Consider the following 72,089-nt stretch of genomic DNA (forward strand, 5'->3'; position numbering starts at 1 on the left):
TCCTACACCATAACTGGTGAAAGGATTTTACAACCCATCACTCTTTCTGGCAAGTTTAGTGGCTTCTAGCACAGCATGCTCTTCCTTTAGAGGGAGATTTACAATTCCTTCCAAACTTATGGATAGTTTTATTTTGGATTTTATTTTCCCTGAAAAGGAACTGCTTTCCAATGGGATCCTTTTTCTCCTCATGCAGGACAAATATTTTCCTCATAATATTGTTAAAAACAGTATGTATTGTCTTGCTTCAGAAATTATTGTGTGAGAATGTCTTTTGGACAAGAAATCCAAATCCGAAGATCAGATCATCATAATCTCTTTGGCTTCCAAATATGGGATTTTTCCTTAAACAAAACATGCAGAAACAAATTTTAATATTTGAGCAGGTCAACAAAATTAAGATAGTTCAATGCTTACTATAACCTTTCTTGGTACCTCTGACATTAAAGCTAAGTCTGCATCTCAGAAATCTCAGAATAGTTTAAGACATGATTTTATATTGACTTTGCAGGGGTCCATCAGTGATAATGGTCTTATCAAAGGAAAATGCTGTGGAAGAATGGAAGAAACTAATAGGTCCACCTGATCCAGAAGAGGCAAAGAAGACCTGTCCTAAATCAATTAGGGCTCAGTTTGCACACGATATTTTGGCTAATGCTGTTCACGGTTCATCTAATATAGAACAGGCAGAGAGAAGTATTCAATTTGCATTTGGAGAGCTGGATGCAGACTAAACAACTAAGAGACAGTCTCTGAAAACTGATGTTCATGTAATGAGATGGATTTGTCTATGCAACCGCTATATTTAAGACTACATAAACATACTTTTTTTTTTTCAGAGTCCATCCAATTTTAGTTGGGCAGGTTTTGCTATCGGCTCTTCCATATTGCAAAACATAGCAAGGTAACAAGTAACACCTGCTAGGAGTTTGACACTAGTAATGGTTTCTTTATAGAGGCTTAGTAGATTTTTTTTTCTTTAATCATTTTAACACATTTATGCATTTCCAATAATTTCAGGTTTCTAAAGTGTTTTGTGTATAGCTATCTTAAAAAGAACAAGGACAAGGGTCAAGAAAGGGGGTTAAAACACTATTAATGGCATGTCCAATGGTGATCTGGATTGAGTTCTGCAGTTCCAAACATGAGCCAAATGGGGCTCCTGGACCCACTGGCCAACTGTGCATATGTGCATCCCTGGTGAGACTGCTCTGGGCTATTAAGGTCTATTGATTCCCCAGGACCCTGAAAAATATTTGCATTGTTTATTCATCTTTTTCCTAAATATCTTCTAAGGATTACTGTCACAGGTAGGATAATAAACAAAAAGTCCTTCCCAGTCCATTTACTTAATCCAAATATATCAGAGGAACTAAAATATAAAGCCATCTCTTACATAACATCTATTCTTGACACGTGCCTCCTTGCCAAGCTAGCGAGTTCATACCCCGTCCAGTCTAACTTCATGAAGAACACAAATATTATTCTGTAGCTGATGTATCCTCACGTTTGTTGTCTAAGTCTGTTGAAGGTTGAGGTTCTAAAGAATGGCATTCACTTCAAGAAATTTACTTGCATTGTTGATTTTAAGTGTGAAGTCAAGAAAGAATGAACTCCTTCTCATACTTTCTTTATTGTTCCTATTGTATTTAATACAACGAGCTGCTATAAAGACCTTCCTGACAAATATTTCTGTTGTGATGGAGCATTTGTTATTATAGACATTCCTCCAGTAGAAGTTGGACTGAGCATTCTCCTGGTCGCCCATTTTCACCTACAGCTGCTTTACTGCCACAAACTCAGCTTGAGGTTCACTAGCCTGTAGGAGCTTGTAATTAGTGCAGAATTTATATGTCGCCTCACAGAGATGAGTTCTGAGAAACATACTTCAGGATTGCTCTATGATCTTTGGCTTCTTTTTTACTTCAAAAACTCATTAAAACTGTTCTTCCTATCATTATTTAGCACTCTGGGTCTTTTGGGTCCTGGCATGCTGTACCTTAAGCCAAGAAGCAGCCTCAGAAAAGAGCAGATTGCTTGAGTAGTGCAATTTTGCACACATCAATTCACCTCACTACCTCAGATTTTTGGTGGAGTTAATGGCTTCTCAACTAGTGGGACAAATACAAAGCTGAAAGTTTATGTGGATTTATTTTTTGACAGGAGCAGAAATGTTGAAAACAGCAAAGTGCTTTTATATCTTATTAAGAGTCCCTAACATGTCCGCTGGAAGTTCACAAAGAGCTTGATAAGTATCATACAGGGGTGGTGAATACTGTGAATCACTTATTGCTCTGGTGTGAGAAATTTGTTTGCTGTGAGGGTACCATAGCTCTGTCTCTGCCTGTTTAAGTATGGAGAAATTTTGTATACCAAGTTATTGCCCTTGCTGAACCATTATCCTCTATATTGCATCATATCACTCTTAAACAATATAACATTTTTGTCAGTTTGGTTTAACTATTGGATGTTGAAGGATTTTGTCTGTTTGGGGTTCTATATTCATGTGTGTCAATTACAATCCCTGCTTTGTGCTTGATTAAAGGATCCAGTAGATTTCATTGAAATATTATGCATAGATCTGTGACAGTTTTTTCTTCATGTTGCCCAAGTATCCAAACCCGAACTGAAGCGTGGGAAAATTTCATTTATTAATGCTCATCTTCTTCTCCCAAACATGTTCTTGATCTTAAAGTCTTCTAGCAGATTTGGAAAGGAGAAATTTAACAGATACATCTTAAAATAGCAAACATAACCGTTTCATTCAGATGATTAAGAGATTCAGATTTGCAAAGCTTTTATATCTTCAAGAACAGAAGATTTTACATTTGGTACAATTATCAAAATATGCATTCAAAAGAATGGCAATCAAAATACTGTCAGCATTTTTAGAGATTGCTTTGTCTCTTCAAAAATTTAACTCACCCTGTAGGTATTGCATACATTATTTAAACTGCCATCCACTCTACTTTGAAAATTATATTACTGTGATATAGATATGGATGCAGTTTTTAAGAATTTGAACATTTCTGGTGTGATCAGCAATTATTTGATTTAGAGAGTCAGGAGGACTCTATTCCAACATAAACTCCATGAAGTGTCACAGATTAAAATCTTCATGCAATTAAATTTACACAAAATTACTGCATATAAAACTTACAGAAAATCTGACTGTGTCCGTTTACCTCATATCTAAATGCCAGTTCAAAAGAGAATGTGGCCTTTAAAACTGTTTATTTAGAAAACATCTTGTCATTCATCATAGAATTAGGTGGTGCAAAGATTTGATTATAATTCTTCCAAGACTAACAAAAGATAACATAATTATTCTTCTGATTTTTGTCCCAGCAGGAGAGAAATGGAACCACAGGTTATGTTTATTTGTACCACAAACCACATATTTCCTTGTTTAGGAACTCTAATGAAATCATAACCTCACACTAAAGACTGTATTAAAGATCTGTTTCAGTTTAAAATGATAAACAAGGGGGTTATAAATCTCGAAATACTGTTTTAGAAGAAAGTATGTCTGATTGTACTGAGATTTTGTACTGAATTACTACATAAAAAATATGACAAGTGCATAAAAAGCTTTTTTTCCCTGCCAAGAAGATGAAGTCAATCAGCTTGGGGCTCTGTACCACTTTTTTCCCTTTACTCTGACTGCTTAATGAGCTATACTGGTAAGTCAGACATTGCAAGTATCTGTTCAGTTTATCCACAGCTCTTTGTGAGCAAATGATCAGCTCTCTGGTTACTCTGCACAGAGAATACATACTGAAGTTCAAATTATAAAGTTTTTATCACACTGTAACCACAAGTAATCAAAATACTTAGGGTGTTCTGTTTGGAACATTTCTTGGTTACTCTGATACAACCATTAACCTTCTATCTGGATGTAGACTGCCTGATATATTTAAGGTACTTTTGGACCTTGATCTTAATATCTCCATCTAGAGAAAAGGAGTGTTGTCCTCCCCTGCTTTATGCTCATTTCCATAGTGGCTTATCCTTGGTTTATGCCCATTTCCATAGTGTTTTTTCCTGCTGCAGCCTTTTGGCAGCAGCAGGAACAAATCTAATATTAATAGATTACCTGGAAGCCCTCAAATTGACTGCATATCCAACAAGCAAGTTTGAAATGCTGTTTACATTCCAATAAGTCTGTTGTTTAATTTCAGAGATGTTACATGAAATATAGTGTTAGCAGTCAAAATGCACTGCAATTTTTCCAGAAAGCCTTGGCGAGCTCTAATCAGAAGTAATGCTCTCCTCTAGAAATTAATTACTTGGAAGTTATTGGGGAGTGGAGGTATTTATAAATGAAAACATAATTTTGAATGTTTGTTGACCCATACTGATGGATTATATTTATTTACAAAATTAATTGCTGCTGATGTAGCTTACCATAAAAATCTGATTCAGGAAATGTTTTCAGATGTGCATTTACATTCAACTGCTAAGTGCAACCAAAAAGCCTGTGTCAGTTGTGCATAATTGGAGTAAATATTTTTTCAGGTTTCATTCATTTGGAATCTAGGTTACAATTCTGGATAAAAGAATTTAAGAGCTGTTTGAGTATTTTGGACAGGAAAATCTTCTTTTTATTTGCTTAGGAAGTATTTCTCAGTCATATGCACTGACTGGACCAAAGTTGCAACACTGAATTGAAGTGACCGGGTCAGTCAGGTCTTGTTCGAGGGAGGTTTATGGGCTTTTTAAAAATGTGTTTCATAAAAGAGTCCTGATTTGCGTTTACAGTGAGCTTCTAAAATGGTGCCAGTCATTCACAATTAGAGTAAATATTTTTTCAGGTTTCATTCTTTTGGAACTGAGGTTAGAACATTCAGTGAAAATACTGAATGGCACTTCTAACTAAACTGGGCACATGTGCGTGGGAGGTAGTAAGAAACTCACTAGATACATATGTTTGATGTTCTAGGCAATTTTTATTTTATATTAAAAAAATGCCAAGCCCCTCAGTAAGAAGGCTTAGCTGCAACATTGAGAAAAAACCCATTTAACACTTCAAGAATTTAGCCTCTTAATTTTTTTCATCTTTAAGTAGTTACAGTAATTGTATTCATCCATCAGCAAACTATTTTCCTCCCTTTGCTGAATGGAGGTTTCATGACTCCAGTGCTGGATTGCACCAACACAGCAATGGCTACGCATGGCCATGGATGTGCACGAGAAGTGAGTCTGATCTTTAGCCAGGGAGCAGAGGTGGGGACTGCACCCCTGGGGAGGAATTTGCCTGTTCAAACAGCCCTCACTGCTCCAACACCTATTTCATGGGAAGGGAAGGGAAGGGAAGGAAGGAAGGGAAGGGAAGGGAAGGGAAGGGAAGGGAAGGAAGGGAAGGGAAGGAAGGGAAGGGGGAAGGGAAGGGAAGGGAAGAGGAGGAAGAGGACGAAGGAAGGAAGGAAGGGAAGGGACGTGAGGGCAGGGAATAGGGAAGGGAGAAGGGCGGGAAGTGGAAGGGAAGGGTCTGGATTCAGCTGGAAGTTGATAACTTCACAAGGAGTTAATAATTGTAGGGGATTTTCAAAATTGATTGACTTCCATTAGTGCTAAACTGGGTTGACCCATAGCTTCTTAAAATATATGGAAAAATGGGTTTGGAAAAAACACTACCTTATTAACTTTTCCCTTGTATGTCTGTTCTTTGTATTAGGATATCTCCTGCTTTTTGTTGTATTGCCTTTCCTTCGTCCATATTTTTACCATATCAGATTGAAAGTTAGACAGCATAAAGTATACATAAAAATGTTAAGGAGTTTGGAAACACCTGGCTCAGCACATCCATGTCTATTCCAGTCAATCTAATCTAATGACAGCAACTTGGAGAAGAAATGGTGATGATTCTCTGGAGAAAATAATTTGTACATTTTTTCCTCTGACAAAACGAAGAAAAAAGTTTGATTCTAACAGTTGTAAAATAATATGTGATGTTGCTGTGGAGTCTATGTGGCTGTTCTAAAAATTTCATTTAACACCACATTTGACTATGTTCACAATAAAATTTCTTTAAGTGATATATCATGACTTCAGTATTTATTATTTCAGCATCACATTGCTGTGATTACTGCTCATTCTTTAATGGCTAACCATATATACATTTATTGGGGTACTTTACACACTGGGATCAATAGGTAATCAAAACTTAAGAACTCCGACTACACAGTACATAAAACTATTACAGAAGTTTTATGATCTTTTAGATCATGCTTACTTAAGTCAGCATTTTCAAACTCACTTAAATTAGTCACCTGCAAGTGAAATTCTGTCTCCTTTGATTTCTATTTCAGCTTTTCCATTTCACAGAACTTGATTAAGGTTCCACCTATAGGCTGTATTTAAGCACCCAAGTTTGTAGTCTGTTTTTTTAGAAATGTCAAACACATAATTTCTTCTAAAGTCAATATAGCCTATACATGCTATATAGCCTATATGCAATATATATAGGCTATATATGCTATTTAGCCTATATATATGCAATATAGCCTATATAGCTATATATGCCAGCATTCCTGGCACCTGGAATGAATTTTGGATCTAACTCTGCAGGTGTTCCTTATCAACAAAGTACCACACCTGCCCAGAATTACCAGTAGTGCTACACTGAAAGCTCAACAATGACCATCTCCACTGGTTCGCCCCCCCAAATTATTCTATATACTATTATTCCATTTTCTTGTAACACTCGTGTCTGTTTGTCTTAAACATTGTTACTTGGCATCTATGCCCCAAATTCGCATTACCAAATTACCAAGTATGGAATTGCTGCTACCAGAATCACTCCAGCATGTTTTGCTGTGAATTTCACACATGCAAATTTCATTGGAACTTTTGTAATGGCAAAGATCAACATACTGATATGAACAATTGTTATTCCTTAAGATAACCTACACAGAACTCCTTTTTTTTTTTCTGATGTAGAACTGCTCTATTATAAAAATCCACATTTTACCAGAATTGACAAGTTCTTAGTTTTCCTGCAGGAAATCTGGAAGGTCTTTCAGACATCTATCATGAGCTCTTCTGATCTCAGTGTTGGTGATCTTCTTGCGTGTTACATGAAATTGAAATCAGAATGTATTATCTATGCTGCCTCATTGAAGTACACCTCAGAAGGAATAGCATAAATGCCACCTTGGAGTTATATTGATTAGCTTCGTATCACCTTTGCTGTTCTAATACCTCATATACAAAATGTTAAGTCAGTAAACTTAATGCATAAATAAAAGAATCTGCTTTTCTGTCACCCTTTTCAGTGTAAATGTTACTTTCTGATAAGAAAAACTGCAGATAGCCAGTTGCTTTGAGAAGCTCATTAATAGGGATGAAGCTGATTTATTTATTTATTTATTTATTTATTTGATGTCAGAGAAAGGTTAGAAATATGGTATCAAATGATAAAAATGATCCAAATGATTACTGAGCCACTTGAAGCCCTATCTTATCCTTAATACTGTACAGTAGCTGTCAGTTATCTTTAGAATAAAGCTTCTATTCCAGTTTTCATAGCAAAGCTGTATTACAGCAAATGTGTTACTTTTAAGAATTCTACAGATCTGTTCAGTTAAATCGGTCCTTTAAAAAAAAAAATACAGATTTTTCAATTAAATGTTTAAATATATTTGAAATTAGAACAACAGAAGCCAGCCTGAAGTACAATTTAAAAAATTAAATGCTTTGAATGCATTTTTTACTACACAAACCCAGAAGATCAAATACTATCACTGCAAGCATATTTTTCAGCACACTCATAAAAATAATCACATAATGCATATCCAGATGCTTAATGGTAAACTATGCTTTTGAACACTCTGAACAAGGGCTGTGATTCCAAACAGCAGATATGTTCAGCTCCAGCAGCTGCAGTCATTGCTGCCTGAGGTATCTGCCAGAGGTTACCATCCTTCTGCTGCTACTCAGCTGCCTGGTCTAGTGAGCTGTCAGCTAATTCACAGACTAACTCACAGTCTAACTCACCAGCTGAGGAGAGAGAGAAACTCCATGTTGCTCTCCAACATCTGGCAGGGAAGCAGACCAGGCAACTGGTACAAGCAATCAAAACCTCTGGCAGCCAAGGCTAGTTCTGTCTAGATGGGAAATCAGAGCCCAAAGATAAAGCTCAGTCAGCTGGAATATGCCTACCTCATATTAGTGCAAACCTATGCTCTATGGCTTGCAGTGACTTGAAAGGATAAGCAAACCTTTTAACAGTAAAGTGCAGCAAAGAGGTCTATGTAGAAAATTACATGATTCTTTAAGTCGATGAGTTCCAGATTAATAAAACATGCTGACCAAGCCAGATTGTGACCCTTGTCATGCAGGGAAAGTCCTTCCTTTTAGGAATTTCACACTCATACTTTTTTGGGGTTGATTTCTTTCTGGCCATTTCTTATTTTAATGGCCTTTTTGGGGCCATCGATCAGTGGGTTGGTGTTCTTGGTTTGTGGTTTCAGGGCTCCACTCTGACCACTGCGTCCTGAATTCTGGTTCTTACTGCGTGCAGTTCGCCGCTTTTGTTCTTGCAGTCTCTGTTCCCACCTCTGTAGAAATGTGGAAGACAAAGAGGATGAGTTAGGGAAGGACATAATCATAAATAATTACATCTTAATCAAAGCCATCCTGAACCACTGAAGCTAGTGCTACAGTGTCGTGCTCTGTATTGCAAGGTCATTGATGTCAGCATGTAACGGCTATTTGCAGGGAGTGTGTTATATGTTAGAGGGAATTTCCACAACACCAGTTGATGGAAATGACAATTGCCCATCTCATGTGCATGCTGCATGTGAGTGCCTTTTCACAAATAGAGGGGAGCTGGCATCATGCTATCACAAAATCAGGACCAGTACATTGGAGCTCCTTTGTAAGGCCCTTCCTTGCTGTCTTGCTGGACATCCTACTTGACTTTTCCTCAGAAAAGTCTACAGGAATCAAACCGTCCATTCACAAGATACATTTAAGCACACAGCCACAAGGGGAACTAGTATTTACTTTCTGCTTCTGCTGGGATGGAAAGGATTGGGCAGGAACAACCTTATGTTATAGACAGACAATAGCGATGATCACAGTGGAACCACAGTGTTGAGAGTTGCAATAGCGTGGTTTGAATAATGCACCAGCAGCTTTATTCAGCAGCATCCCCAAGAAATTTTGAAAAGCAGCAAGCCTACCAAAGGTAACAGCTGTCAGATTTTCATATCCAATAATGCAGTAGTTACGAAATAGATTTTTACATTAATCTAACTGGTAAGGTCTCCAAAACATGAAGGGATCCATAAAACAGCAACAGAGACTGCAGACTTTCACCTCTAGGAACAGAAATACCTACTTTAAGGAAAACAAGGTAGGCAGTAGAACCCAGAAAAGATCTCACCTCTCCCCTCTATTATCTTTCCCTTCTGAAATTGCTAAAGGCAGCAGATTTACCCAGTGATTAGAGCAAGAGAAATGTTCTCCGGCTTGCCTATTCAATACCTCTGCACTGACTTTGTTGCAGCTCAAACTCTTGTCCTGGCTAGAGAAAAGACCAGCAATGTTGTGGTTATGTTAACAACTGTCTTCTGTGGTTAACAGACAGCTCAAAATATCCATTGTAAGTGGTAACTCAAGATAAAATTCGGATGCAAGTCTTCACAGATGAATGATGGGCATTAAAATGAAGCCACTGTGATACCTAGTGGCTTCATTTTAATGCCCATACCGGCTTTGTGTGGTCAGAGTTATTTTATGCATCTTTATAAAACCAAAAATATCAGCAGACATTTAGCTGTGTCCCACTCAAACATGTTTAAATGAGGATTTAGTTTCTGAAACTATTAATATGAGAGGAAATTACTTGTGCTTTGAAGGACATTTTTTTTGGCAGTCATGCATCTATTTGACAATCTGAAAACTAATGCCCAAACATGATTCAAGACACAATTAGAAATGACAAAACAGTGTGAGGAGGTGACTAAAACACGCTGTGCGCCAGTAACAGGCCATTAAGTTGACAGCTAAAAGATTTCAGGAATCCAAGTCCTATGTCAATATTCTTCTAAATCCCACATGCAATTGGCATGTATTTATCTTCTAAAGATTTAAAGCATGCTTTCTTTTCCACACATAGGTTTCAGAGAAAGTGAAGAGGGTATGAGAGAAGCACTGAATGCAATTTCTTGCAAGAAGCTGGTCTGTAATCTAAAAGCTTTTTCTTACGGATTCCTTCTTCTTTTCCTCCTCTCTATCAACTGCCAATCAACTCATAATTAAAACACTCATGTACGTCCTTAAACATAAATGTATGTCCTTAATACTCTGAAAACCTTTCTGAATTCCAAAAATAACTTTCTTCCATGACTAAAACTGGGATGAAGAATCAGACCTTCTCTCAAGGTCTGATTCTTCCATCCTTTCTTTCCATTAAAAAGAGGAGTTTACAAGCAAAGAGTGATATCAAGTGCTATCCTAAAGCCCCAAAAAGCAGGGGCATCTGCTGTGCCTGCCACCCATGTCTCTATACTAAAGACTTTTCCTTCCAGTGTTTCTTGAATCCAGAGAGACAAAGCCAAATCCTTTGGGAGGGTCTTAGTAGGGAATACCTGGTGAGAAGTGGGTAAAGATTACTCCAGCCTGTAATCTTTAATGCAGCAAAAACATTAATCCAGTGCAGAGGATTTTAATTTCCTTTCTTATCTAATGTGGGCTATGTACTCATCTGCATATCACCTTTACTTCCATATCATCGCTCCTTGTGGTATCAGGGATATGAAAGAAATTCCTATAGACATTACTGTAAGAAACCGGAGTTCACACAAAGATCATCCCAGAGGGTAAAATTAAAGAGAAATAAAATTTTAGAGACCCTAAAACACAAGATTAAGTTATTCAAATTTTCACTTATACTTGAGTAACTATGAGGGCTGAAAATGTTCAAGTGAAAATAATGACACCCAGGGGAGTTACAGATATCTGAAAGTGATCAAAGTTAATCAATACTGAAGTGAAACAAGGTGTTTAACTTTTTATCAAGAACCTCAACATTGTTTTCTTTGGTTGTATTTACCTTAAATCTTCTGTTTAGCTGGTCCTTCCATTTTTCAACTAGACATCCATCAAGAAGCATCAATCTGAAAATTAAGAAATACACAAAAATTATAGATATTTCTGATTTTAATTTCTGAGATGCCAATCCAGATGATTTGATACAGATTGGGGTTGAAATGCACCCACAGGTAATGGTACTGACAGGTTTTATGGATGGGATGACAGGATACCATATGTTTCTCTGTGCATTTGTGTGAAGAGTAGATTCAACTGACGCATTTTATTTTTGCCTTTAAAAAAGAAGCTGTTTCACCTGCACCAACTAATACAGCTTACCTGAAAAACAGTAATATAATTGTATGATCACTTTCAATTGTATCCATTTCTACCTATAAATACATGAGTATGGCAGTATGTTTTTCCTACATCTAACTCCTTAATGAGTTCTTTAAGGTGAATTTGGAAGATGCATGGTTAGTGATACTTGCCATACTCACCTACCAGTGAAATCCAGCTAGCTCCTGCTTGAAAACATTGAGTCTAGTTGTATGAAATGAACAAAACTAATATGCGACTATAAAATATATATGCCTTAAACAGCTCCCAAAGCAGCTTACTCTAAAGCAGTCTGATGTCACACCTTCCATGTTCCAGCCCAGTGCCAACTTTTTGGTTGGTTGGTTGGTTGGTTGGTTGGTTGGTTGGTTGGTTGGTTGGTTGGTTGGTTGGTTGGTTGGTTGAGATACCGGCCTTAACATGCCCTAACATAAATTCCACTAAAATTTTTGGGGGGTGTATTTAGACACCAGTGCTGCCTGGAAACATCAAGACATTGTTATAAATGCACACAACATCACACAGCACTGCTCTGGCTGGTGAAGGTTAAATAGTTTAGCAGGACCTGACCTCCAGTTTCTATGAATAGTACCACTGCTCTTAGCAGCTCATACATAGTACAAAATGCTGCCTCTTGTAGTCATTAGCCTCTGTGCATACAGTTTGACCACACATAAAAAGCCTAACATGAGTGCAAACCTTGGAGAATCAGGACCAATATGTTGTACATTTCTTTCCAAAGAGAAATTACACAAATAATGTAACAGGATTGATGCCAAGGCCATACTGCCATGGATGAAACCACAACATGGAGTACATCTGGCACAGCTTTGTTCAGGTCAAATTATCCAGTGAGGCTCTAACCCTAACAACAGGCAATAGGTATTTTGTCTTTGACTGCAGAGGAGGTACAGCTTCCACTCATTCTGCCTCTGTCATTTTAAAAAACTGTGTAACTCAAAACCTTCTGTTTTTCTGCCATTGAGTTCAACAGGAAGCACATATAATAATTTATGTTTCTTTTTCAAATCCACTTTACTACACTATATGAAATTAAAAACCTCAATGACCTTTAAAAACCATCACAAGACATTTAGCGAACCATGTGTTTTTTCCATAATAATGAAGATGCTGATTGTGATCTTTGACTTATGAAATCTCCCTTTCCTAACAGCCTCCAGTGGATCCTCTGCAACCCAGAGCTCCTCCATCGCCATTCTGGTAATAGTCCTTCTACATGAGCCAGAGCTTGTATCCCTAAAATGGCTAACACAAAGAGAGGGCTCTACATTAATATTTGTGAAATACTTCCAGACCAGCAAAGAGCTGGTCAGACACATAATACTGTGTCTGATAGCTCACCAAAAAACAAGATAAAGCAGTAAGATATCGGATGGCAAGTTTTAGAAACACCTATAAAATGCTCCCAAAATATCAATATAAAGCTCATTAAAAATATGGGCATGGCCCACCATATCCCACATGTGGATATTCCATGGTCCTTAAAAGTGCGCATGGCAAATTAACAGCAACATCACAGTATGCAAAACCAGCCTGCACATTTCACAGACAGCCTTGCCTCCAAACTACAACACACAGTGATACACAGAACCTAAAACACCTCAACCTGCTCTGCTGGCATCTACTGGGGTGTTAGCACTTGGGGTGCTAATGTGGATGAGACATCCCCTTCTGCCTCAAGGAACCAGGGAGAAAAGGGAGCTGTGATTCATCACTCCTTCCTCTCCAGGCCAGCATGCTGGATTTCCTTCCATGCCTGGGGCTAGGCTGACTGCCAGATGAAAGGTCTGGTAAAGTTTATTTTGTTTTGTTTTTAATTTTAATCATACAGCAGGACTGGCAAGCTGCTCTAAGAGTATTTACTTTTCATCTGCCATCCGAGAGCTGGAGCTCCAATGGCTGCAGCTTTGGCTGGTCCTGGTACGGCTGTGGGATCAGAAACATCTCATTGATGGCACTGGTCCAAAGTACGGACAGGCCAGTGGAGAAGGCCTGGCTCTGACTCCAGCAGCTCTGCTGACAGAGGATGTGTATCATCTCCAGCCCACTCCCCTGGTAAGGCAGAATGATGTCTTCCATGTGGTCCTGCCAACACAGACCATCATCTATAGACACCAACTGGGCTTGTTGCACACAAAGCAACTCATCCCCATGGAAAGTGCTCCTGGAAAAACACTCCAAAGCTGGAGGTGACTGAACTGCTGCATGATGCTTTATCAATATGCTGTCAGCACTTAATGCCACCAGATTTATGCTCTTTGCATGAGTCAAATTTTGTAAACACATCTTGGCACAGAGCTGAGGCTGATGAAGTGGAGAAAGTCAGCTGTGAAGGTAATAGAAACATGTACATGTATGTATGAACTATCCTAAAGCAAGCCTATGATGAGGAAGAGAGATTTAATGGTCGTTCTTCCCATCTATCACAGCCAGCTCTAACACTTTCCTGCAATACATCACGGCTCACCTTGAGCGCCACTCATAGCACATAATGAGAACATCCTGCTTTGGTTGAAGAGGTGGGCACTGGCAGGAGGAATTTGTAAGAAGAGGCACTTGGGACAGAGGAATTGGTGTTGAAGACTTGAGTATGTCCTTGACTTCAACCACAGTGGTTATCTCATTGCAGTTCCCTCTTTCTACGCTTTTTACTTTAGCATGAATGACTGCAAATAGAAAAACAGAGGAGTGAGAACAATAAACAGTCTTGGAAATTTAAATGCATCTCAAAATTAAATAAAATATATTGAATTGGAAGCTGTTGTTTTGGTTGTGAAACTAGAACTACTTCTGCTTGTGTGGGCATGAACAGTGGCTTAGAATAACAGAGGCCTGATCTCAATTTGGTTTTCAGTAGGACTGTTGACAACTGTAAAATTAAACAGTTGTGCTTAAATCTTTGCCAGATCAACCAGTCTCGCCTGGAATCACACACACAAACAGCTCCTTCAACTCAGACTTGAAGAACCCTTAGCATAAATCTAACCCATTCTCCAGCCACATTTGGCTATTTCCAATTAAGTAATGAATAATTTACCTCACAGTTGTCATGAATTCAGTCTTTTCAAAAATAAAATCACTTCCTGTAGATTGTAACCAGGAAATACAGTATTTTCTTAAATATAAGAAACAAGGGAAGGCTAGAAACAATAGTCAAAAAACTAAGGCTTAGGATTTACATGATTTACTTGAGCTATACCTTTTTTTCATATTTTGCCTTTGGATTCTCTACCAATAGTGAGATCCTTATATAAATGAGACACTGAAAAATGTCAGTTCTTCTGACTCTGAATACACAATCATTTGTATTTTTACCTTTCATTGAGGAAAACTGCATGTCTGCACAGATGCAAGAAGGTGAATTGCCATAGATTGCTGTGAAATGATCCCTGGGCTAACTTTGTACAAACTCTGGCATCACCTACCACTCCAGCATTTCATCCCTCCTCTCTTGTGAGAAATACCAGATCTTATAAATTAAGCACGATTTTTGCATAAAGGATTTTGTCTCTAGGAAATGTCAAAATAAAAAGGGTTCTACTGCCCAAAAATTCTTCAGTGAAAGAAGCATGAGAAGTGTATAGACCACAGGGTGATCAGCCTGCCCCTGCCAGCCACCGGGTCAAAAGCCTCCACATAAACATCTGGAATAAACTTCACACATAGAAAACAGGACACCAGCACTGTCTGGCGTTTATGTGCAGTCTGGCGTTTATGTGCTACCTTTATCAGGACATGGAAAACAGACGCAAAACGTGAGGAATTTCAGTTTTGGAGATTCACAACCCATTTTCAAGTCTGATTGATACAACTGCAGGTACAGTTTGGCTGTATGTCTTATTTTAAAGGTTTTCAGAAAAAAATTGATTGATTTTCAACTCATTAAATCTTGTCCCTCAATTCATTTTCCACATAAATAGGTCTATTTATCTCACAGGGTGCTGAATAAAAATTTACATCTCAAAAATAAAATCCTAATTTCACAAATTCAATGGAATTAAATTTTGGACCCCAACATACAGGTTCTACTCAAGGAACACTCCCACTGAAACCAGTGGAATCATTTCATGTCTTTCATTTCAGAATAGTCACTTGATATCACTACTTTTCATATGTTTCAGGCAACTGTGGAAGCTCATTGTTCCACCTAAACATATCTCTGTGCTACACTGATACAGATCAAAGAATTATATAAAAAGAATAAGTCATGTAAATGTACCAAAATGCTATAATGAACAAAAAATTGTACAATTACCTAAGCTGGAGGTTCAGCTTGATTATTCCCACCAAACATGCTAACAAAGAAGCAAATCCCTAGAAACTTACTTTCATTTGATATCAAACAAGTAGGAACATAACTATATTATAACTCTACCACAGAAGAGCGAGATAAATGACTGGGAAAAAACCTGTTATTAAGAAAATACCCACAAAGTACACAATGAAGCAATACTGCATATAAAATTCATAGTTAATAGGGGCTTTGTATTGACACTAGGTGTAATCTGGCATTTATCTTATCTTAATTAGAGTTCTTCCTGACTCACACTATCAGAAAACTGAGCCAGGGGTAAGCCAAGGAGAAAGAGGGGTGAATACTTATTTTTGTTGCCAACATGTAATAAAACTATCGGCTATCTCCGTGGCTGGATGGTGCGAATTGTCACTGAATTTAGTTAATCTCTGACAATTCTGCACCAGACAGAACTCAGGCTAATAAGTAAAAGCATTTACAAATTTCTAAAAACTTTTTACTTTGCTGCAGTTGGTTCACATTTATGAGTTTTATTTGGGTTGCAAACTGCTGCTTATTCTACCTGCCGGATGAAAACAGGAGCTGGCCAAGTCATCACACTCACATCAGGTAAAACTGCCTTTATGAGACCTTTGCAGCAGCAATCACCCCTTCTGTGGAGCAGAAGGGTGCCTATTTCTGACGTTTTACTGCTTTTGTCAGAGACACACCATCATCTGTGCCATTACTACTACTGCCTGCACATGGTGTGTGCAACGGCTGGATTTTGGAAGAGGACAAACACCATGGCAAACACCTTGTAAAGGCTGTGTTGAAGCAGTCTTCTCATGCCACACTTGCTGGATGGGGTCTGCTGTGGGTTCAGCACCCACACAGAGCTCCCTAACTTGCAGGGACACAAGGAGGCTGTAGGGCATGCACTTACTGTAGCTGTAGTTCTTGGCCAAGTAGGTTGACAGCGTAGGCTTTGTCTTTTTGCACCTGCACCGCTCTTCAAAGAAAGAGAAGGGAGAAAGGTTGAGGGGTGTCAGAGGGACCCTGTCTCCGGGGAGGTGGAGGCGGGGGATCGTCCTAGGCTCACCCTGGCCACGGCTCCTGCAGTCGGGCTCCAGGGTCTGTCCGGCACCATAAAGCCCTGTGTGAAGTCCGTCCACTTCACATCTGCAAACAGAGGTGCGTCAGGGAGTGAAAACTGTCGGTAGAGGCTCCAGGACTGGAGCGTGAGGGTCCCTCAGCCCCCCCCGTCCCACCCTGCGGGCGTCCCGCGGGGGTGGAGGGAGTGCCCCCTCCCACCTCTCGCTGCCCCCAGGGTTCTCACCCTCCGGCACGTCGGTGACGATGGCCTCTGGGGAGATGCAGACGCCGCGGTCGTAGACGGGGAGGTCGTCGCAAGCCAGGCTCTCGGGCCAGCTGTGGTTGTAGCGGCGCATGATGGGCTCGCAGCCGTCGCGGGCGCGCTGGCAGACCGAGCGGCACGGCTTGATGGGGTCGTAGAGGAACTCCAGGGTGCAGATGGGGGCGTACATGGCGCAGAGGAAGAAGGGCAGGACTGGGCTGCAGCCGGTGGCCACCAGCTCTTCGTACTGTTCGATAGCGAGGACGGCGTTTTCCTGGGTGCTGTGGTGGAGGTGGTTGGGCATGCGGGTGATATTCCAGGGCATGGAGCGGCACATGGGGATGCGCACCGCCTCGCACGGCGCGCCCTGCGCCCGCGGGCTCACCCGCAGCCACAGGGACACCGCCACCAAGGCGCGCAGCATCCTCTTCCTTCTCCTCCTCCTCCTTGTCCGCCGCCGCCCGCCGCCGCCCCGCGGGTCCCGGCGGCCGAAGAGCGCGGAGCGGCGCTGCCTCCCGGAGCCCGGCTGCAGTCAAGTCGCGGGAGCCGCCGCACCGACAGCCATGGACATCGCGGGACCGCATTTATACCAGTGGCAAGAGTGACGTGAGGCCGATCGCGCTCCCTTGGCAGTCCCGCTCCTCCGGGGGGTGGGGGGTGTGCGTGTATGTGTGCGTTTTGCTGTGCAGGCACGGTGACATCACCTCCACCCCGTTTAATCCCCCGGCGACATCACTGCGTCTCTCGGCCGCCGCTCCAGCTCCGTTTCAGTTTTCATCTGTGTCATAAATTCCTTCAGGTGGAAGGGGGGCGGAGGGGGAGGGAGGAAACCCAAACCACACGGTTCTGCCGCGCGGCTCTGCGCTCCGGCGCGGAGAGAGGAAAGGCGACGGTAGGAAACGCGGCTTCTTCCCGTGGGGCTGAACTTTATACGCCGCGTTTTCTCAAGGGAGAAGAAACTTTTTGCGAGCTTGAGGGAGCTCTGGTGGCTGTTCCCGACGCCTCCAGGGGGTTGCAGAATTCCCTCCATGAGCTCGGCACGGACGGGGAAAGGCGTGAAGTGCACGGGCGGACAGACGGGGTGATGGCCCGGTTTGCTCGGGACAGGGGAAGCGGCGGCGGCCGGGCCGGCGCAGCGCGGGGGGCCGCTGTGGGGCTGCTGTGGGGGCAGTCAGCTCGCCGCCCCGCTCCCCCCGCCGCTGTCCCGCACCAATCGCATCTGCACACAAGCGGAATAAGGGGTTTCAGACTTTTTCCCAAGCCTGTTTTTTATTTTTCTTTCCTTGGTGCTCCACGGCCATGCGCCCCTGGTGCAGAGGAGTGGCGGGGCCAAAGGGCTCCCTCATCCCTTACAGCCCACCTCTCTTCCTCCTTGCACGGAAAGACGTCCGGGCCCCTTCTTCCCTGTGGGAAATGCAGCTCCCCAGTCTTTGAGGGGCCCGCTGAAATAAGAAGATTAACTCAATGTCAGGTTATCCCAGTGACCTGAGAGAGCCGCAGCCTGGCTCTGAGGTACCTGCCGCGGCCAGGTACCGTGGTGCCACCGGTATTGCCCTCGGCAGATGCAGCAGAGCTGGAGAGACGGAGCACCTGAGGGGCACGGGCCTCCCCTTCCCCTAGTGGGCGAGGAAACCACATCCAGAGCAGGCAGGAAACAACAGCTAATACACCTAAGAGGGCACTGGGAGATGAAGGAATGCTTGGTGACACTGTCTCTCCGCGGGGAGGCACTGAAATGCCCCCATCGAGGGGAACATTAAAGCAGTTTGTCCCCGCAGGTCACTCCTGTTCGCGTATCCCCTCCCTCTCCAAGCTCACGCAGAGTGCCCAGGGCTTGGAGCTCCCAGCTGTCCCTCTGGGCAGCCCTCGCGGAGCAGTGGGCACGGCCAGGGCGCCCAGAGCCTCCCGGCTGCGCGGAGGGAGGCCTAAGAGGCGAGGGTCCCTGTCGCTTGTCACCGCGCTGACTCCTGCCCCGCCGGCGTCCGTCCCCTGTGGCGGCGGGCGCCTCTCGCCGCCGAGGTGATGCGGGTTTGGAGGCGGGCCGCCCCCGCCCCCCGGCACAGCCTGCCCGCCCGCTTGCGCGCCGTGCGGGTCGGCCGTGCGCCGAGGCGGCGCGGAGCGCAGCATGGCGCGGCCGGCAGCCGGGCGGCAGCTGAGCCCGGGGCCGGGGCCGCCGCTGCGGCTGCTCCTGCTGCTGGGCGTCCTCCTGCTGCGCGGTGGAGCGGCGGCGGGGGCCGAGCCGTGCCAGGCGCCGCGGCAGTGGGAAGGGCGCACCGTGTTCTACGAGCACGGCTCGGGGCGCAACACGCGGGCCGCCGTCTCCTACGACGGCCCCAACCAGCGCCTCCGCATCCTGGAGGAGAGGAAGGCGCTCATCCCCTGCAAGAAGTAGGTGGCGGCGAGACCTGCGGCGGGGCCGGGCCGGGCGGGGCGGTGAGGGTCAGTACAGAGGCCGGAGGCGCCTCCTGGGGGGTGTGGGGTGATGCGAAGCCGGGAAGGGGGGTCTCCCTCGGGCCCGCGTTGCCGGCGGCTCCTCCCCTGCGTGAGTCGGGGCAGCGCGGGGCCGGCGGAGACGAAGCACCGGCCTGCTGGGAACAGCTGACGCTAGGAAGCCTGTCACCAACGTGGCTTGGATCCGTGTAGATATAGGTGTATATGTATCGAGATATTTATGATCAACAGTGTCAGCTTTTTACCTTCAGAAATACTCATTCTCCCCTCCCAGCTCTTTTGCTATCCAACTGGAATTTGAAAAGAATCCAAAAATTTGTGGTATAATGGGTATCATGAGGTATAATGAAGAGGTTATACTCAAACATGTGAATATGGGGTAAGGCTCTAACTCAGTAATTTGCTAGCAAGTTTGAGTTACAAGTTCTCTGGGCCTTCTTGGTCCTTGTCAGTGCTTGGCCCTAAGTCAGTGCCAGGGTGTCAGGATGCATCCATTACCTGTGCTACAGTGTATTCATTCCCATTGCACAGCCCTGCAGGACCTTCCTGTTCTTCATTTATACAGGATATATCTGTTAAGCCCATAACTAATCCCCAAAAAATCCCTGTGTCATTGTCTGTTTCTTGGTTTGCTGAAAAACAAATGTAGAGAAAAGCTGACTAAAGAAGAGCCTCTTTTTCCTTCCTCAGCCTGCCAAGCTCAGGTTGGGCAGAAGAACTGATTGGCCTAGAGGGGCCTTCCTGAGTGAGACATTTCTGGTACTGAGTGTCAGTCACTTTCAGATGACATGTCAAAACATACCTGCCAGTGTGAGGGTAGCAGGTCTGCCCATACCTCCACTCTCCCACCTACAAATTGTTCAAATAATAGTGCATCCATCCTGTGAATGTGTGAGACAAGGTAATGACCAGCCTACAAATGCTGTATCATCCAAAGTAATGGTCTCTCCTGTTAAAAGATCAATATTCCTTTTTCCTGCTGTATTTTTTCTCTGACAATTTCATACCGACATCGATCAGTAGTTGTTGTAATATTTGCAAAGCATATGCCCTTCTGTGATCCTTTTCCTCCAAATCCCCTGACACTCTCAGAACTGTTTTGTGTCTTTCATTTTCAGGCTTAACTGTACCTCGTTGTAAGCTTTACTCATTACTGTTTTTGCATAGGTGCCATGTGAAGAATATTAAAAGCGACATAGAGGTGTTTGCTGGTGGTCTGCTGACATACAGCATGGAGTCTGACACTGGCCATGTGGTGTTCATGTTTTCCCTTCTGCAAGTCCTAGGTTAACTTTAATGTTTGACAAGCATAAAACTTGCTACAAAGCCTAATGCAAGTCTTTTCTAGCTTCTGAGTTGTACTACACTCATTTCTTCAAGCTTATGTTTACTTTATTTGAAAACTTTATTTTAAGATTGAATAATTACTCTACGTTTTAGACTCTGGGCTAGATTTTGTCCTTTTCCAAGATCTTTTTACATTTTTGATAAATACCTGCTGTGGATGCAGTTTTGTCTGGGTTGGTAGCACTAGAAAGAGGCAGAGTGCACACAGGTGCGCTTGTTGACTTCTCCTGAATTAGATTTTTGTTGGAGACAAATTTCTGACCTCAGAGATCTTTAATGTTTCTAGGTCCATGTTTTCTGCCATCCAAAATTGGAGAGGGGTTGATTTCGTTATATGGGCAGTAGTGTCTGCTCAGGGCATGACCCAGCTTCCATTTAAGTCAACAGAAGTTTCCCTTTGGTTTCAGTATGTGTTGGATCAGGTCTAGAATTGTGATCACAACTTCATTTTAGTGTGGACACAGTGACTTGCAAACTGAAGGCTTCAGAAGTTAGAGGCAAAGGGATTTATCCTGTCTTTTGAATAATGACCTCTCCTCCTCCCTGTTTTGACATTGACAAGAAAAGCGTAATTGTGCCAAGGCAGTGAGTACAAAATCAACAAGAAAATCAACCAGAAAAATAGTGCTGCCCTGGTCTGTAAGGAAATTTTAGTCTAAATTCTCACATTTTGCTCCTATCAGATGTAACTTATGTCCAGCAATCAAGGTTGGCCAACAACCACATTCTTCTACAAAGCATTTTCTGAAGCTTGCAAATGTGGACCTTAATCAGACACAGCCCTGTTTGAGTTATTGGCTGAGGTTAATCAAGGACACAAAGGTTTGCCTGTGTGGAATGGCTTGCAGGCTCATAACCACAGGAAAACATGAAACTTTCAGGTTTTATTGTAGATCTGTGTTTCAAATTCATGTATTCTGCCATGTGGCATTTTCATACCTATATCAGGCCAGTAAAACATACCTACCTCAACTCCAGAAAAGTAGCCATAAGGTAATGCCTAGTTGCTGCTTCATTAACATCACTTCTTTGTCCATCAGTTGTTTTGAGATCACCCATGATGCAGTAACCACTTTGGTAAAGACTGCCCATTCCCCATTGTCCTGCTGCACTGTGTCACCTGCCACCTGGGCACACACCTCGCTTGCCAGACAACCAACAGAGCCAGTTCATTAGAGAAGTCATAGCTGTGGTTTCAGAAAACTAGCTTGTTGGGTGGGTGTTTCTCTAGGTCACACAATTGGCTCCTGCACTGTGGCTCAGGAGTGTAAAACTACCAGCAGTGATCCTAGGCTGAGATTTTTCAAGTAGAACCTATTCCAGTTGGATTCATTTCTGGGCTTTCTTTTTCACTCCTTTTTTAGACCCAGACGTAGCTACACTGCTTCTTTTGTTTTCTCCCGCATGCCTTGCCCTGCTGCTTCTTGCCCCTTCAGGACCAAGTTTTTGGGGATAGACAAGGTGGGCAGGGACAATCTTAAAGTTTTGTGTGGTGCTCTGCTGATACTGATAACAGAAGAAAAGAAAACAAACATTGAGTATGTTGTGCTATTTCCTGTTTGGACTTGGTCATTCCAGATATAATGTGAAAGGGGGGCACTTGAAACAGCTCCTTAGACCTCTTGAGGCAAAGCTGAGTTCCTAATGTTAAACACAGAACATGTTTTTTAGTCCTTTATGGCCTACTATATGAAGTTGCTCCCTTTTGTGATCTCTAGATGTTAAACCTTCCTCACTCTTCTTCAACCTTCTGTTGACCTCTATCTCAGGACACTTCACAAAATAGGTAATAGTCACCAGCATGGTTTGCGCTTGGGGCAAGACTTTCTTTTTAGGGTAGCTTCAAATGCTTTAGATTTGAGTATGACATCTCTGCAAACTGGTGAGAAATGCTGACACAAATAAGTCCAAACAAAAAATCCTACTGACCGCACTCTGGCCAGAATTTCATGTCGTCCATCACCTTTCATTTTCTTGGAAAAACAGAGCAGGGGGTGTGCTGTTTGGCACTACTGAAGCCACTCAACAGGTGTTAGTGCTCAGTTATGAAGAAAGAAAAGCATGAAGTGAGGAGCAGAGCAGAAATAGTACAGGTGGTGTTTGAGAGCTGGAGTGTTACTTGCCATATGCTGTGTTCACAGAGTTTCACACTTATCTTCTATACTATTTTCCACAAAATGATTTTCAGGGGAGGCCCAATAACATACTGTCTTATGAGAAATATGATTGTTGGGAAGAAAAAAAAATTCCATGTGGTCAAGAAAGTGAGTAGGAGGAAGAAAATGCATTCTTCTATGCATGTGTTTCAACAGTAACCTCTTTGGCCTATTGTACAGTACTCAGCACATTGAGATGCCTTTGTATTTGCAACTGTCAGGGTTAGTGTCTTAAAAACCGTAGCAGCACAGCAGAAAAACAATCAAGAGGTACCCTGTCAGTGTTGATTTAAAAAACAGAAGTACATGTTGTTAAATTCCTTTAGTTCAATCATATTTGCAAAAGATAGGCACAGTTAAGGGGAGGATAAACTCCTCACCTGGCCACACAAACTGTTAGTGTGATAGAGGAGTGACAAAGCTATGTTTAGAGAAATAAGTCTCTTATTCTGGCAGGCTCTTTGCCTGTGTGGGTCAATCCCTGTCCTTGACTGAAGAGAGGCAGCATAAGGTCAGGTGCAAATATAACAACATTCATCTTGAGAAGAGGTGATGACTTTTCAAAATAAACAGAATGTGGGCACACGTGTCTGACTTAACTACTTTTTAGTTGTTTTAGGATGTGTGATTGTAAAGGAAGAGCCAGCGGTGTCTGACCTATTAAAATCATCTAATCCATCCATCTGTGGTCATTGTGGTGACTCAATAGGCTAAGTATTGAGCTGCACTGAGCAACTGCAAATTTGTTTCCCAGACTTGGTTTTGGGAGTGGTTTCTGCAGTTTAATGTTTTGGGGAGTGAAAGACTGTCACGGGTAAAATTTTCAGAATTGGCCAAGTTGCCCAGGAGCCCGAGTTCCATTTTTTAAAGATTATGTAGAGTGTGCAGACTTGTGAGACCCTTAATTTGCAGTGAAACAGAAATGAATTTTCAGCAGTTTCTCTAAATGTAACCTGAGTTCTTAGGACCTAAAATTCTTCATAAACTGCTGTGTATATAATTCACTTCTGAGAACAAGAACTGAAGGAAGGTACTTAGACCTCCTACATTTACTTTCTTCCTGTAGGTGTCAAGTGTTCTTTCAAGTGTCTGCTGCTGCTAATGACTGTGAGTTTGGAAAGGTGGCTTTAGAAAGCTGCTGTGCTGGATGCACACTGTCAGATGCTAGGCAATACCCTGAAGCAAGCCTCAGTTGTTCTAATGAGAGCACTGTACACGTAGGGAACTGTTGTCTGTGATGGCTACATAGAGGAGCATCTGTCTCACTCCACCTGTTCATTATGTTTGTTTCTGCCCCCAGGCAGCAGCAATCATTCCCTTCTCCATGTTCTTGGTCTTGGTGGAAGTCAGCCAGGCTATACAGCTCAGGAAGGCACTGGAGTTAATTGCTTTTGTTGTTACAGGTGGGCTGGTTGGGAAGAGATGAAAACACTGCTCAGGGGAGGCAGTTGAAATTCTTCAGCCGTTGAACTGCATCAGTAACAAGCAACTGGACTCTGTTAGAGGAAGTCGGGAACTGTTAGTATAGCAAAGCTTTTTCTGTCTGTTTTCTGTGCTTCCTTGGACAACAGCATCTTTGTTAGTTGCAAAAAAAACCCAAAACAACCGACCCCAGAAAAAAACACCTGAGTATGAATAAAGCAAGTCCATTGCTTTGAGATGGCTGTTTTGTTTAGTGTAGTGTTCTTGAAACCACTGTTTATGCTAAGTGCTCTGGAGCCATTTCATACAATTCCAAAACACAGCACACATCCAAACTGAACAGAATAAACTGGCTCTTAAATTCAAAATAGCAGGATCCACAAAACCTTTTAAAGCTAGAGAAAAAATGTAGATTAAGTGTCCAGTGACCCCAAATTGATAATTTGCTAGAGCTCTCGTTGGTGTACTTAAAACCACTGTCAGACACTCACTGGGGTCATTACCACCACATGAGTTCTAGATATTGTTTTCTGGATGTTGTTAAAAACCAAAGGTTCTCATTAAAAAGTTTTGTTTTTCTAAAAGATGTTAAATGGTAATCATTAACATCATGTTGTACTTGATACTAGTGGATTGGCTTAAGCGTTTTATCCATCTGAACCCCATAAATTTAGGGAATTATTTCTTTCTTCTCTCTTATCAGCTCTTGCTTGTCTCTTTGAACTTTTTGAAACTTACGGCTCATTTTTTACTGTTGGACATTTTGGCAAAAACTTAAGGCAAGACCAGGCCTGCACTGAAAACTCAATGTGCCTATATGTCTATAACTTGAACCAAACCAATGTTTTCAAAAGATAAATCACTGTAATTCTTTTTTTTTTTTTTTTTTTTTTTTTTTTTAGAAATTTAAAGAGGACATGAATAGAAAGAGATTCAGTGTTCTGTGGTCACAGACAGCTGATGGTGACATGACTGCACAGCTAAACAAACACAATGAAAGACATCTTTATATTCATAATCTTAATTTGGACTCCATTCAGCTTGAGGCCTGACGCAATTCAGATGTCACAACTGACAGCATCACACCTATTCTCACAGGACCAAAGGCCATTCATCTGAAAAAGTATCTTCTCTAAAGGTTAAATCAGAATTTTCTAATATAGGGCTTTTGTGAGGTAAAAAAATGTTTTCTTTTCCAGAAAGAGACGTGATTTGTATTACTTATCAACAGGCTTATCTATTTATTAGCTGCATGGCACAGCTTTTCAACTGGATGACATTTTCCCAAACAAGTGAAGACAGTGAAATGGTACCTTATTATGCCTGTTTTGGTATGCCAAGTCATTGGTTGATTCAAAATTGAAAGGTATGGCTCAGGTATCCTTCTATCCTCTCTATTTTGCTATAAACTTAACTGGTGGCTAACCTTGGCATGGCATCGTAAATAACACTGAGCTATTCAGACTTGAGGCCATCCAGCTGTGAATCTGTAGCTGCAGCAGCATCAATCCAGCTCCTGAACCTCATCTTTATCAGCTTCATCCCTGTCTTCAGATGACTTTCATTTTGGCCTTACCTGTAGATTTGCAAGGAATCACATGCTCAGCAACTAGAGTTCTCTCTCATGAGGTATTTTTACCTGTTGCTCTTCTTTACTCAAAGGGGAAATTATTTTCTCCTCCAGAATGTTTTCAAGGCATGGTACAGTGTCTGATGTCCTGGGGAGGGGATGATGTCTGGGTAAAACAGGGCCACTTTGTGCAATATTTTGGCTCTTCTAGAATAAGGAGCATTATGCCCAGCGTGGCATTGCATAATGTGAAAGTACCAGTGGCCAGTGAAACTTCTCCTCACCACTGCCAAGCAGCCCTGCTTCTTTCAGTTGTTTTTGTTCACTGCCTCACTTTCGTGGCCCCAGGGGAGATGCATGTATGTTGACTTGAGATCTGAGATTCCACAGGGAAATTTTGTGTTGTCCCAAGGCTCCGGAGGATGCTTCTTTGCCTGTATCATGGTCACTCTCCCACACCTGAGAGTCGTGGGCCAAGGACAGGATTTTCTGCCAAGAATTTGTTCCCATATGTGAAAGCCTGGATGGTTCAACATGAGAGAGAGTCTTTGTTTTAAGAAGTGTATTAATTTCTGGAGCTCATACCTCTTACATATTCATACTCAGGAGTAAATTGGGGGTTTCCAACAGCAGCCTAAATGTCCTTGTCCAAAACCAATTTATGGTTTTCTTACTACAGGTGGTAGTAAGAAAGAAGGAATGATTTGTTTTCATGTGAACTTTTTTTTCATCTTCCATTAATAAAGATCCCTGGCTAAAATTTATTTGACAATCAGTTTAATCATTGTTTTGAGGGTTATGTGCAGACATTTGGATTTGTGTCACACTCTATTATTAAAAGATGCTTCCCGTGTACCACAAAAAGTCAGAAAGACATGGTAACTTCTGCAATTCTTGTTTTTGCTGTGAGAATTTTACTAGCAACATCCCTGCAGTCAATAGGGTTGTTCCCATAACTTAGCAATGACCATATTTATGCTTTTACAGATTTGTGTTTGTGTTTTCATGATTTTAAAAATTTCTTTCTGCATCAGAATGTGAATTTGGCAGGCATTTTCTTCTTATACAGTGTTCACACTGTACTTACTACAATTTTTCAGTCTTTGGCTACTAAGAGTTCATACGTCTGGGGACCTTCTTAGCTATTCATTCCATAAAAGCTTATTTTATCCCTTTCACTCCTTATGAAATTTGCCCTTCCATTCTGGCATCATCCAGACTATGTTTGGTGGGCTAAATCCAGCCCAGAGGGAACTTCCATCCAGCATTCTGCCTTTCCCCACTGAATAGCTCCTTGTTGGTTTAATGATTGTCTGAAATTTGGACCCTTCTGAATTGCTGCCCTTCTCTCCATGTGGGAGGAACAGAAGAGACTGGATGCATAGGTTGGAAATTACCTCAATCAACCCTGTGGCTGAGGGTCAGTCGTATACACTGCCATATTGAAAGAGTGATGGAAAATTCATGGTAACATGTACAGATGCCAGAGTGCATGTGTATAGCTTATTTCTTTGGCATATGAGAGTGAGGATCTCAGGATTATTAATGTTTTGTCTGAAAAAAATAACCTGTAAGACTCCGTCAGTGTAGAAGATGTAGATCGTCAAATATCATTGAGAGATACCAAATTATGTTCATTCTGGAGCTCTGTCTGCATTTTTTTATATTTCTGATTTGTTTTGTTTTGTAACTAAAAAAAGAACGTTTCAAAGCTTAATAGAAATACATGTAGGACTGTATAACTGTCTGATTCAACCCAGCTGTCCCCAAAGAGTGATCTGACAACAGCGCATCATATTTATGGAGTTCTAAAAGAGTAGTAAAAATCTCAATTGCTGCCTTCTTTTGGGTATTAGAAGACTGAAACTTTCTTTGCTCTAGCTTAACTTTCTTTGCTTTAGCTTGTCCCTAAATTATAAACAGAAGCAATCTCTTCAGTGCTGTTCAAATTATTTTTTAATATGAAACATGTAAGAAGTGGCTTGTCCTTAAGTTCATTAAACTCATTTGCCCTTCTCAAATGGGAAATTATATTGTCTACGTACTAGTTATCTTATTTTCTATATGTATTATTTTTCCTGAGGACAGTTCATAATGGAATGTGATAATATGATAGATAGCAAACAATGCAGAAGACCAGTATTACCACATGTATTGCAACATGTCTTATTAAGGTTACTTACTTCTTTACTTAATTTAAAAAATAACATTATAATAGTACCCTGCATATTTACCTTTTGGTCAGTTGAATAGTTCACAAGTAAATCATTCCAAAAACAGCTTCACTGACCTTTAATGATTGACTTCTAGTGCAGTAATGTACTCTTCAGAATCTGTTCCTTTATAGCTGTTGCCAAATATTATTTCATACTTCAGAGTGTATGTTCAAAACACACAGTCAACTGCTTTAGCAGGAAGAGTTTTGTGATGTCTGTAACTAATTTTTCAAGTTGTCTGTTTGGAACAAACCATTTTCTAATGTACATTTTCTTAAGGCTTTAATGGAGTAAGATAAAAAGGGCCCCAAAACACTTTCACATAATGTAATCCTTATCAGCCTTATCAGCGAGATAAAGAACAAAAACTTCTCTCTTCATTCTACTCTGTTCTTATTCGGAGGTTAGAACCAAATGCAGTAAAAAATTAAAAAAAAAAAAAAAGGATAGTTAGGAAGATAAACCACTAATAAGACTTTCCGCTGAGGTTTTGGTCTCTTATGTTACCCATCCCTTACTCTGTCAGTTCCGGTACTTTCACACTTAGCAAGCCTTAATTTGCTGTCCTTCTGTCAGTTCTTTGTAGGAATTCATGGCTGCAACTTCATCTGAAAATCAGATGGCTCAGTAGATATGAGGGCCTCTGATAATGTGTCTTGCTTTGCCATTTATTTTGGTGAAACCATACCCAGGAAAGCTGCTATGAGACCTGTATAGATGCTAAACAGCTGGAAATTTCTCCTTAAGTAGTTTGTCTGCATGGAAACCTACTGTATGTATGGATACCTCTCATTTCAGAAATTGATGTTTCTGAGGGGCAATGGCCAGATTTTCCCCAGAATTTTCCAAGGCAGTTTTGTGCATGGCAGTGCTAAAGGTTTTTAAACACTCATATTGAGACCAGAGTTCACCCAGTGAACACAACGAAGAAAGATTTCATTTTTTATTCTTTCAGTATCTCCTAATACTATTTGCAACTGTGGTTTTATCATGTTCAGATACTTTTCTTGCCAGGAAACTTATGATTCTGCCATACTTTTAGGCAGCCAGCAATGGAAGGTTTACTCATGCTGCACAGTTATGGTAATTCTCAGAGGATGCTTATTTGTAGAGCAGAATTCTGTACAGATTGAGGAATTCTTAGTAGAATTAGTTTCCAAATTAATGTATCACTATTTTATTAGATCCAGATTTGTTAACTTATCTTCTGTACAAGAAATTAATTTCTTTTTCTTATCTGTGAGAGTACCTGGGGACTTTGAGTAATCTGGTCTAGTGGAAGATGTCCTTGCCCATGGCAGGGGGCTAGAACTAGATGATCTTTAAGGTCCCCTCCATCCCAAAGCATTGTGTGATTCTGTGATTATTTGGATCGTTATAAGTGCCTATGCCCAAAACCACACAGGATTTGCAAAGCCAGACTGGTTTGTTACCCTGTCTCTTCCAGAGAATAGAGGAGGGCACAAACTCAAATAACATGTTGATCAAGTGTGAGGTATTTCCTGTACTTTTTTTATAGATTAAAAAAAAGAATTAGGGAGAGTGAGAGGAGATAAGGGTATGAGATCAGAGACACCCTATTGCATTAAGTTTACCCCCTTGCTATTGAACAGGGAAAATGTGAGAAACCACCTAAGTGCTTCAACACAGCAGAAGATAAAAAATTCTTAATTTTTTTAACTTCTGCTCTGCCTATCTCTAAACCAAATGTAAGCATGAAGATATTGATTCTGAATACATTTATGTGTATTCTTTGTTTATTGACATACTTACACACATATTTTGTTAGTTTCACTGAGTGTAATAGGTGACTTTACAAGGTATATACCTCATAGCCAGGTTATTGTAAGTTCCTGAACTCCTAAAATAAGTCATCTAGTCCTCTGAAGAAGAAAATAGTTGGTCACTAGAATGTTCAGAGTACCCAGTCTGTCACATAAGCTGTGCTAGCCAAGTCAAAGTGATGTACAGTCAGATGATATTCCAGGCACTGCCTCAAAAATGTAGGTACCACAACTGCTTAGCTGGAGACAGGTAGAGGAATCCATGGTGGGTCAAGTGGGACTCCTGTCTTGTTGTGATTTGGAAGTCTAACATGTCTGAAACACAGTTTGGTTCTTTGGATTTCCTTCCTCTGAAAGAATGGAAAAAAATCAGGCTTACAAGCCTGATTCATGCCCCCAAATATGTGAATACAGTTTCAGGCTGTAAAGCTCCATAGATTATTTTTGTAGATAGCTTTTGAGATTTTTTTAAATTTTCCTTAAAACATTATGAAAAGCAAAAGAACATCTCATCATTACAATATGTATATGATGTATACCAGGATCTTAGTACAGTGTATGAACAAGCATCAAGCATAAGGAATGAAGTCAGCTCAAATCATTAGTCCAAACTGTTTGTACTGAAGTAGCACATGTAGAAACTAAGTTTTGTAAGACTTGATCATAGTGGCCTCCAGGTACAACGCCCTTGAGATAGATCTGCAGTGCAGAGCACTGGGGCAGGCAGTAACAACATGAAGCTTGGTTGGTGCAGAAGATTTCTTCCATCCTCTCTGCCCCTGGTTGCTTCAGTAGCTCCTCCCTCCCTCAGAAACCACTTTTCTATTCCCTGAATGAGTCCAACTACATGGCTAATGCAGTGCAGAGAATGTGGGAGATCCAGTAACCCAAGCAGTACAGCAGACCAGAAAACAAATGTATAAATGAAAATGCTCCAAAGTTTTCTCATAATCAGATTCCTTTTTCTGATTCTCCATACTCTCAGAGTTGTAGGATTTTTGTCCAGTTAGTTGTAGCAAGAGACTACATAAAAAGGCCTTCCCAAAGGAGAGATTTTATGACAAAAAGATGTTTAGTATAATTTAGGTGTTTGCAGTTAAGGATATAAAGATATTCATTACTTTGCCTAAAAACAAGGCCCAGAACACTATAAGGGAGAAGAAAAATATCACAAAGCACAGAATATGAAAAAGTTGGGTAAAACTTGTGGAAATAGATTTTTGTGTAGTTAAAATTGCATAAAATGTTATGTTTGCCTTTTAGCATCTCCTTTTGTTGCCCATTAGAGATAAGCTGATAGCCATGCTAGGTTTTAAACTTTTTTCAACTTATTTTTTCTTCTAAATGGAGCACCTGATGTAGCATCTGTAAAAATCAGTGAAACTTTTTTGGCTGATTGTACAAGACTTTGGGTCAGATTAATGTCTAATTTTGAAAAAGGGGTTATCAAGCCGTATTTTTCTCTAATTACATAGCTGATGGATGGAAATTGTAAACAGCAGCTGTTACATTAGGATCTGTTCCTATGATGTGGAAAGAACAATTGTGTCTTGACAGTTGGAAATCTGATGGGCAGAAAGTGATTTCTGCTCATATGTTTCTCTGGAGAATTCAGGAGTTTCTTATGAAGTCTTCAAGTACAAAAAATAGTGTCTAGTAAAACTGGTCACCTCCATTTTGCAATGATTACTCTGACACACTGAATTTTAGAAGATACTAAATGCTGTCCTTCTAAAAATTTGCCCCTTTTAAGTATCTTCACGTTGAATGCCCAAAATAGGAAGCTGTTAAAAATCAATGGTCAGTTTTGAAAATTCTGCCCATTAAGTATATAAAATAATGCAGTTAGAACAGCAAACAACTGTAATATGCAAATATGAAACTGTAATTTGGAAATAATTATAAAGTGATTTTCTCTTTTTAAAACAAGACTTACATTAATGTCTGTTATGATTACAGGAACAGTAAAGGAAAAGACTTTTAGCATGCATAAAAGTTCTAAATTCAAATGATTAGGCAAAGCTCAAAGAAAACTATAGCTCCCTGTGTGTGTGCATGTAGGACACTGGGCTCCATGTCAGGAAAACACCCCAAAATTAGGTAAACATACCAGCCTGCTAAAGACTTCAGTTTGTATTTGTGTCAGATTCTAAATGGTAAAGCTATTTTTGTCATGTTTTAAGCAGCATGGGTAGTCTAAACATGTTCAATAGGTCTAGTGACCTTTTCCCGAGTAATGGAAAACTTTCAGCTGTGCCAATGTAGTATATTTATACCAATATTATTTACAGGTCTTGCCCTCCTTTTACTGCTTCTTAGAACTGTCCTTGAATGAAAAATAAACGTGTCAGGGGTTTAATAAAATTGAAATAGCTATAAACAATCTTAAAAATAGAAATGTATGCTTAACCATGCTTCCTTTAGCTGATTGCGGTGTCTTCAGCACTGTTGTTTCTGTGATGGACTAACAGATAACCTGGGAAATAGTTCTGTATCAAACACACTGATGTGGTCTTAATAACTTGAAGATAAAGGTTTTGATATGAATTTTCATCTTCTAATCGCTTATGTATTTTCAGCCCAGCTGATTTTTAAGGACATGCCAGTTTCTTGTGCTGCATCATGGTTTCCTACAGCAGTAGGCATGTGGTGACTGCTGAAAGCCACTCCCCCCCCCCACTTCCCCTCCCCCCGCCCGAAGGTGGAAAAGTTGTTGCCATAACAAAAAGCCCAATAACTCAATAGAAGACCAAAGAAAAACAGTTCTGTGAAGAGCAAGTTTAACAGATAGTTCAGCCTTCTAATTATTCCCTGCGAATGCTGGATGTATTCCCTGCGAATGCTGGACCTATCTCACCGGTCCTGATTTTAGACAGTATTTGTCTTTAATTCATTCAGGCACCAAAAACAGTGTGATGGTGTAATTAGAGATAATTGTGCAGGCAGACAGAGCTGAAGGTCCCCAGTGTGCAGGAGATGGCACCATCTCTCAAATTCCTATGTGAAATAAGATGGAGCCCTCTGCTGAGACTCCAGCAGCCATAAATATTATCCAATCTTAATATTCTCCAATATTCTACATGTAAGTCTGGGAAGGTCCTCAAGTTTCCATGTAACCTGTTCCTCCATCCTGGAGGCGAAAAGCTTTACATGGGTTGTCCCTGATCCCTGATATTTTTACCAGTACTTGTAAAAGCTGGAGTGTAAGAAGACACAGGCATTTTCAGAGTATTTCCTAAGTAAGCCCTCCTTGCTTCAGGTGACATAGAGAAAAGTTGGTATTCATTTTTAGCTTTGATATACTGGCCATCTTATCATCATACCTCAGTCTTGCTCTTGTAGACCAAACATGCTCAGTTTCTTCATAGGTCCTGTTTCTTAAACATCCCACTGTCCTTGCTGTTCTCTGAACTATATCCTGTCTGTTTATCTGTTCCCTTAAGTGACACATCCAAAAGCAGTAGCAACATCAGCATTCTGGTCTCATCAGGACTAAGCAGAACAGAATAAATGACCTCCCTAATGGACCCAGAAACTTCCCTTTCTAAATCATCACTGCACCACTTCACAGTGGATGTGTATGGAAGGATGGCAATATGCCATTTCCTTTACAACCATATAGCAATTACATCTTCCCTAACTATATGTTTCTTTCGCACAGACATTCCCTTCTTTTCAGTAATTCCTCTGGTTTGTACGCTCTCAGTCAGTTCCACCTGGAGTTTTAACACACTGACACACTGTATTTGAATCCCGTCATTAATTTATGCACTCACCTAACATACGACTTTTGATGGCTAGCTGCTGAAGGAAGAAGAAAAAGACCTGCACAAAGACTTGAAATGAAGTTATTTTTACATTGGAGGTGGGGAGGAAAGATGTAGTTCAGTGCTATGATTTCAGGTTGCGTTTATTTCCAGTGAAGTAAATCTCCATCTTTCACAAAGTTTATTTAACAATAAGCTATACTCAGATCTTTGGATGGAGGTTGGAAAGTTGAAAAGTACTTAGCTTTCAAGCTGTTGCATCTGATTATCTGGCCTGACTTTCAAACTCCCTTGAAAACAGTCACAGTCTTTTTATTTTTTATATTGGATAGATATCAGAAAGACCTGAATCATCCCTCTTAAGGAAAGCATTGCAGATGGAAGGTGGAAATCTTTACATCTTGGGACAGCAATCTGGTCCAAGCGCATATCCTCACAAATTTTTCCAGGGAATATTCCATCATGAAATAAAAGTTTGATCTATCAGAATTGGAACCTCCCCCCCCCATCTGTTCCAAAGGGCAATCTGTTCCTCAGACTGCTTCATGATTACTTTTTCTGCAGGAATGCATACTGAAAAGCAACTAACTGGCCAAGTGTAAGCATGATGGGATTTACAATCTTGATGATCATGATAGGGCTCCTGAAATGCATGTAATCCCTGTTCACGGTATATGAAGATCTTTTTAAACAGAAGTTGATGTGTAAGAAGCTGCAATACCTAGTTCTAGTTGAAAAAATGTTTTTTATATTTTATTATTATTTTATTCTAAAATACATTTATGAAAAAGGGAGAGTATTTTAATTTAGTTAAGGAACTTCATTCTGCTATGCCTTTCTGATGTGTAAAATAGATACTTTCATAGGCAGCAGAGCTAACATCCAGTTTAATATCCTGTCTCAGACCCTGGTTAAGAGAAAGGTCTGAAAACTCCAGATAAATCTGACAATTACAATCATGAAGTTATTTATGTTGCAAATTACTTTTAGGATCATTGAGTCCAAGAGTTAACAACAACAAAGCCAGCACTAAACCATGTCCCTAAGAACCACATCTTCAGATCTTTTAAATAGCCCCTTGGATGGTGACTCAGCCACCCTGCTGAGCTTGTTACAATGCTAGAAGAAATTTTTCTAAATATCCAATCTAGACCTCTTCTGGCGCAACTTCAGGCCATTTTCTCTTGTCTTATCACTTGTTCCTTGTGAGAAGACACTGGCACCCAACTGGCTACAATCCCATTTCTGGAAGTCGTAAAGAGCAATAAGGTCCCCCTGACCCTCCTTTTCTCCAGGTGCCTGGGCTGCTCCTCATCAGCTTTGTGCTCCAGACCCTTCACCAGCTCCATTTCCCTTCTCTGGACACCCTCCAGCCCGTCAATGTCCTTGTAGTGAGGGACCCAGAAATGAACACTGTTTTAAGTGCAGCCACACCCAGGCTGGGTACAACTGGGTGAGGCTGCACTGCCTGGGCAGTCAGTCAACTGGGGCAGTCACTGCCTTGATCACCCTTGCTGATTCAAACTAGGATGCCATTGGTTTTCTTGGCCACTTGGGCTCACTTCTGGCTCATGTTCAGTTGACTGACAACCAGCACCCCCTGGTCCTTTTCCACTAGGCAGCTTTCCAGGCACTCTTCCCCCAGCCTGAAGTGCTTCCTGTGGTTGATGTGACACAAGTGCAGGACCCAGCTCTTACCCTTGTTGACCTCATACCATTAGCTTCAGCCCATTGATCCAGCCTGTTCAGATCCCTCTGCAGAGCAATTGTACTCTCCAGCAGATCAACAACACTCCTGCCCAGCTTGGTGTCATTTACAGATTTATTGAGGGTGCACTTGATCCCCTCATCCAGTTCATGGATAAAGGTATCAAACAGCACTAGCCTCAGTACTGAGCCCTTGGGAACACCACTCATAACTGGCCACCGGCTGGATATATCTCCATTCACCACCACTTTTTGGTCCTAGCTTTTCTGACAGTGTTGAACTGAGCGAACAGTGCACCCATACAAACCACAGGCAGCCAGTTCCTTCAGGGTAATGCTGTGGATAATGGTGTCAAACACTTTACTAAAACCCAGTGATGCATCCGCATCCTTTCCCTCATCCACTGAGCGGATCACCTTATCATAGGAGATTGGGTTGGCCAAGCAAGATCTGCCTTTCATAAAACCCTGAGGGCTGGACCCAATTCTGCACATATTGCAAAATGCCCCTTGAGGTGATCAGCTCCGTGACCTTTCATGGCACTGACATCAGGCTGACAGGCCTGTAGTTCCCTGTATCCTCCTTGCCCTTCTTGCAGATGAACATCATATTTGCTAACTTCTAGTCAACTGTGACCTCCTGAGTGAGCCAGGACTGCTGGGAAATTATGGAAAGTGTCTTGGTGAGCAATTGTGTGCACTCCCTTAAGACTCTTGGGTGGATCCCATCCGGCACACTTGCACAGGAAGAGCTGCCCCACACCCTGTTGGCCTGCCCTGGCCTCCACTGCTCCCTGTGGGCTCCATTTATAAATGCTATGGGGGCTTGGCCACCATTGCTCCTGGCCCTGCCCAGGTCCCAGCAGCCCTTGTGGCACAGTCTTCAGGCTCCTGGCTGGCCTCTAGGTGTAAAATTAAAAACAGGAAGACAGGTATGTCTTTTATGTTTGGGTATATTTTTTTCCCTTTTTGAGATACTCTCAGTCTTTGTAGCCATGTTTTTTCTGGCTCTCTACATGCTAAATTTCTGTTTCCTGTTTCTTACATCTTTACAAACTCACAGCCTTAAAATAATTGCACTCTCAAAAGAGCATTTCCATGTCTCAGTTTTGAGCATCAGCTCTTCCAATTGAGTTATTTACTTCCCTTCTTCATATAGCACAAAGAAGGTGAGAAATGTAATAAATAAATTGTAATGTACTTCTGTAATTTCCCTCTTTATTATTTCATCTTTCCTAAGGTTGTTTGTATATACCGAGAGGTGAATCCTGGCCTTCCTCACTCTTTTTGGTCTCCTCTAAGCCCTGCTGTGATTTTCCAGTAACCTTTATTATTATGAACTTACTCATGGAAGAGTCATTCTACTAGAGTTTTTACAAACCCATAAAAGGAAAATAATCTCTGACCTCAAGTATATTTTGATATCATGTGGTTCTGCTATTATATACCATATTCCCTAGGAGGTGATTCCATTGATTCATTGGAAAGCATTATGGTATGCTAGCCACATCTTCCATTCCTTTTCTTTTGAGCTGCATTGTTGCCTACTGAGGGCTCCAGTTACGAATATACTCTTATTTGTGGAAGCAGACAGATGCTCACTATTAAGGGCAGTGCATCTTGTAGCCTCTTGCTTTATTGTTTTTCTGAATTTCAACTTCAATTGCAGTGCATTGTTCTCAGGGCTATGACTTGGTGGATTATTAAAAGTGTCAAATAGCCAAAAAGGAACAGCAAGGGAAACAGGCTTCTTGCTGAAGAGCTGATTCTCCCTTAGTGTTGCCAAAATAACTAATCTAATTTATGGGAAAACAATGAAAATAGTAAGAAATTGCATCATTTTTTATTGAGTTTCATAATTAAAGTCACAAAACTATGTCATCCTTTAGCTGGTTACTTCACAGCTTTTGATTCCTGTATTTAAGGTTCTCTTTCTACACAAACTGCATTATTAACAGGAGTTGAATTGGCTAATTCTCTCTGCTTCAGAAACTCATAGTGTGGTCAAAGTTCCTCATATACCTTTTTAATTAGATACCTGATACAGGGGGCTTGATCTCCTTGAATTTTTTTTTTTTTTATAAAAAAAGCCTTTACAATCTGTGAGTGATTTAAGTCAGACTAAACTATACTGCTATTACACAATATCACATTACATTTACTGTCACATGTATTTGCACAGTCCTGTATTTGTACAATATACCATAGTCCTGCACCACTGCCAAACATGTGAAATCAAATATGGTAAATGACTGTTGTTGTTGAGGTCTGATATACCAGAAGAAAAACACGAGTCTGAAATTACCGAAAACTTAATGGGAAAGAGGAAAGGAGTTCCCAGAAATATACTAAAAAACCAATGCTTCTCCCTTTTAAAATGAGCTTGCCAGATCCTTCCAAAAGCAGATGAATGTTCTTGACCTGATGGGTGTTTATCAACTGTCTGCATGTCTGCTTGGCAACTTTGCTCCCTTGAACTATTCTTGATCTGAGGACCTGAGAAGATGGGGTTATGTAGTCACACTTCTAGTAAAGGTTCCTATTCTCCCAGTCCATCTTCAGAAAACAAATGTGTAAAAAAGAGTGGTATCATTGTGGGGTATTTTATCAAGAGGATACCAGATACCTCAAGAATTAAATATATGGATGTACCTATCTATGCACACTAGAACAGACAATTTGGGATATTTGTAGGGCAATTTCTTCTAGTCAGATGTGGGGTTAGCTCCTTTTGAATTGTTTAAAAGCGTATTTTTACAAAAAGAACTGGCAAAGAATTAAGTAGTACCACAAAGGCAGACAGATGCTTCAAGCCTTCATTTAATCACTAAAGAGAAAGTAAAGTTAGCTTGCAAGTAATTGGAGTGACCTCAGCTTGAGATATCAAATAGCAAATACTGTTTGCTGCTGAGTAGTACAGAATCTCGGATACAAATAATGCATTTTTGCAATAATGCAAAAATTTTGCTTCCATTTTTCAGTAGCTTTGTACTACTAGGTAATATAAGTCCTGGCTAACATGAATGAGAGTTTTAAGGTTACAATAGATGGGAAATTTGAATCAACAGGTTAAAGCCCAAGGTTCATGAAACCCCAGTACACCTTTGCAGAAGGGTCTGTTTTACCATTGCTTCAGCGTTTTTTTGGGGCAGGATTAGTGGTTTTGTTCTTTGTTAATACAATGCCTCATACAACTGGTTTGTGATCACAGGCTTGTGCCTCTCCAGTGCTACTGCAATCAAAGGAAAATAATAAACAGCATTTTAAGGCTCTAATACTGTAACTTGAATGTCCAAAGCCACAGAGCAAAATTATGCAGAGGCAGATTTAGCACAGAAAGAGTTTCTATTACCCAGTCTCAATCTCAGACCATTATTTTGCTTCTCTCTAGCAAATGACCTTGTCTGATATTCTTCAATACATCACATGGATCTTGCCAGGCCACTAATAGCACCTCTGCTCCTCTGAGTCACTACAAAGGCAGTTGGACAGCAAGCAGCTCCTTTTTTCTTGGTTTGGCTTGTAGAGGGAAGCCCTTGGAAGTGCAGAAGTAAACCCTGGGAGTCAGGCAGATGTGTCAGGTGATGGGCAGGCTAGCAGGCTTCAGGGTTGGGAAGGACCCTGCATAGGATGCAGACTGAGCACCTGAAAAGGAGCTGGTAGCATGATCTTAACATTAAGGATTTTTTTCCTGGCAAATGTTGAAAAGAAGTTCACTGTTATGAATTACATTATTAACATGCAAAAAAATCACCCATTCAGAAGACAAGTTTATTAGTTCAAGCCTTTGTGAGGGTCCAGGAGTGTGTCTTTATGTTATCTGGGCTATGTCCTGACAGGGACCTCTGCCTATCTCTCTAGATTTCATGAGGAGCTGGGACAGTATTTGGATGCACAGTCACCCCTTGCAGTACATCCTTAACACAAGTGCTTCATCTTGTGATTGTGTGGTTGTGGGTTTCTGGCTTTGTATTTAACTCACTTGATCTCTTATTCAGAGAAATACTTTCCTTAGCTTGGGAGAAGAAAGTACTGAACCCAGCCTGTATCCCACCTATCTGACATGATTGCTTCCAGCAAAATCAGTGGAATTATTTGTGCAGGATTTGGTCCAGAGTTAAGAAATTCTTTAAAGCATGGGAGCAAAAACGTGTGTCTTTATATGCTGGAATTCATCCATTTTCAGACACAGACAAAGGGAGTATTAAGGATCATGAGAGAGTCCCGTAGTGTACAATGGGGTGAGGCATAGGACAGGGTAGGGTGGAATAGGATAGGAAAGGAAGGGAAATAGTCAGGCAAGTAGGGTAATTGTCCAAGTTACTTCTTCAAATCTGTTTCAAGGTGCCTATTTGAGGCCTAGTTGGGGCACTTCATTTTAGGTTGGGGATTTCTTGAAATTTCAGTTTAATTAAATTATTATAAAAATAATATTAGGAGTGGGTTTAGGCTGCAAATACATTACATTTTTCTGAAAAAACAAACTAATTAAAAATAATTTCCTCTCCTGTTTCTTTGCCAAGACTATTTTCAGGACTCTGTGCTTCCCCTCAAGAAGCCAATGTAATGTCAGGCACCTAAACAAATAGAGGCAGTACACTCAGGACTTGGCTGGTTAAAAACAAGAAGAGGAAAATATTTCTTATTTTAATTTTTTTAAATTATCGTTTTTATATTTGTGTACATTTTGCTGTTAATTTTGGCTGGTATATACTTTTTATAAAACAACAACTGAACTGTTCACCTTTTTTATGCCATTAAACTCAGATCCTGTGTAATCTTGGGTTTCGGTGCTGCTATTTCTAGGACACAGAGCAATTCTCTATAAAGCTTGGATGTAAGGCACATCTGGGTTGAACAAGGACAGTGTAAATCTTGCCCCTGCTTACCTAGGGCTGTCATGCACAGTGAGCAGAATGAGGTTTTCTGCAGATCTCCTCTCGTGTGCCTGCCCCCACAGAGGCAGAGTTCATCCCAGCAGCACATCAAGGTGTAGGACTGTTGTCTCCTACATATATGTTCAATCCACCTCTCCCAGAACCAAAAATCTCTTACTCTGCAGAATGGCTGCCAGAGATATGATTAGTGTTGAGTTTGATTTGTTTGGATTTTCCTCATTTTTATTTGCTTTGGTGTATCGTAATGCCCATCTTGCTGTCTGCAGGATTGTTAAATATGCAAGTAAAATTTCTGTGTGAATTAAGTTTTAAGTGAGGATTTAAAATAAAAAAAGAAATGTAACAGTTTTATTTTTATTCCTGGTAGTTTGTAATGCTTTTCTAATACATTGGAGTTTTGTGTTCTTTTACAAAATCACTGTATTATCACTCAGATGTCTCAAACGTGGTGATAGATTCCTCTGTAAGGCAGCTCCCACTTTATGGGAGCTGCTGGGCAGCCAGCTGAAGAGTAGTTGGATCATTAGACTCTCATTGAAAACACATAAATAAATGTGTTTTAGTGTTCTTGTATGTTCTGTGGACAAAAATGATATAAAAGTTATGTATGTCCATATGTGATTCTCAGGTTGGGTTTATATAAGAGTTTAAAAAGATAACGAATTCTTCATTAGCACATCATGACTGTGGAAACCTTGCCTTTGTCTAAGAAAATGGCAGCCAAATTTAGGTTGGTGAAAGTCATGGCAGAAGCAGGAATATTTTAAGATATGGGCAGAAGGATGATTTACCATGGGGAAGGTCATATGTAGCCTTGTAGTTTGTCAGCCTCTTTGCATGAGTCTTGTCAGTGTGGGGGATGTTCCCAGTTTCCTACTTGGAAAGCAGGACAAGCTACCTCCCATGTTTTGCAAGGTTGTGAGTGAGAGATGGGCCCCAGTTTATATCATGTCAGCTTCCTTGTCCCATTTTATATTCTCTTTCACTGTTCATTTTGGCTAAGGGCATTTAGCCTGACCATGTTTCCATGCATGCAGAATGAATTATGCTCTCAAGAAGTGGTGGGAATGCTGCTCAGATGCTTTTAACCATGCTGAGACACTTCTTATTATGCAACCTTTAAATGCCACAGTGTCAGTGATATATGAAGTTATTGCTGTCTGGTGCAATTGTGTAGTGCAAAAATTAAAATGGTAAATTGTTTTGGTTTCGACCCTATTTTATGTAAACTTTGCATTGTCCCCAAAAGAATGTGAGGACTGCAAAGAGAAACATGCAGGAGTTGGGAAATAGAGAAGGGTCTGGTCTTGCTTTTGTGCATCTCTTCAATTACATGAATTATGCAATGTTTTCTACTAGCTTCCCATCTTTCTGATGGCACAGGATGAACAGTGTTATGGACTAGAATCAGACTTGTGAAGTAGAAGATATCTGTGTCCAAAGACACCCAAGCCTTTCTTTTTGCAGGAAATGGAGGTAGCATCATGAATGAAACAAGGAATTACAGATGGACAGATGAAGCTGTTCCCTTGATTTTCTGTAGAGTCACTGTATAGCCTGTAGCCAGGTATTTGAGCTGAGATATTCAAGGCAAGCCTCTAATAATGAATGCAGAGTTTTGAAGGGTTTAGAAAGTGACCCTGGTTTAAGTCCTTTGCAAAAGATGCAGATCATGCATGACGATGATTTGAGACATGCTTTGAAGAACTTCTCATCTGATTGGTAATGCAAAGTACCCTGGAGAAGCTAAGTTTCTGCTATTTTCAGCTAAGTGTTCAAGATCAGCTGATACTTCTCATCATTTTGGTATTCTGTTTTTCTCTGGTTTTGTGTGCAGTTAAAAGGTAAGGACCATACCACCTCCTCCTTTTAGAGGGTATGGAAGCAATGTCACAGTACTGGTGGTAGACCAGACCACTGAAAAAAGAAACTAGATGAAAGTGTCCATGTAAATGTCTATCATCTCTCCTCAGAGCTTGGCTTGGTCACTTCATACTCATTAGAAGATTGGTTTTAAATCCTTATTAACTATCCATGCTGGTGACTTCACGTTTTGGCCTCTCAAGCTCATTGAGCTACACACCTCTCCTTATCTCTGCCTTGCTGTTTTGCTCCTCTGCTTTTTTTTTCTTTTCACTACATCGTGGGAGAAACTGTGCCTTATGGAGGGTGACTCTCTCAGTTCTGCGCTTGGGACCATGTACTTGCCCCTTCACCCCCCTGTCCCACTTAAACTGCGTGTGTTGCCATGGAGAAACATCTGTGAGGATGGCAGATACTACATCTAACCAGTACAGAGGAAGGCTCTACCACATTTGTGCAGAAGTGAATCTATCCAGCTTGTGCAAACAGATTTTTTTTCAAAGGCTTATAACTTAGCCAAATCTGGGCAACTTTTAATAAAAACTTTTCTCCTGCCAAAGTTTTAAGTCCTTTCTCCAAAACATGGAGGCACTGGAGCTTTTTAATGAAACAGTTATTAAAAAAAAAAAAAAAAAAAAAAAAAAGAAAACCAAAACAAAACTAGGAATAATAACATGTTTTTCCCTTAGTTGTTCTCAGAAAAGTTGTTCTGTTGTTCTCAGAAATGGCTGAACCAGTTCAGCCTGATTTATTTATTTTGGAAAGAATCGGCTGAGACAAACTTTTAGCATGGGAAATTTCAGCCTAACTGGTTAGCGTTTCTCAAAGTTTGGCAAGGTTTAATGCAAGTGGAAATGTTCTTATGCTAAGAAGTCAAAGGCAAGCTTGCATATTTGCATATCAGTAATGTTCCTTGTTTGGGACAGAAAAAGACTATATATATATATATATATATATATATATATACACACATTTATATATAAATTGCTTTTTCTTAATGTTTCAGGTTTTTTGAGTACATATTGCTCTACAAAGATGCAGTGATGTTTCAGATTGAACAAGTTACAAAGCTTTGCTCGAAGATTGCTCTGACAGAACCATGGGATCCTTATGATATTCCTGCCAATTCAACTTATGAAGATCAGTACTACATTGGGGGACCTGGAGATGAAGTTATGGTACAGGAATGGTCTGACAGAAAACCAGCCAGGAAATGTATGTGCATGCTTTTGTTTTATTTTAATAATAATCAATGTCTCTGCTGCACAGGGAAAAATAAAATTATTTGTGTTTCACCCTGGCTTTCCATATTTCTGTAGAATTCTCTGGAAGAAGTAATGAAAATTCCCTGTGCACAGAATATCATTTTAATAACAGTGTGTTTTTAAGGAAAATTCCATATTTCAGCCGGATTAAATATGTTCAGAGGACTTGATTGTGTTGTATTTGGTATCATACAGAGTTTGGCATGGAACAGCATTATTTCATGTCTGAATCTGGCAGCCTGTATCCAAAATTTACCTAGAGAAGAATTGGTACTATAATTAGGAACACACTCAAGCTAGAGTCTGCGTAACAGAAACAGAGCAGGTGTCAGTGTTTGTCTACACATGGTTCTGCAGCCATTGAAATCCTTAATAAATGACTAAATTTTGTTGTCCTCTGTACTGGTAAGAAGTATCTTCTCGCAAGGCTTAGTTCTGCACTTGGCAGCTGAACACTTGCATCATAAAAGAAAGGAGGCTGAATTTTCCAAGGTATAGTATAGTAGCTAGATTTTGAATGCACAGAAATTTAGTAGCACTTTGGCTTCAATTTCATCTATGTTTTATTGATGACCCAGACAACTGTAAATATAATCTCAAAACCTCCATGAAATTTATGGGACATATTCAGCTAATGCAATACTTACCGTTATGGACATCTAATATACAGGCTGATTATGAACCTGAGCATTTAGCCAGAGGAAAATATTTCTTTCTTGAATAAAAGTAGAACAAATGAAGTAGAGAATGAAAGGTAAGATCATTAGACCTCTGTAACTAGGTTGATATATCCTCTGGTATTCTGCAAGAGACAAATTATCACTTACTCCAATAATTTTTTTTTTTCAGGTCTGATATTTTTTGAATTTTTATGGAATTTTATATCCAGATACATGCAAATAATGATGTGTGATTTTTATCTTGTATTATTTCATATCTACAGTGTTTTTCTGTATGATCATTCATAAACATAATGTCTGAAAGTTACCTATCTACCTTTCAGTTAGTATTGGTTTGAATTGTAAAAATTATATTTCTTTTACAATTATATAAGTTTTAGGGGAGATGCAGGCTACTTTGGTAGCATCATATTTAACCAAGGTTTTTAATTCTAAATTTTGAGAGAAGGCTTGTTCAGTAAAAGCTTGCTTCCATTTCTATGTACTCAAAACCATGGTAATTAAGGTCAGAATGTTTCTGGTATATTAGCATGCTCAAAAGAGATCTATTCAAATATTGCTTATCTTGCCACCCTTTCTTTGAATACAGTATAAGTGTGTTTCATGTCACCATTTATTTATTTATGGTAATGTGGTTGTGCTGCAGCCTATGACACAAAACTGAAAGTACTGAAAATAAGTGTGTGTGATTGCTGCTGGGGGGAAGAAAATCAGTGTTCTTAGGACTAGAAAAATTCATTATAGACATTTCTCAGAGGAACTGATTTATGATCACAGTAAGTAATTTTAACATCGTGAGTTTATGCTATCAAGAGATCTGAAGTGCATAAAACAATGGAATGGAGAATGATTGAAGGGGTAAAGAATGATCACAGAAATAAAATAATAAAAAGAGAGATAAATAATAAAAGAGAGATAAAAGCAAAGGGCATTCAAAGGACACCACTTCAATGGTATTACTTCCACTGCCTGAGCAGCATAGTGGAAAAGGTATAGGTGATGACAGAGAACAGAGGGGAAATAGAGCGAGGGAACACCTCTGAGGTTAGCACACTGTAGAATTAGACTGAAGTTAAAAAAGGGACACAGACTTGCTACATCCCATTCTGGAGGAAATCAGCACTGAGCATAGTCTTGAGATAATGAACTGCTAGAAGTGTTTGAAAAGAATAGGAATTTAAAAAAAAATTCTCATGAGAATCTGAATAGATAATGTTAAGCAGAAGCAATGAGTTAAAAGGGACTGACATCATCATGACCCATTCATCTTGTCTTGTCACCTAAAGCAGTTACATTTCTGGTTGGTTGCAGTGGAATCCTGGGTCGGCGTTTACACCGTCAAAGACTGCTACCCAGTACAGGAAACCTACACTAAGAACTACAGCGTGACGACCTCCACTCGCTTCTTTGACATCCACCCGGGCATTGCAGACCCCTCCGTGTTCACCCCACCCAGCACCTGCCAGACAGCCCAGCTGATGAGGATGAGAGATGAATGCTGAGTATGGACACTGACTGCCCTGGGCAAACACGTGTTAGCCAAGAGGAAGGTTATTGATAGTCAGGTGTTGACATCTAAGCTGATTTTTCAACCTAATTGCTCTCTGTGGAATTTGTAAGTTTTCGCTTGAGAGAGAACATAAGCATATAACTGAGTAAAATATGTAAAACAAAAGATGTCTTTCGATCACATTAATCTGCTCAGTGATGCACTTGCAGTATTATATAGTTACCATTAAGATAATATTTCTAGATACTATTTATTTAATGTTGATTTTAATTTTGCAAAGATTTCATTATTTATTTTTTCAAGAAGACTAAGCATAGGTAGACAGCAGCAATGGTACTGTCTAGAAGAAAAAGCTAAATTTTGGTGCCATTCTTCTTGTTACCTCTGGAGACTTGAAGGGAAAGATGACCTGTGTAAAACCTCATCCCTAAGGGAAAAATATAATTTTAAATTATATGCATCAAAATTGTGTAAATTTTTTCTTTTGGTTTTATTTTGCTTTGTGTTCTGTTTTGGTTGTTTTTTGGGTTTTTTCTGCTCTTCAGGAAGCTAGTAGTCAATTTTTGAGCTAAGTTTCATTCTTTCTGAAAAGAAACTGGAGTAGCTTTATTCTTTTGCTGACATGCAAAAAATACTTTTCTGTTTCTTGGGAGAATGGTGTAAACGGAAGGGAAGGAGGGAGAGGTACACCTTCAAAAAGAAGTAAGCTGAAGTTTTTTATGCATCTCCCTTTTGGAGAAGTCTTCCAGTAGGGTGTGGTGAGACAGTTTTCAGTCAAATTTTACGTCAGCACTCACTTTTCAAGGGAACACTAGTTTTAACCTATGGAAAGGGATTAAACAGTTCTGCACTCTAAACAGCTTTAATGTTTTGTAACTGCTTTCAACAGTCTTCACTCAGGATGTGAAAACACCTTCATAATTCCAGAGAGGTCTGAAAAAAACAAAAGCTGTTCTCTGTCCATAGTTAGTAAAGGCTGAATCAGCATTCACACAGTGCCTGGTGGTTGGAATGGAGAGAAAGATAGAGCCTGTGACCTGTGTAGAGAGGCGGGAAGGAGGAATGGGAGGCACCAATTTTAGATGTGTGGTGTGGCAGCGAGGCACTGCAATCTGAGCAGATCCGTTGATGACTGTTTTATTTGCTGTTTCATCAGCATCTCAATCTTATTATCTCCACATAAGCAAAAAAGTTCAGGGAGGGCACATATTTTGCATTAGAGAGTTCAAACCAAACCTTCATGCACCTTCGATACGCTCAGAAGCATGATGGGTTTTGCACATTTACCAAATGAGATTAACTGGTTTATTCTACAAGGTGTGCATTTTATTTATAACTTGCAAAAAATTTAAAGACAGATTCTTGTCCTCTTACACATGTTGGGTAATTGTTTGTTCCAGAAGTCATCTGGCTGTAAACGGATGTAAACACTGGGGAGTTTGGTGTCTCTAGAGGAGAGATGTTGGGCAAGCTGTTAGTGCTTTATATACTCATGGCTTTTTGTACGTAAGCAAGTGGGACAGTGGTTGTTTCTCTTTCACAGTTATGGTCAGAATGGCATTTTACTTTGCCCCATGCCTAATGAAAGCACATATACATACTGGTTAAAATTTAGCTAGTTCATTAAAAATTTCTCGTGGAGCGGGGCATTTCACTGAAACAAGCTAGTGGAGAGAAGGATTGGGTTTCCTTGAATTTAGAGTGCATTTATTCTGTACTCGCCTTCTGTATTTTTTGTGTGACACTCTAAATGCTAACTGCATATTGTTCTCATTAGGACAATGATTAGCATGCATTTCTTAATATGTGTCCTGTTAGAATCTGGAAAATATAATAAATCTGGCTAGCAAGCATGAAGCTGTGGTACTGAGTTGTTTGGGATGGCTTTGTTGCGGTTGAGCAGATAGCTGGGTAATCAGGGTGTCTGTATTATGTTTTGCAGACAGTGATACAGTTTCTAGCAATAGCATTAAGTGTTCCTTTAAATATGAATTTGCAAATTTGCAAAAGTATGGTAGTCAAAAGTGCTTTAAAATTTTTGCCCTGACTTGCAGGGCAATTTTATATGGCTAAATATGTTCCTCTAAAACAATGCTGTTGTCTTCATATTTATGCTCTACAAATCCAATGCAGAGAGTTGTAAAAGAGATATCAAGCAGCAGAATTTAGGATTACGTGTTTTGAATTAGCCACAAACCAAATATGAAGCACATCATGCATATGCCTGGTTTGTTATCATTATGATGTACTTTGGTTTCTTGTCATGTACCACAAGAGACATCCTGTCTTTAGGTAACTACACCAGTGACTCAATGAGAAGGAGCATAAAAGGAATATAAGGTAGCTATATAGTGTGCTGCCACAATTGAATAAAAATGGGGGGTTCATATGTCTGATAGTCAAACTTGTTTATCACAGTAATTTGGTGAAAAATTAATTATAAATTGGTATGTACATGAGTTATATTGTATTCTGTGGGTTTACAGCAACAGAACCTGGTAGCTGGATAGTGTGTGAGGTAAATCTGGTTTTGTGAGATTTCCAGTGTTTCCTGGTTTCATCTAGGCCAGAAAGAGTGCAAACATAGATGTGCCTGCCATATTTTTGTGTTTCTGCTTGGAGTCTTCTCTGAAAGCAGGATGTGTAGAAGTACAACATTGTTTAATTTAAAGCTAACCAAACATTCCTGAACCTCAAAGAAAGGTTTAAAGGTTTCATTTGAGTTTGGGGAGGAGATCTGGGCATTTGGTTCAGTTCCTATTTTAACAGTTTGCTTAACTCTAGTATTAGGGACAGATTTTGCTGCCTCAAGCCATGCTGCACACCATCAAAGTGCTGCCATTTACCAGGGAATGCCAACTTTCATGAAGAACATAGGAAGAAACACAATAATCCATTGACAAAGTCAATTTTAGTCAAGAAATCTTTAAACAGTATGACATTCTTATTTTGGGACATTAACAAAATCAGTGTATTTCTCACCTTGAAGTTAATTATATTTTAGTGCTTACATTTACTCCTTGCAAACTCGTATCTCTATTCCCACCCTTTACTCCCTAATGTCAGTGAAGTCCACTTCCAAACAGTGTTTGCAACCTTCACTTGCATTTATTTCAGTAGGAATTGAGCATCTACATACCTGATGGATCTGAGCTGGACTTGACCTATGTATTTTGCTATCAGTTCTATCTCAAGAGCAAGGGCAATGCCAGCCATATGTGAGCAACATACATTGAACTACATGTGGGTGTCCAACAAAGAGACCAGGGTTGGCTCATGTGCAATTGCTGCTATCCCAAAATACCAGTTGATGAGAGGTCTTGGCCTGTCTGTTGTATCACATCTTGCATCTTCTGCATCCTTGGCCAAAAACTGATGCTGGAGGCAAACTGCAGGATGTTCCCACATGACAGAAAGGCACATCATAGGATCATCAGTAGCTTACTCCCTAGCTATAGGGAATAAAGACTTCAAAAGGGCACCCAACGCAAATAGACAGAGGTCCCTGACTATAAAAATCTGGAGGTCGCAGTCTTTCCAGGAGGCTGCATGTATGGCATGGACTCAGACACTTACAGATTTAGTCTTCACATCTGCACTTTGGTGTAGGAGCAAATGGAGCAAGCTTGGAAAACTTTTTAAACAATCCTGAGCACTTACTGCTTTATAAGGGCAGAGGGAAAAAACTTATGATCCAATCAGTAGCCCCAGAAAACCGTCAGAAATGTAGGACAAGATGCTGCTCTGAAGATGGTAGTGGAAACTTCCAAACTCTACTTTGATTCAACATGCTCCAGGGTAAAGACCTGTGTAGTTTGGTATGGCTATTTCAGCATAGAGCATAGAGCCCAAAACTGCATCCTGAATGAAGTGATGCACATAGCTGCAGTATATTTTATTTGAAAAAAGACAAATAGCCCAGCACTGCACATTTTGCAAGCGTGAATGCGTGACCTGCATGTCTATCTACAAGAATGTGTGTGTCTTTAAAAGAGTGCTGCCTGCTGTCTTTGAAGACTGAAGAATTAATCTTCTCACCACTACATCCATAGGAATCTACTTCAGACTCCTTTATTTCCCACCCTGGAAGGTGGGAACAGTAATTCTGCTTTCCGCCTGCTCTTGCCTTCTTGGTTGTGATAGCTCTGGGCTGACATCACTGCCTCCACCACTGGGGCCCTCAGAGGCCTGGAGGAATTGGGGCAGTAGCACCAATGTCATGGAGGGTTCCCAGCCCGTGCCTTACAACGTGGAATAAAATTACGTGTGTGTGTGTTACCCGTCTGGGCTTTGTGCCCTGTGTGCTCTCTCTGTGCACTGCGGTGTTGCTCATGCCCTCAGCATCCAGCCGTCACCATTCATTTGGCTCAGCTCAGGCTTCCATGACGCCGGGCAAAGGGGCTCATGAGCAAAAGGGAAGGAGAGGAAATGAAAGGAAAACCTGCTGGGCTCACCCTGCTCCCCGCCAAGGTTTTTCCCACGCTTGCCCAGGGCTGATAAACAGCAGCAGCTGAGTTGCCAGCTCTATGTCACAGCCCATGTCACGCTGAAGGAGAGGGTTGGGTTTCACCCTCTGCTCTAAAATTATCCTTCAGGCCAGGCCAGTGACTCAGTTTTGTTTTCCATGGAGAATGCATGCCCACTCCCATCAGCCCTGCCACTGCTATCCTGGCCTGTCTGGCAGGGTTTGCCTCCTGCCCCAGTCCTGCAGTCTATGTGTGTGGCCAGACAGTGCCTGTGTGGCCAGACAGTGCCCTTCAGCCTGTCCCCACTGTCCCATCTTCATTCTTCTGCTCTGTCAGGGACCTTGCTGTCCCCACACATGGGCCAGGCAGGTCTTCTCTGCTTTCCTATGGGACTTTTGAAGTTGTGGGAAAAGTCCTTTCTATCTTTTCACTGTCGTGCCATTTTGAAATTATTTATGTGATTTCTTATTCTTCTCCTTTATTTTGTATGTGAGCTGTTTTTGTTAATTTGATGGGATGATTTTTCATATGAATGTTGGGTTTGGGGTTTTTTTACCGCAGACTTTGTGCCATGTACCAACCCTTGTTTATTGCTGCAATACCTCATAATCAGTGATTTGTATAAAGAAGGACATTCTTGATGTTGGCAGCAGATTGCACTGGCAAGAGCACAGGAGGTGGAAATACTGAAAGTAATGACAAGTGACAGCAGGGGTACCCTTACTGTTGATGGGGAACTATGCTGGGATTTATTTATTGCTTTTGCTTTATTAAAGTAAGATGTTGTACTAAATCCTGTATGCATGACCATAATTCATTCTTGAGAAGTTGATTTATAGAGACAGAAAACAAGATGTTTTCTCCTAGCATTCTACAGAAATGATGTAAAAGTTATTTTCAGAAAATTCTGATTTTTGAATTAAAGAAATTTTATTTAGAAAGCTCCAAAGATTTGTCATGGAACAAACACTTTATCTATAAAGCAATATATAGCTTTAATATACATTTTTTAGCCTTAGAACTTCTACTTTAAAGTAAATAAACACAGCTTGTCAGAAGAACTAAACTCTGTATAATCCCTCTCAGCTGGCATTCAGCTTTGAAAGAAGCCGCTTCTGTTGTAGGCTTGAAGAGGAGTTCTTGCCTAAAGCTAGCTCCTTTTGCAGCCATGCAAATTCAGCTAACTAAAGACATTGTCTCTTCCTGCAGACCCAGTCCCGTCGAAGGAATCAGGTTTCTTTACTTGTGTGTTGGCTCAGTACTCTGCAGATTTCCAAAGAAATATGATGTTTTATGCCAGCACAGGACCTGTTCTGAGTATTTGTTTTGTCAAATGCGCTTGCTTGAGCACAGAGGAGACTATGAGCAGCAGGCACTGTCCCTTACCGTGGGAGAAAGCTCACCCAAACTGAAGACATTTTTTCCTGTTTTCAGCCGGCTGGGACATCCTAGGTGGGGAATCTCATTCAGAAATCTCAAGTTTCATGTTGGTGAGAAGGGAAGAAAAATAGCAATAATAGAGCAAGGTGAAAAAAGAAATGATGAAAATTAAAGTATACCAAGAGAGTGTTAGCCCAAAAAAACCAGTCAACCACACCCCTAAGAAAAGGGGTGGAGGAGGAGAGAAGCAAGAAAGGAAGAGAGAGAACCATGTTTGCCTGCCCCTTCTCAGCCTATTTTATGAATTTATAGAAAGGATATTAATTATGGGAGACCAAATCCATATTCAAAGGTTCCTAAACATCAGCATTTCTTTTTGGGCAATACAAGTCCCTGATGGACCTCACCAATCTGAGAGAGCACTCTCTGGGGTTTGCTCACACAGATGCTGTTCACTCAAGGCCTGATGGCCCTGTAGGGACCAATGCATGCCTTTTGGGTGCCCTGCAAAAGGAAGGAGGCTTTGGATGGATTTGACCTTTCACACTTGCTTCAGGGAAGTACCAAACATTTGCACCTCCCACCGAAGTGAATAGATTAGGCGTGAAATGATCTCTAGCTGGTGGAAATAAACAGTTGGCACTTATGACTCTGTTTTTTCAATTCCAAGAAAAGTTTTCTTAACAGAGCTGCTGAATTTGGACATTGAAAGTGCCCACCTCCCTTCCGTTTAATTTCCACCTTGTGCTAGCTCACACTGCCAAAATGATATTGCCCTTATTTGTTCCAACAGTCTCACTCTGACAGATGTGGATGAAAAGTACTGATGGTCCCCATGGGAAACATTAGGAGTAAAAATCAGAGGGTGAAGTCCAGAGTGAAGTGAAGCAGGACAAGTTCCCATACACCTGCTGCCTCTCCCATCACTGAGCCGCCTGAGCTGGACTCATGAAACAGGCAATGGCAAAAGCTAAGCCACAGGAAGCAAGGCATTATTGTGCTTCAAAGTCTGGGGCTGAGTGTTGCCTATATTAGAGCAGCTCTAGCATGATGTCAGATGTGTTGCTCACCAACAAAATCTCTCCCTCCAGAGGATCTTTTTAAACATCAGAAGAAAATGTTGGATATTGCCTTGACGGGGAAACATGTCCCTGCCAGCCAAAAGCACCAGGCAAGGGCAGCCAAGCACAATACATCATTAAAACTTCCTCCTTTATTTCTACAGCAGCTGCCTGAAACATGGCTGGCAAAGGGCTGTAGAGGAGGGAAACATAAGTGGTGTGTGTTTGGTTAGGTGCCTTGAGCACTGCACTGAACTTTGGGCACCTGAACGCGAGGCCGTGAGCAGAATCACAGCACTCCAGTGCTGTAAAAAGCACTTGCTTTGTACTGAAAACCTCACACTAAAGTGCCCTGCTATGTAACAGCAGCCCATAGGAAAATGTTTGGTATGACACACAAACCTCACATCAGGCCATCAATGACCATAGTTAAAAAATAAAGTAAAATACAAAAGCCAAGTCTCACTTGCACTTCCAAAGAAAATTCCACCTACAGTGGCCAAAAGATGTGACTATTTTTGTATTTTAATGTGACACTCAGTACCAATTATATAGGAAGTTGTTACTTCCAGTCTGGATTATTGCTAGATACAGCACAGGACGGCAATACAAATAGTACAGCCAGAGCTAATTGGGTCAGGATGTGCTAGTTCAGCATCCATTTAAATGTGGCTACTTTCACAGCACCCTGAGACAGCTACAGGCTGAGGGATAATAGGTTTTATACATCTTCTGGGAGGTGTTAACCAACCTGTGAGACAGCAATACAGATCTTAGACACATTCCTACATTCCTAGAGAATAGTCTGTACCAGTGCTGAGATCAGGAAGGAATTTACTGTGGGACAGATTGGCACTGTTTTCCATGCCTTTTTGGCCTTCTTCTGCAGCATCAAGCATGACCATTGGTCTGGGCTTCGAGGGCCCCTCTTGGCCACGTTGCTGCCTGCTGCTCATGCCCCATGATGGTGACCCTCATGCCCCACATCTGGGAAAAGCAATTTTCTAGACTTGAGGGTGGCCGCCAGGGGTTGCTTCTTGTCCTGTGCATAATTGAGCAAAGGCCCTTGCCAGGGCTCCTCAGGGCCTTTCCAGCTCTGTTCCTGCCTGCTGCACTTGTGCTTCCAAGGCACCACAAGTGCCCTGCCTCTCTCTGGCCCACTGTAAACATGGAGTGGGAGTGAGCTCTGCTCTTCCCTTGGCTCCATTTCTTCAGGGGTTCTTGCTTGTGCAAAGCAGCCAGTGCTCGGAAGGGCTGCAGGCTTGCAGCCCCATGAGGAGCTGCCACTTTTCAGCACTCCATGTGGGCAACACAAGCACCAGGCAGGCACAGGAGTGCTTTTCATGCATCACCACTCAACAGCCACAGCAGAGAAAGTTTTGAAAGGCAAAAAGTATGGTTTGTGTGTTATCAAGGTGTGTCATAATTTGGAAAATACCAAGCGTTACTTCTTTTCTGTGTGACTGTAACCAATCCTGATTCTCCCATTTCAGAAAACAGGGACTGCTTCACCTGTATTTATAAACCCAAATTGTTTCAACTTTTATATCCAAAGTAATAAATGACTTTGGTTATTGTTCCTCCTCAAAGGCTAAAAATCAAAATAATTTTAAAACTGAGGAAAAAATAAAAATAAAGTAAGAATGCTTGGGGGTTGGATTTTTCAAATGCCAAAATACAAATTCATACATAAAAAACACATTACCAAGCAGAGAAAATCACAGTCTTAAAATGTCTGAGGGTTGGTTTTTGGTTTTTTTTTCTAGGAAGAGTCTTCTTTGTGCATCAGTCAGTTATCTACTTTCCTGTGTCTGGTAAAGGTTAATACTTTTTAGATCTTTTTCAATATCAGTAACATATTTTCAAGACTGTTGTATTATCTGTGGCTTGACCCAGTGTCTGGGTCTCTGATTTGAAGGAAACTGGGTTCACCTGGCACCACTTCTTTTGGCTCCAGGCAGTTCCATTGTTTGGGTTATTCTATATGGCAGGGCTCAGGAAGGATGTGTGGTCAAACAAAATATGTCCTGTGACGGAATGATGTTTATAGACCATCTTGTTCACTCTCTCCAGAGAGAGCCTGGGTGAAGGACACTCACCAGGAAGATAAACAGCCCATAGTTCAGAATATTCCAAGAAACTCTATGAGCAAACTTGCCTGGAGAGGTGGAGATCATAGCAACTGTGTTGGATACAAACTGTGCCATTAACTCCTTGCCACAAGAGACACATGAGTGAGACAGAAATCTGTTCTCCCCACACAGTCCCACCAGCAAATGGCTCTCCACAAGATGTAGGGGATTTGCAATGTTCTGTCTTTGCCAGACTTCAAGTGATGGTTTTTCAAGCTAAACTGAGGATTGCATTAACCTGCTCCTGGCTACACCTGCTGGTGAACATCTGCCCTGAGAGTCAGAAACATAAATTAAAATTCTTTTTCTATTTATTGTTGGAAGCAGCTTTTTAGCCATTCCCACATGACCTTCACATCCTTGTTAAATTTTGGGACACACAATGGTCAAGATGACCCTGCACCAGTGCTAAATACAGCAGGGCAACCACCTTTTTTGACCAGCTGGTTGTGTATTTGGTGCATCCCGAGATGAGTTTGCCACTGCTGACTTGTATTGAGCCTGCTGTCAGCCTGCAGCCCCAGACCCTTTCCTGTGGGGCTGCTCTCCAGCCATGCCAATCCCAATTCATACTTGTGGAAAATATTTCTTCCTGCCAGCATTCGTTCTTGTTGTTTCATGCCACTGATGATTACTCAGTGCTCTAATCTATCCAAATCCTTCTGCAAGGCCTCTTGTCCCTTAAGAGAGTCAACAGCACATTCCAGTTTAGCATCATCAGCAAAATTCCAACTCCTGTCTCTAGATCATTGGTAAATATATTGAACAGAACTGTCCCTACAATGCTGGTGACTGATCTCCAGCAAGATTACCTACAACCTTTTGAGGCCTGCTCTTCACTTAATTCTTCACCTGCTCACTTCACAGGCAGATGGCTTGTCTAGAAGAATGTTGTGAGGGACAGAATCAAAAGCCTTAATAAAATAAAATCCACTGCCTTCCCTTCATCCTCTAGGTGGGTGACCTTATGCTAGAAGAATATTAAATAAGTTATACAGGACTTTCCCTTTGTGAACCCATGTTATCTGTTTGCCTTGTCCTGTCAGTAGCAGGCAGTATTATGTTCTGTCATTTTCCCAGGCACTGAGGCTGGGCTAACAGGTCTGTAGTTTCCAAGGTTTCCCTCATGCCCTTGTTAACTGGAATAACACTGTCTTCCTCCCAGTCAGCAGGACCCTCCACTGCATAAAACCACCGGGTTCCAGCAACATTCTTGCTGAAGTAGCATAATTGGCCAACTGCACTACAAAAAGGGTGCTTGAGAATACCTAAAAATTCTTGTTCAATGGTTGTAATGGCACTATTCTTGTAATATAGCCTTCTGTGAAGAACATCTGGACAACTGCATCATCTAATCTTTTGGAAAGCTGAAAGCCTAAACTTTCTGTGAGTTTATGCAAGTATGGTGTCAAGGTCAGTGGAAGATATACTCAGAGAGTCCACTTTTTATTTTGCTGACAGACAATGAAAGATTAGTCTCACCCTTTGTGCAGTGTCAGATAACAGAAATAAAGTATTCAGCTTCAGATCAGACTTTCAGCCACATTATTCTGGCAAGTATGACAGGAAAGCAGACATCCCACTGCACAGTTCAAGACTGATATTGCAATGTTCTGTTGCAGGGGCATCAATGGCTCTGTAATCTGCTGCAGGGCATGAAGGAGCATCATGACAAAGTCTGTCAAATATCTTTGGTTCCAGTCCAGTATGACAATGATTTGGGCTCCATATTTGTTCATGGTTCATTGCAATTTTCTAATACCTCTTGTGGAATTTCTTAATGAAATACTAGAAAACTCTAAGAAGGAAAATTAGTGTCTGTAATTATTCAGCTCTCAGAATAGCACAGACCAGTTCACTCTATTGGTCCTAGTATTTTATTTCAAGTTATCTGCAGTAGCTGCAGGGCTCAGCTGCCACTCATCGAAGTTTAGGCTTATACTTTTCTGCCAACAGCCTTTCCTCCTCTATCCGCCCTATGGCTGGCCTCTGCTCCAAGCTCTCACACCACTTTGTTTTTCCAGTTACTCCAACCTGATGCTTCCATTTTTTGAACTTACTGACATATTATAAATATTTCCTCTTTGGTACAAAGATGCTTGATCCCTTTTCAGATGGCAATTGAGAACACTTCAGCCCTCACTCCTAATGGCATATTATATTCAGTTGTATGTCATGCATTTGTGTATAATAGAAGGATAACATATATAATCGCCAATTCATAAAACCACTGGTTACTATTGTTGTGGTTATTTACTCTTCATTTTACATGCAAGGGTTATAACACCATCTTTGGAAGTTTCCATGACTTCTATAATCATTATATTAAGCTTTTTCAGTCTTATTAATCTTCTCCTGTTCCTATACTTCAAACCCTTTGAAGTATAACATTAAAAAGGGTTGATGTCTACTCATGAAACTCATTGCTATTTTGATGTTTCTTTGTGTAAATCCTGGCAAGGTTATCTGAGAGTGTGATGCTCTTTACCACTTTATAAACCCTTAAAATACATTTATTACAAAAAGCTTTTCATTTGAACTCCTGCTATCCTGGTAGGGGTCTTCCTAAGTTAAACATGGCCTCTCCAAGAAAGAAAGAAGCTTTTCCAGATGGTGTGAGCTCATTTTTGTTCTGCATTTAGCTTTAGTGTTGTTTCCACAGGATCTAAAGATGGGCTGAAGTTAAAAAGCAAGTGGAAGGCTAAATCGCCAGGAAAAGATGGAAAAGAGTGCTTTCATGAGATCTATAAATCTTCTCGATACATTTTAAAATGACAGATAGCTGCCTTGGCCAGATTTGATGCTAGCAGTCAAGAAACTAAGCACTAATTTTACATTTTTAAACTGCTTTAGAATTGGTTTACATTTCAGTGACTCATAGCAATCAGGAGGTGTAAAAGACCTTGCTCCAGATCTTTGTGCAGTGCAAAACTGTGTCAGTCCACAGCATCCAGTGGAGCTACTCTGGCTGGCACCGAGCAAGTCACTGACTCTTGCATACTGCTTTCTGTCTGTGAAATCCCGAAAAGCAACCCTTCTGGAGCTGGGCACCTCCAGAGGCCGTATCAGAGAGCTCCATGGCTCAGCCTGACTCAGTCTTTTTTCCATTTCCACTGACCTCAGCAGCAGGGTGATGGTGAACTGCCTCTGAAACAAAATATGAATCCATCAGCTTTGCTGCTCTGTCCATGCAAGTACTCCAGGAGACATGTGACATGATATGGGGGAAGTGACCTCACAGTTCTGAGCGCTGACTCTGGCTCCTCTCTGGTATGATGAAGGCAGGATATTTTCACGTAAGCGACCCACGAGCACGCCCTTGAATTGACTGTCATTTCCTTGTCACCCTGCGAGGTGCAGCAGACGCCAGCCAGCGCTGTCTGCAGTTGCATAAACACACACCGTCAAAGACCTGGAAGTCACACGCTGGCACGGCGCACAGGCAACGCTCCTGCTCTTGTAATTAATGAACTCCTGGCAGGAGGCTGCTGGGATCTCAGCAGCCCCCAAAGAGCACAGGCCAGACTGCTCAGGGGTGGCACCGGCTGAGATTAAAGACTTGGCTCCAGCGAAAAAGAAAGCGGAAGCAAACAGCAGCCTTCTGCCAGTAAGTGCATTTCGTAAGGCCAAGGCTCAGCGTTGGTGCTCAGCACAAATTGGATTTTCTTTACTCATGCTCTGCTCAATGCTTGTCAGCATCACTCATGGGCTCTGTGGTGTTGCTTGGGTGTCCTGTTTGGTGCACAGGTCAAACCTCAGTGCACCTGGAGCACCACAAAAGGTCGTCCTGATATGATAAACAGAAAAGCTTTGGCCTCCCAAGCTGTAATGGCATGTGTGCAACTCCAAGAGGTCCCTGCTGCTTGAGGTTTCCATACAGTGTAGATGGTGGCATCCTCTGCTAGTAATCTGGATAGCCAGTTCCATTTGGATGAAATTCCTTGAGAGGACTCAAATTTAGGCCACACAGAGTTTTGCAAGGATTCCAAGAGGAAATGTGAACACAGCTGGGCAAAACTGAGATAATCTACTCCAAAATACGGAGTGTAATGCTGTGCTAACTCTAGGACATCGTGACACCAAGTTCCTCATCTATTCAAGGTAAATGACCTCAAAACAAGATCCAGACCCTCACTGGAGGACTGCAAATGGACATTTTCAAAGTCAAGCCCAAAGGTTAACCCAAGGCCATCAAGGTAACTTCTTATCAAGCTTTACCTTCCCAGGCAATGACTGTCCATTTTTTTGCCATTGTGGCACCCAACACCCAACATCTCAGTCTGAAATGCTCAGCACCAGCCTGCATGGGGTGAGCAGGAAAATGTCCCACTGTGATGCCTTGCCTTTGTGAAAGCTGCTAGAACATAAACAAGCTACAGTGGATTTTGTGGAACGTTTTGTTCAAATGAGAATTTCTCTGGCATAAACTCAATGAGTCTTGCTCCTAACCCTTACTTCTTCCGAGCCAGTACAGCTTTGGCCTGCTTTATGCCCCAATTTCTAACATGTAAGTTCTAGTTGATACTCATTACCCTTAATGATCTTCAATTTTCCAGCACTGGAGATTCCTTACTACTCATTTTAAAGTCACAGTAAACATTAAGAAACCAAATCACCTTGCTATTTATGCTTGAATGGATTTACAGTGTTAGAAGTTATGGTTAACCTCTTATTTTCCAGCATTCTTTTCTTATATTTTGAATTTAGGAAGAAACTTTGGACAGGAGTGTATCTTAATTTTGATGTGAAAAATGGACATATGAAAGAGGGCAAGGTGGCACTACGTAATGAACATATATAACCAAGTAGAAATGGTTTTTTATTTAATTTTGAAAATAACCCACACATTGAAAAATAACCTATAGCCCAATAACATTTTGTTGTCTTTTGGAGATAACATACACAAGCAAACAGGCATTTAGGTCAAAGACTTAGTGACTCATTTCATATCTCCCTAATGGAAATAAACAAAATATTTCAGTTTATCCGGAATTTTTAAGCTCAGTATCGGTAGAACAAAAAATACCCCGAAGTCATAGATCCAGGTTTGTAAAGTTTTGTTGTTGTTGTTGCAAATATTATTGCCTTATAATGCAAATTTTAACAAAAGTTGCTATGATAGAAAATCATAAAGTGATTAATTTCCTATATTTTTTTATCCTCCTTTATCACATAAGTTTTTTCTTGGAGTATTATTATTGTTATCAATTGATCTGAAATTCAGACCTGTAAGTCTGTAGCCATGCTTTTCATTTACTTAAATATGGATCAAATGCTCCTATAGATGATGATAAAATGGGATTTCTATTACTTTCATGAGAAAACAAATGTTTTCTCTTCTTCCAACATCTGAGGAAGCAAAAAACGTGTTTTGCTAATCTCTACAGTGCATTGTCTTTAGGTGAGAGGGGAAAAATACTTCTATTTGTTCAAACCACTTCATGAAATTGAACCTTGTCAATGTACATGAAACAATCTTTTTAAAAAATTAGTAAATGAAAGCAACTCAGCTTTCACAATTCAGTTTCTTAAATCCATATTTAAGCACTTTAAATATATTATCAAAGACTGGTTTATTCAACTGGTTCAACCCCTGGGAAAAAACCCAAAAAATTAATATTTCAATTGCCTGTAAATTCTCTTGAATCATAACTACTGACATTCACTTTCAAAAATTAGAGTCAAGACTTTGATAACATTAATCAAAGGAAATAAAGTGCTTTCTACAGACAATCTGGGGAGATCCAGCTTCAATGCTGTATATGCATTCTATATGTGAAAGTTACTTTAGAGTATGTTTTGGACCCTTTAAATTTCATTTTTGTTATTCTTCAGAAATGTATACAGATAATACTGAGGGAAAAAATCTCTACGTTCTAATTGCAGATATAAACAATTACAAAATCCTGTTAAAGGATACTCTTACTAAACTTATTAATAGATTCAGAGAATTGTTTAGGCTGGAAGAACCTTTCAGATTATTGGATCCAGCCATTAGCACACCACTGTCAGTGGTTCTGTCTACTACAATATACTTTGAACAAGAAATTTTTGATTTTTTATTGTGTCTTATAAACCTTTATTTCACCCTACAATATTTTAACTTACAAGATACTGAAAAGAGCTGCAAAGCTAAAAAATTGGGGAAAGGTTGTAAAAAACACCAATCACTTGTTTTTTTTTAAATTTTTAAATATTTAATAGTAATAAAATAGCTATAAAAATAGTAATACAATTATAGTAATAATAATTTAGACAATTTGAATTAAGACAATATGAGACAATAAAAACAAAGAGTTACGGACGTCCAGCTACCTTTTTCTGGGCAGCACAAGCCCGAAAAAGGACTCCCGTTAACAAAGGATTAACCCTTAAAAACAACAGCCTGTTGCATATTCATACACTTCATGCATGATGCATAAATTCCATTCAAACACTGGATTCGGCCTGGTCATTGTCAACTTTTTCCTCCTAATCCTTACAGCACCTTCGAGGCAGGAAGAAGTTCGTTTCTTCTGATAAGGGAGCAATAAATTCATTTTCTCTGAAAGATTTAGGTGTCCTGTGGCTGCTATCTCGCTGCAAATCCTTTCTTTTAAAAAAAAGTATCATACATAGCATAGTTTCTATTTTAACAATTTTTATAACCTAAAACTATATTTAACACACTACTGAAGAGAATTATTACAGCGTTACTTTCTAACACAACACATATAATATTCATTTCAATATTTGCGAAAAGCCAATCATAAAATACGCATTTTTCACAATGTCAAATTAGAGTTGCCTTAAAATGAAGAATCTCAGCTTGGAGTTCATATTCTATACACTGAGCATTGCCTCACTGAAGTGAAGACTGTAGGATAAATCAAAGAAAGGGAAGCTGAAGGGAAAAGATGAACAAAAAAAAAGAAAGAGAAGAAAATGGAGGGGCTCCTGAAAGCAACAGCTTATGCACTGCAGATTTCAGTTTATTTCTCCTTGAAGTGTTCAGTTCCAAAAACACATTATCTCCCAGTGTTGTTAGAGAGTTAGCAAGCAATGTTTTGACTCCCAAATACAAGTTATGTCTCTGTCACACTGAAACTTATTGCTGGTTAAAGGTGATGGAAGGTTAATCTGCCTAAGTAATGATCCCCATTTGTTCTACTGCAGCTAGGGTATGTGCTGAAACCTAATGAAAGTATTGGAATGGTGCCCAATGATTTTGAAGAGATTTGGATCTGGTCCTGAAGAGCTAAAGAGAAAAAAGCTATTCCTCCTCTCCTTTCCCAATTCTAAAATAAATTGTGAATGTGATTGCATGGTCATGATGGAACACAGATATTGTGATAACAGATAACAGGCATCTTTATGCCTCAGTGCTTTTGGTGTGTGTATCATACCCTAACAAACACAAACACACAGAGCACAGTTCTTGCTCACTTAAATGATTTCATTATTCCTATGTCTCTCATACCTGACTCATTGTCCTCCTGCAGTAAGGGTGGTGGGACATTGAACCTGTTGCCAGAGAACCTGTGGCACACCCTGTCACTGGAAGTGTTCAAGGCCAGGTTGGATGGGACTTTGAGCAACCTGGTCAAATGGAAGGTGTCTCTGCCCAAGGTACGGGGGTTGGAATGAGATAAGCTTTAATGTCCCCTCCAACCTAAAACCTAAAATTCTATGATTCTGTGATTGCTTGGCATCAGCATCCTACTGCATCTCTCCCTGACAGTTTGATCTCCTGAGGGTGGCCTGTGGGGTGAAGAGAGTCTGTGGCAGCCCTGTTTAGCAACATCCCACTGACAACATGGCAGAAATAATCTTTACCACAGATGGATCTGTGTTGCTGTTTGCAATTTGTCTGAAACAAATGACTTCATAGAGGTAAAACTCTTGAACCTCTTTTCCATCCCCTGGTCAGTGCATGTCACAGACTGGGTTACACACACACTGCACAGAGACAAAGGAAAATTTTGTCTGGGTGCTCAGAACCTTTTTTACCTCACCCACACTATAATAACTTGTCCCTGTCGGACAGCAGTGCAGGGGCTGGACAGGCTTCCTGCATTGTACTCCCAATGTCTCCTGGCTCGGGAAGTGACAACATCTTGAACTAATTTTTTTAAATGGGGGTTGATTTTAAGCAACATATTTTCCAAACTGTTTTTTCAAGTGTAAGTCTAATTATCTTTTTTTTTCTTTTTTCCCTTTTTTTTTTTTTTTAACCACTTGGCAGAGAAAGGAATTCTGTGCAGGACTTTGAATGAGGGACACTCAGGGCAGCCAAAGACATCAGCAACTTCTGCCAGTCACCTCTGGAAGGCAGTAGCATCGCTAAAGGCTGGATGTAGGCTCCTCCATCAGCAAGCCGTCAGCCGCAGACAGGATCAGTAACCACAACCCAATCTGCTGCTCTTTCTGCAGCAGACGGTTGTCCTTTTGCACATGGCCAGGTACAACACTTCTGGGACAAATTTGGGGGTATTCCTCACCAGCGGTGAGGGTGTGGCAGACAAGTTTTATCCAGACAAAGGACCATCATTGCTGGGGCTTCAGTAGAAAGGTCTTGTGGTTACCGTCCTGCACATGCAGGAGAGATTTTCACTGTATTTTCTCCTCCTGGGTGTTAAGAGTAATTTGAAGTAATGTGAAATAATGGGTAGCCAAAGTTTCATCTCCCCTCACTGCCTTCTCACCTTTGAGCCTCCACTTGTGGAGCTTCCTTGGCACATCGTGAATCTGCGCAACAGGGAAGAGAACTTGGCCAGCCCAGCTGCTTCAGGCTTGTTGGCTTACCTTGTGTGGAAAATCCAGGAAGCACCAAATATCATCCACTGAGGCTGTTTTGCCAGCCCCGAACATTCAAATTTCAAGAAAAGTGCTCCCAAATATAATTAGAGTGGGTTAAAGCCCCTAAAATTAGTTTGTTAGATTGTCAAGGGATGTACAGTTGTTTCTTTGCAACTCAGGATCAGACACTCCTGCATGCCAAAGAGGACAAGTTTCCCAAAGGGATTTTCCTTTCCTTAAGCTTGCCTAGGGAAGTGGGGTGGTGAAGGTGCTGCAAGACGCCCCGTGGTCCACACCAGTGGGACGAGACAAGGTACCACGCCATGCTCAGGGCTATCACCTACTGCGGAATTTGGGAGGGTGAACCCAGATTCTTCACAAAGGTTCAAGTTTTTCTCACTTTGTGCAATTTTCCACCTCCTTCACAGACAGGGTTCTCTGGCTTTAGGCTGGTTTCCATGAGGCTGGATGGGAAGGCTTCACAGCAGCAGGACATTTTATTGCTGCCTTTTGTATTTTGCCCAGACAGCATTCCTCTGACCGTGTGCCCACTGTCAATGAGTGTAGATTTTTCTTCAGTGCTTTGGGTGCTTTTATCTTCCTAAAAACCCAGCTTCCAAGAGTATGACTGGCAGGTAGCTGAAATGTAAGCTAATATTTAATCCAGGACTGAGTGCCAAGGACTGATCTCTACACAGAGAGGTCTGGATCTTGCCCCGCAGCAGAAGAGCCTTTGCCACGTGGATCCCTTGAGCCAAGTGAGCAGCTGGGTGTAGGTCCTGACACCCAGCCTAATCTCTCTGGCTATCTTCCTGAAGCAAGGGCGAGCTTTTAATCTAGATTTGGTGTTTTATCCAAGGATTGGAAACTCATATGAGGTATAGCCCAGGGAGCATCTTGACTATGGCCAGCTTTCTAGTTCCAGTAAAGTTACAGCCCCACTTTTCCACATTAGTCTTGTGTCTGTCTCATGTCTCTTACAATGGGCAAAACTAAGCTGTAGTTAGTTTTAGCACCTCCACCTCTCCAACAGCTAAGCTAGAAAATGGTTGCTTTAAGAAACATAAATTTAGTTTCAGGCTGTAAACTATGTACTTTTCATCATGTAGGTTGCTTTAGACTGACTGGTTTTGTCCAGGTCTGCACAAAAGCATTAGTCTGTAAAGGTCTGGGCTTTTTAGGAATGGGTAAATTAAGAAACTGGGGAAGGGAAGTTTACCATAAACATCCTTTCATTGCAGCTGAGGTACCAAGCTCAGGTTTCCTACAGTAAAATGTTAACTACCATAACAAAACAATAAACCTTAGATTGAGCTAAGAATTGTATTCAATATTTAGAGATCATGCATAACCATCAAATGGTACTATACCAAAATTTTGCTCTGAGGGACCCTTGTGCCATTGCACAACCCTTAGTTTAAACTTCAGAGCAAAGTGGACAAAAGGAGCCAAACCAGCAATTTTGTATTAAGAAAGAGGGGAGAAGTTTTTCAGAGGGGCCAAGAAGCAGCTATCTCAGCAGCAGGTGTCAGGGATGGAGTGTTTCTTATGAAAGAAGCAGGATCAGGAGTGTGTTTCAGTGCCTTACCTAGTCATTTCACAGCAGAGGTTTTCAAAAATCATTGAACTACATTAGAGCATTTAATACCAAGGCTGCCAGTGAATTTTATCAAAATCCCCAGAAACCTATAGGGAAACTGTGTCATTGTTACAGGAGCAGACAAGGAGCACAGTCTTAAGCTTGCAATTTTGCCATTAAGGATTCAGATGCCTGGCATGGGGTCTGGTAGCCTCCAGTCCTGCAAAAATATTTAACAATTTAATGCACTTTTCAACACTATGAGGTAGTAGTGATTAGGAAATGGAAAAGTTTTGGCAGGACTTGATGCAAATCCTTCACCAAGTTCTGACCCTGCCACTCAAAGTACACTCAACCCTTCTCCACACTGATGTAAAATGCTATGGAAATGCAAAGTGCTGACGAAGAGGTGAGGGTTGCAGTGCCTTGGCTGTGGATGGGGAGGGCATCTCCCAAGAACAATAAACCCCACTCCTGCCTGTCTTTCCCCCTCCCAGCAGCAGTATCTGGGTTTATGCTTTGGGATTTTGCCTATGTAAAACTGATCTGTGTTGATGCAAAAAGAAAATAATTGGAAATCTGTCTCAGAGTCATATGACACCAGTACCTACAAGACAGGAGAGCACAAAAAAAATCTTAATTTCAGGTAGCCTTTTGACTTCAAAGCACATTGCAGATGGCTGAATGAGATGGAGCTAAGAATGTTATGCTCCATGGTAAGATTTTGGACTATACTTTAATTACCTGGAAATATTGGGATCAGGCTTAGCAGTGCAAATATGCCAAGCAAAGGGGTGAAACTCACCACACAGATACCTGGAGGTACCAGTAAGAGAAAATTAGCCCTGGCCACATCACAGGTATCTCCCATAGATATGCTAATTGTGGAGTGAGGGGGCTGCAGGAGGCTTGGGACAGACCCAAGGAAGGACTTTGCCCTTGCAAAGGATGACCCAGTGCCCCTGTAAGATCTCCAGCCTGAAAGGGTGGACTGTGCATACAGCAGCAGAGGTGGCTGTCCATGCTTGTCTGCAGCTTTTGTGAACTTCAGTTTGCCAGAGCCCTGAAATGGAATATTTACCAAGTGTCACTGCTGCCTCTCAGACACAACACTCAGAAGCTTTTATCCAATTCTTAGTTTCCCCTTTGTTTGCATATCCAGCATGGGACTAGAAGGTGATTATAAAGGCAAAAGTGTTTACATAATGTTTCTCTTCCAAGGCCCAAAGTAAATTCACTTGAAAGATTCCAGTTAACTTCAACAGGCTTTGGACCAGTGTCTCAAGGAAAAGATGCAAACTTTGATTTGCAATCTCCTGTACCATCTAGTTGATTTAGTTTGGAAAGCTAACTTGTAATTTAGCACTTAAAACATTTTAACCAGTGTTTCTGAGGAATTTTAAACCTAAGCAGTATACAAAATCATTACTCATGGACACTTTGTCATCGAGTCAAGTTTTTAATTTGTATTTAAGTCATGATTTTACCAAATATTGTCTTTCTTTCTAGGTGGGACTTTAAATTCAGAAACTGATAATTTATGTTTCCCTATCTAGTAGAGGACTAGAAAGCCTTCACTCATGTTCATAAAGCCTAGCCTTATGTTAGATTTGAAAACTGTGGCAGCCTTGTTTATACTATAGTTTTGGGAGAGGATTGCCTGTCTTTTCAAAATATTTTCATCCTTATAATCATAATCACTGGACTTAAAAAATAGATTTATGTCTTCCTATTTCACTACAATGACTTTTTTTTTTTTCCTCTGGGAGACAACATGCAAAGTAAAAGTAATGACAAACCTACTTTTGGAAAAAATTTTCAGAGAAAAAAGGTAGTACATTTTTGAGGATTTAAAAAAATGGCACTCATTTAAACTTATTATAGTATCAGTGTTACAGACACAGTGAATGTTTTCTAACAAGAACTTCTCTTAAATGAAAATGAAACCCACAATATAATAATGAACTGGAAGAGGATTACCTTCCAGAATATCTAACAGTTTTCAGCTGCTCAGTGCTAACTGTTGTCAGTTAGCTGCTGACTTAAGGATTTAAACTAGATCCTTTCAGAAGACAACTGATTTTTCATTGTATGTTGCAAAAAGTGCATCCTTGAGAGAACTTAACAGACTGTTTTCTATAACCGGAGTATCTGAACAAGATTTCTATTCTAAACCCTTCTTCTGAAGCCATTTCTCTTCTTTCACCTTGCCTCTCTAAAGCGTGAGGAATTCAAGTTGCTCAGGACCATGTCCAGCTTTGTCTTGAGCTTCTCCAAGGAATGCATCTCTAAGGATGAAGCTTTCTCTCTCTCAGGGCTGCACCACTCACCCAGTGGATTTTTCCCCCCTTTACATCCAGCTAGCATCTGCCCTGCTGCAAATCTCAGCTGTTGCTTTCTGACTTTTCCCGAAGCACTTTGGAGATCCTGGCTGAACGTGATCTATAACCAGACTTCAGGGAGTTTAGGACAGCAACCATCCTCCTTTGCCTGCTCTATGTGCCAGCTCAGACAGGATATCACCACTTTGGTGGGTCAGTGATGCCAGTTGTCCTCACAGGTAGCTCTCAGTCTCAGACACTCAAGGAGACTGCTAGTTCTGGTATGCACCAAAAGCTCCTACAGCTCAAAATCCTGGGAAGCACCTTCCTCTTCCTGACAGCAAGGGTATTTGGGTGTTGAAATGTTTATGTCTGCCACCCTTCTTGTCTCAGTGCAGATGTTTACAAAGTCTGGGCTATTGACTCCTACACCTTAGTCCCCTTCTAAGTGTCCCTCAAGTGTGTTCAAAGAGGTGATAGAAAGAATGGAGAATACGGCAAATTAATTACCAAATAACCTGAAGGTTTGCAGACTCTTTTGTATTTTCATCAGTAGTTTACAATATTTGTCATTTTCCCTTTGAAACAAAGCTGTCTAATTTTCAAGCGAATTTGGGAATGAAATGTTGATCTATTACAGAAGGGAACCTTATTTTGTCACATAAAAGAATGAAGAGGCATCTGCAATAGATGAAGTCCCCAGACATAGTGTGGTAAACCAGCAGACAGACTTTGTGAAATGAGGAGTAATTTATGGTCTCTTATTGGAGGATCTTTATGAATAATTCTATCCTGGAAACAACTTAAACAGCACCATCTGCATATTTAGAAACATTAGTAAAAAGTCAGGTCTTCTAAATTCAAATGACATTTTCAAAATATAACAAAACACAAATGCAGTCATCAGGGTTGATCACCTTCTGAAAACAGAGGAAATAATTTCAATTTACTTCACTTGTTTTCACTGTCATTTAGACTGAGCAACATCCTCTGGAACTGAAATTTCAACTTTCTGCAGCAAATACTCCAATTCTGGATGCAGCAAGGCAGAAAAGTTTATGGTTTAGACTGGGGAAAGCCTTTTACTTCTATATATAGAAGTAAAAGGCTATAGTGACAGACACAGAAACACAACACCAAGGTTGGTATACAGGTGTAAACTGCTTCACTTCTCAATGTCTCTACAGATTTTCCTCAACCACCTGAGACCACTGGCTGAATCAAAGCTGTAAAAGCTGTAATTATTTTTTTATTAAAATATTACAAATTGATGGATTACTTTAAAAAAATGTATCAATCTTGGGAGTATAGTGAACAGAGACTCAGAAAAGTCAGGCAAAATTTATTTTTAAACCTTAAGTTTTAAACCTTAGTTTTTGCTTCTCCAAACATAACCTCAGTGGCTGATGTAAATTCACATTCTGAATTCATAACCAATTATTTAATATGGAAATATTTTTCTCTAGCTGAAGTAAAAGTAAAGCACCTGGATATATAATTAGGGAAATAAAGAATTCACTTCAGATTTAATTTATCCTTCCTCCAACAACCTAAGAAGTTTTCATGTGCAAGTTGCCATACTGTACAGTATAAGGCAATAAACTCTAGCCCTAACTTTTCTGGCCAGGGTAGATCAGCCATCCTCAGGCAGGCAAGAAACAAGGAGCAACTTTAGTCTCATGTCTGTAAATTCTTGTCCCTGTCTACAAAACAGACACATTTTCTCAAACAACGACACACACATTTCTAACATTTTATTTTTAAACTCTTCAGTGCAGCAACAATAGTTTTGCAGCTTTGTGCTAGGGTTGCAGATAACAATAAAAGAATTGCAATGAAGCCTTTGGGTATTTATCATCCCATATTCAGAAAGCCTGTACCAGATGGGAAGAATGATACAGGTCCTTGCAGGAAGTGTCTCCAGTGTCAGCACCACCACTAATACACCTTTAAAATAAAAGGGAAGTGCTGAGCATCCCTGACTACATGCACTTTGTAATGACCCTGTGAAGGGTTGCTTTTTCTCCTTCTCTGATGGTCTGTAACCTGGCCACAAAGGGCTGGCAATGACATGCATATCCCTGGGCCACTGGGGATGCCTTCAAGGACTGCCCCTGTCAGCAAGATTATTAGGAGATTTATGGACTGATAAATTACTGAATTAGAAGTACTTTTAATGGCCCACTTGGATGGAAAAAGAGTTGCAGGTCAGCTGACAACAAAAGTTAGGTGTAGCTGAATATCTTTTCCTAAAATCCATTTCCTTCTGCACTGAAGACAGAGAATTTACTGCAATATTATTGTTGCCCCAGAAGGAACCCTAGATTAGACTGCATCAGAAGGAATAATTGGACAAGAACTAAAAAAACTTTACTAAAGTTTTTAACAAAAGGCCTCCAACCCAACCACAACAGAGACAAAGCCATTTCACAAGACCAGTCTGAAAGAAAATACTTGTGTGTCATTTAAAAGGCCATTTATTTTTATAATACAGGACCCTCTAATGGAATAAGTGTTTCACCTTCATCATTCTTATATAATTTTTGGCATATTAAAATATTGCCTTCCTTCATGGAGGCTTATGATTATTCTTAAGAATTACAAGAGAGAAAATCCAACAGGACAGTCTGAGGGAATGGCTAATTATGGGGTATCTTTGTTTGTAGTACTGAAAAGACTCTGCTAAAAAAGTTAAAGAATAAGAACTTTAAATATTGACCTTGCCATCTGCTTCTAAATGTTTTGGGGTTTTTTTGGCAGGAGTATTTTTAAATTCCTCTCAAATAACCTTTTGATAATATTTAAACTTTATTTTTACATACTCTTTGAAAACAAACCAATTTGTTGAATCTTTTTGTTCTGCAAATTTAGCAATCATATGAGATCTCCTGCTTTGACAAAACCAATATTTTAGCACTGAGACATCCAAAACTCCCTGCAAATTAATTATCACATAGTAAAACCTGAGACAACAGCAATTACAACACTGACAAAGTTACCTTAAAGGTTAAAATAACTTTTCCCAAAGTTCTACCTTGGTGTGCTCCAATCTTTTTCTCTCAAAGCTCTAGAAGAGTAGAGAAATGGGAAGGTGGTCTTGAAGAAGTACAAGAATCACAGACTGCAGTACTGGAACAATTTTTTTTTAATTTGACCTCAATTTTTCTTGTAAGACCATGCTGTGCTAAAGATTTAACCTTTTACCATTAGAATTCCAGGAGATTATAAAGAGAATTGAAATTAAGAGTGTTAAATTTACAGGTGGTGAGCAGACAAAATGGAATTCATTCTTATACCTATTTTTTAAATAACAATGCATTTGTCATTTTTAGAAAATTTCTTGAGTTGGTGAATGAAAGAGAGCATGACTGTAGGAACTGATGTACCTTTCCCTCATTTTTCAAGACATGATGTAAGTTCAAAGGCAGTGTAAACTCAGGCAGGGCAGGATGTGCTCAATGTCAGCCTTCAAGATTGTAAATTTTGAAGGCAATTAAAAACAAAAAAGAGAAATAAAAATCCTTTACATAAGTTTTTCAAAAACATGGGGGGGTTCGTGCTGATTTTTAAAAATAAATAATCTGTTATTGAGACACTGTTTTTGTTCAGTCAATAATAAATCAAAGAAACAGCAGCTAAAGCATTTCAGTATAGCCTGAAGTCAGATGCAACAGACTATACTCTGTACCTTCAGGAAAGCCAGAAAGCCAAATGCCTGTGGATTTTTTCCCTGTGTCCACAAGAAAACTGTATCCTCTATCAGTGAACAGGAACACAGTTCTGACCATGTCTGTACAACAAATGCCACAGGTAGTGCCAGAGACCAAGATAAATAATTACGACCCTGATGCAGGCTTCACAAACAAAACCCAACAGGACAAAACTGTACAGAACTTTCAGCAGATGAGAGTTTTGGGTTCCTGGCAGATGGACGTCATGTACCAAGGAAAGATGTTGCCTTCCATACCCAGCTATGACTAGAATCCTGTGCTGCCTTCCACTTCGAGAAAAGCATCGGGTATAGATGAAGTGCATCACGGTAAATCAGTCCAAAGTTAACAGCTGAGAAATAAAACCATTCCTCTGAGCTAGAAACCTGTGATCACCAACAGCAATGCTTTTATGTCATTGACATGGATGTTAACTGACCACTTAATCATTGCTTTTCCAGGTGATACCACTGCCAGGTATTGCTTACTCAGACCAACTGGCATGGAAAACTACTCACAAGATTTTGCAAAGTGAAAACTTTAGCAGATAATCTGTCCTCTGAAGAGTTTTGCTGAGTTCTTTAAGCATCTGCCAAATGTCTCCTAAACATCTTACTCTGTATTTTCCAAAGCTGGTCTTACTTTAAGTGTCAACTTCCTACAATCAATACCTACCCAGCAAGCACTACAGGCATGAGGATTTATTTGAAAACTTTCCTATCTCAACTATTCATTAACATTCTCCATCCATTCACATTAAAGGTAGTACTTTGAAGTGAAATCTGGAAGCTGAATCCATACTTGCTTTCTCATAAAAAACATGTCCTCTGTTCCAGATCTGTTGCTGACTTGCTGTCCCTATTGGTAAATCTTGCTTCTACATATACTGAATTATTTGGTAATATTATTCTCTAACATCTCCAAGAAGAAGATCATGTGCCATATGTATAAAATATTTTTGATTGTAGGTGGTGGCTGGAGAAAAATGGCTCTGAGATATTATTTTGGTGGGGGTTTTTTTGTTGGTTTTTTTTG

At 40.6% G+C, this 72,089-nt stretch overlaps 3 protein-coding genes across 3 annotated transcripts in view; 2 read left to right on the forward strand and 1 right to left on the reverse strand.

Moving 5' to 3' along the window:
* NME8 (NME/NM23 family member 8) overlaps positions 1-734 on the forward strand; it is a 16,106-nt gene extending 15,372 nt beyond the window's left edge. Inside the window, exon 15 of the mRNA XM_050971210.1 lies at positions 512-734. Coding sequence (XP_050827167.1) covers positions 512-734 — 223 coding nt within the window. The remainder of the gene's footprint in view (positions 1-511) is intronic.
* A 4,811-nt stretch (positions 735-5,545) lies between these two features.
* Positions 5,546-17,470, reverse strand: SFRP4 (secreted frizzled related protein 4). The gene is given in 7 exon segments (XM_009095926.4): positions 5,546-8,561; positions 11,063-11,126; positions 13,868-14,066; positions 16,581-16,646; positions 16,737-16,766; positions 16,769-16,816; positions 16,974-17,470. Coding segments are annotated over 7 exon segments (1,038 nt in total). The 5' UTR covers positions 17,416-17,470; the 3' UTR covers positions 5,546-8,372.
* A 1,646-nt stretch (positions 17,471-19,116) lies between these two features.
* Positions 19,117-47,484, forward strand: EPDR1 (ependymin related 1). Its single transcript, XM_030232444.2, has 3 exons — positions 19,117-19,379; positions 43,179-43,387; positions 45,429-47,484. Exons 1-3 carry the CDS (start codon positions 19,117-19,119, stop codon positions 45,617-45,619), a joined length of 663 nt encoding a protein of 220 aa, XP_030088304.1. The 3' UTR covers positions 45,620-47,484.
* The last annotated feature ends 24,605 nt before the right edge of the window (positions 47,485-72,089 follow it).

Source organism: Serinus canaria, chromosome 2, assembly GCF_022539315.1.
Source record: "Serinus canaria isolate serCan28SL12 chromosome 2, serCan2020, whole genome shotgun sequence".
Lineage (NCBI taxonomy): Eukaryota > Metazoa > Chordata > Aves > Passeriformes > Fringillidae > Serinus > Serinus canaria.

Bases quoted from the DNA above. Each gene is read 5' to 3' on its own strand.
- EPDR1 (XM_030232444.2), top strand. From the start codon at position 19,117: ATGGCGCGGCCGGCAGCCGGGCGGCAGCTGAGCCCGGGGCCGGGGCCG. The intron at 19,380-43,178 runs GTAGGTGGCGGC...TTAATGTTTCAG, and splicing joins GCGCTCATCCCCTGCAAGAA to GTTTTTTGAGTACATATTGC. The intron at 43,388-45,428 runs GTATGTGCATGC...GGTTGGTTGCAG, and splicing joins CAGAAAACCAGCCAGGAAAT to TGGAATCCTGGGTCGGCGTT.